At 43.4% G+C, this 72,089-nt stretch overlaps 1 protein-coding gene across 1 annotated transcript; it reads left to right on the plus strand.

Moving 5' to 3' along the window:
* Nucleotides 1-15,763: 15,763 nt before the first annotated feature.
* ONECUT1 (one cut homeobox 1) lies at nucleotides 15,764-46,105 on the plus strand. The gene is made up of 2 exons (XM_073361474.1): nucleotides 15,764-16,841; nucleotides 45,813-46,105. Exons 1-2 carry the CDS (start codon nucleotides 15,764-15,766, stop codon nucleotides 46,103-46,105), a joined length of 1,371 nt encoding a protein of 456 aa, XP_073217575.1.
* Nucleotides 46,106-72,089: the final 25,984 nt, after the last annotated feature.

Here is a 72,089-nt window from a genome sequence, read left to right on the forward strand (position 1 = left end):
GAATTGACCGTGTTTGTAGATGGGCCTCGAGGATATCGTTTCTGAGGCAAATAGTTTGTTTCTCGTGCATTCCGTACCGTTGAACCCAATACCAAGAAATACAATGAAACCACACGTTTGAATGACACGGTACACACTTCCTAGGCACCGCTCTCCAGCTCCTCAGTTAAAATGTTAGACCTTCCTGCCATCGTACTTAAATAGAGAGAATTTAAGATCTAATGTCGATTCATTTGATGTAATATGTTTGACTATTTCTTTAAAACTAAAAGAAAAGCCTTTTACTGTGGGGAAGAAATATAAGGAGTCCCGGTTGTTGTTATGGGCGGTGCAATGCTCGGTGTTTCCAAATGTTTACAAAAGTCAAAATCAGGTTCTCTTTTCTTTACATACATTAGTGAACAAGGATTTTGGACTCCTAAAGCAAACCCTAATAGGTTAATTTTCTTTAAAAGCATTGTTTGTATTCCTATTACGAAAATACAATGTAGTGTTTTCTCATAAAAGTTGATGTTTTTTGATGCATGGGACAGACAGTCAAATTAAAATAGTTGGATTCTGTATTAAATTATTTTTAATCTTCTGCGTTTTTATGAAAATAAAAGGCAGCACTTTGTCATTTTTAACAGTGTATGTAGCCAATAAATCTAATTTCAACATTGATTTTTGTAGGAATTTAAGTGATATCTGTATTATCTTTTGTGATTTGTTTTTGGAAACAAGCCTGCTTTCTCCTAGATTATGTAGTTTTTATAAACTGCTAATTACCAAAGGATTTTTCATTAATATTGCTTACATCTGACAGCTATTTTTCATAGAATATACATATATATATTTGACCGGGCAAATATATCATACCATCAATATACCCTCTATAATGGAGTTTTATGAACCTCGTTAGGAAAGGCATGGAACCTATAACACGTTCAGTGAATGATTCCTATTCCTATAATTAGTTCTCAGAACAGTTTAGGAAGTTGTCAATCTCCTAATATAAAAGGGGAAAAGTGAATGATCACATTCGCTCATACATGTAACTAACAAGGATCTCATCAACACAGAAACTTATTATAATCAAATGCAACTACTGTGCAGCCTCCAACTGATTAAAATGTACCTATGCCCGAATTGATTAATGGGGGTTCTAAAACGGCAAGTGTTTCTCTCTGGCTTTCTTGTACAATCCAAGCTTTCTTTCGTTCCTTTTTGGGGGACAGGGTTTTGTTATTTCTTTAAGGATCTGAGGGAGCAACACCTTTTAACAAGCAGAGGATTTTTAACGCCCTCCTTCCCTAACTAATCAAACAGATTAACAGTGCTCACTAAAGTGATATTGATCTCTATTGTATGACAGTCCTTGAGTGTATGCATATTTGCATACATCTATATTCACTCAGCGATGGTCTGTAATGTAATAATTGAATATAGATAAATTTCATGTCATGTGATAGAAACGGGTGTGTGTGAGAGAGAAATCAGTGAAGTAGGGTTAGATCTAGCTCACATTTCCGGATTAGGTTGTGTGTAATAAAGTCCTGAGCATTATTATAATAGTTTAAATAGATATGGGTGAATTTACTTTCCCTCCTAGACGTGGTACTGTAGATGGTGATTGAAGAAAACCGTGATGCTGCCAGCTGCCGAGTTCCCTCAATTGCCATTCAAATCGATGGGAAAAGGTGTTCAGGTATGCGAGGATCTGGTCCTAATTCCTGTCTGAGGCGTATCAAAAATAGTGAAATGTTGCTTAACTACAGAAGATCTGAATGTGCTCAGGGCTATTTTCCCATATGATTTTTCTCAGTGGGAATGCTACTCTGGGCCAGATTGTGCTGCCGGATTCATCGAACCGATCTGACCCCCCCGCCAAATATCTCCGACTTTTCATCTTTGAATGCTTCAGATTCGACCACGTCCACTAAACAATTAGCAACGCAGCTACTAGGGTCCAGGGCTGCTCCGAAGAATTAAACCCACTCGCTTTGGCAATGGAAAGCGAAAGCCGCAAAATTAAACTTTAGTCTAAGTGGGTTGTGGGTTTTTTCCCTCCCCTATTCAGACTTGGGAATAGGTTGGCGTCTGTATTTATTTTGGCTCAAGGAGCCCCGACATCTTTCCCATTGCAATGCTCACAAAACAAAACGTCAAGCGGTGTTTTCTGCCCAACGAGATTATTCGCTGCACGCGGCTGGCTCTTGTCATTGGCATATCAAACAGCAAATAAACCAAGTACAGAGTTCAAAAGGCTGGTGCCAGACAGTTTGCTTTGGTCCCCACCCACCAGCCCTCCCCAAAAGAAAGACCTAATACGTCTTTTATTTCATGGGCCTTAACTTGCAGCCCCTCCACAGGCAAACTTCCCAATGAAACCAGCCGGTAAGGAGCGCAGGATGGGGCCCAGCACTGAAAAATATGGTAATTAATGTTTGCCTTTTTGACCTTAAAGCTCCCACAGGTTAATAAGTTGAAATGAAAGATCTGTACAAAGTGAGCAGCACTTTTGCACAAGTCACCCTTGCGTGGGCTTCATTTACAGTCTTTTCCTGACTTTCGGTTGTGGGAGGGATACTGTAGCCTGAGAAAGGTATTCGGTTATTAGCAAACCTAGTTCTCTTCCGTGGAGGGAAGGGACTATTTCAGCACACACGCAGAATCCTAACCGGACAGCCGCAGCTTAATGGAAGCTAATTTGAACGACTCCGTTCTTGAGCCTTGGCTTTACCCCTTCATTGCCTGAATGCCACAAGTTAAAACTTTTCCTTTTATGTGAAGGCGTTTGGAATGATCTGTCACGAATTAAAGTTCATTTCAGTAACTCTACTATTGTTATCTAACATGAACAGTGAGGGTAATATTAATAGTATTCATAGCACGGATAACAAATAACAAAGAACGAACCAAAAAAAAAAAAACTGCACAAGAGAAGTAAGAAATCAGTCTAACCAGAAATGTAAAAAGCACTATAGAAAACGTAGTTTGCTGTTTTACTGTACAAGCACTCATCACCGTATTTGGATGTTATGCCTCTGTCCACCCTAGGACTGAGCGCACAGTTGTTCCGATATCTTTCCTTTGATCAGAGGCAAGGGGATCATTTGTTTCGAACACACAAGCATGGAGGTGAAACTTTGTGACGGTGAACTGTGGTTTCAGAGGCAGTCTCTCTTATCGGGGTTTTTTTTTTTTTTTTCCTTTCTTTCTTTTTTTTCTTTGTTTAAAGAAGGCTAGTTTACCAGGTAAACCTTATTTGTGTCGCTGGGCAACATTCTTTCTTGCTGAATCAAACTCCTATGAGGATTAACTTTTTTCCGGAAAATACGTGCGCGCTAGTAGCTTCCGACCCAATCATATGAGTAATTTAGAACTTTCCAACCTGCAAATAAAATTGCTGGAGCTGACCCCCGGGCACTCTGTCTTCTGTTACATAGGCGCACACATTGGGTGCCCCTTGCTGCTTCTGTGAGGTTAAAATAACTTTTAGAAGCCTACTTTCACATACAAAACTCCACGTGGTTGTTTGGAAACAAAAATCAGACACGTTGTCCGCAAGTATTATTCGTAAAGAACTGGCGGCATACACCGGAATTTACGAATGAAAGCCTAATGCAACCGGACAGGATTTGGAATGAAATTAACGTTTGATTTGCATACGGGTCGATTTTTGTTGAGTGAATAATCTGCCAATAAACTACACTCAGTGTGAGACAGTTTAGACATTTCTACAGTCGGTGAATTTGTACTTTCACTTCTGAATACTCAGGGTCTGTTTCACTGTGTCAATCGGCAACCGAGGATCATCAAAACATATTGTAGAAATTAAACAAGCAGCCCAACCCTCTATCTTCCCTTTAAAACATTTTTAAAATTAACATTAGAGTAGATGTAAGGTCAGTTTTTATTCAGAAAACGTCCACCTTGTGCTTAGGCCTATAGTAACAAAGTTCAACTGATTTTGCTAGCTGAATTAATGCTTTCATTCTCCACTCCTAGAGATAACCCTAGATGTTTACCGTATCATTAGCTTCCATTGACAGATCACAGGAGGATAGGAATATTCTAAGTGATTGTCGAGTCCCCTTGGTTTGAAACCTTCGATTTTCTAGTTCTTGTCTCGGTGGGGCTGAGAACAAAGGAGCCCCAAACTTTTTCTTAGTACCAGCAATGGCAATAAAGCTGTGATATTATTTTAGTAGTGGATCTAAGCCCTAACAGTGAAGAGGCGGGAGTAGAGTTCAAATGCATCAAACTATCAGAAGTAATTTATCCGGATTCATAAATAATGGCCTTATTACACTCAGCCCCCTTAATTCATGCTCCTTTCCGCTTGCTTGCGGGGTTTCAACAGATAAAAAGTTTATAAGTTGGTTGGGTTTTTGTTTTCCTTTTTCCATCATTAACATCATTAATATAAGCTATCAATAACCCTGTCGTTTGGAGCATAGCTTCACAGTATTGATCCGCGTAGCTATTCATCTCTGCCATAGAAGACACGGAATAATTTTCGCATTACAGCAGCTTAGATTTGCTTTTAATTCATATTTAAAGCTGCAACTGGCTCTGTGGAGCTCTCTGCGAAAGACTAGAGGCGCCTAATTAATAATAAGTTAGAAACGAAGGAAGGCACCAGCGGATAAATAATTAATACAGACATCTATGTCTCTTTGAATATTGCTACTTTAAAAATTTAGACTTACCAGGGCCATACTGTAAGTCTGCAATTTATATTGAGGAGATGATTTAAGAAAGCTATTTTTTTCCTGAAATACAATGCTAAATTATTTACAGTGTTTTGCAAGCCTCCATAAGTTCCTTCATTATCAAAGACTGCGGTTTGCTCATTGGGGGGGCTGGGCGGGGGAAGAGAAGCACGAATCTAAAGACAAATCCGAAGTAGCAGCTGGAAGTCGGATTATATTTATTTATATATGGGGATAAAGCAGGCAAAGTCGTCCAAAGAGAATGTTAAGAGAGCAGCTGGGGAGGAGCGCGTCTTACAACTTTTTTAAAGATATGTGTCGTCGTGTTACCAAGGCTGTGACTCATTTACAAAGTGATCTCCACCGGAAAATAAACATCGGTTTGGTATACCGAATGGCTCAGGGATGAGAAACTGGACTCCGGGAAGAGCTAAACAATAATTAACAACTTCCCTCTCCCTCCCCACCGCTTTGGACCAGAGAGTCTAAACTCAACGAACTCTTACTTTTAAGTAAAACGATTTGGAATTAAAAGAATGGAGGAGAAAAATATTTTTTTAGCTGGGAGGATGGGGTGTGGAGTGGGACGGGACACCCCTAAAATCCTAACGGGCGAATTGCTAGAGATACAAATCTCGCTTCATCTGTTGTTGGGCGGGAGGGGGGAAACAGAGTGAGCCTACATTAAACCCAAAATGGGTAAAGTGATTTGAGAGCAGCATGCCCATAACCTAAGGAATAATGAATCTCCTCTTGGGTGAAATACAGCGGTGACCTGGTGGGGTGGGTGAAGGCTGCACTGCGGGTCTCTTGGTGTGAATACTGCGGGAGATAGCAATTAACTTTTAGCACAATGTCTTTCCACCCAGCTTCTCCTTCACTTGCGGGTTTGACTGAGCACCCTTTGCGCTAAACGCGCACTGCGCTTAAAGGCCCTTTGCTCCTGAAGTCGGACAGGCAAAGGGGAGCTTTGCAACCCACATCACGGCCGCTTGAGTGCCTCCCAACAAAAAGAGTCCTTCCTCTCCCCCCCCTTCCCCCGCAAGCCCGACAGCCAGGAGCGTGCAGGACAAATATCGACCACTCTGAGAATGGGAACAGATGCAGCGTGAGCTGCCAGCCCCACCACGCTTTCATTCGGGTTCCCAGGATGTCTTTTTAAATGTTCATTAATGCCACTTCAGAATATTGACACTGTTTGGGCTGGGGGGGGGAGCCTAGTGCATTAATGGGAGAAAGCCAATGGCCAAAATGGCTTTCCCCTCCTCCCCCCATTTGGGATGGTTTAATGTACAACTGCATCGGGAACGGAGGGGTGGGAGGGTGGAGAGGGCCGGGGAGCGCCAAAAAGTTGTTGATCAGGCAAAGCTGCCCGGATGCCTGATCACCCCAGGCAGGGTGTGTGTGTGGGGGGGGAGTTTTGTGTATATGGGTGGGCATGGGTGTGTAGACGTGAGAGAGAATGTGTCTGGGTGCGTGTCCACGAAGAGCGGAAGCTCTGAGCCTAGGACTGTAGTTGCCCCTCTGATCATTTCCTTCCCCCATTCCTGAAAACGCTCTCGGTAGGAGATTTGAATGATCGCCTCTCTAACTACGCTCCCCGTCTTAACACAGCCCCTTCGCCCGTTTGGCGGCGTCGATCAAACGAGCCCCACAAAGTTGTGTCTCCTCGCTCCTCTGGGTACATCGGGGGGGTTCATGGCGGTACCATCAGTTGTCCCAGCCTTTTCAAGCGCCCCTTTCTCTGAGCGGCCTATGACAGATGTATCTGTTTTCCTCACCAGGCAAGTTTCCAAAAAGCTCAACAGGGGAAAGTCTAGAAAAGTTAATCTCCTCCTGGCAGCTGTTGGCTTTTGGAGTCTTCAAGCGTCACCTTTGACACGTTCCCCTTTGGAACGGGGCGAGATCTCCATCCACTGACCACTGCAAGCTGTCACCGGCACAAGGGGAGCAAAGGGGCCTTTTTATCGTCTGACCACGACAGAGAATAAACATCGCGTACAAGGGAGAGAAGCAGAAAAGCCGGCCTCGTTTCAGAAACCTTCACAAAACACAGGCCTCTCTCAAATCCGCTCCGACATGTTTTAATGCATTCCCCCCGCCCCCTCCTCTCTGCTCTGCTTCTGCTTCCCGGGTTGTTTGCAAGTTGTTTGTCCCTTCTTTGGCTGCGCTATATTTGCACACACAGCCCCTCCTTTTCTGCTGCGGGTAGGCCCGGCCCCACGCCCAGGGAGGCCGTTTAGCTGCTTTTTCTCTTTTTTTTTCTTCTTAATTGCTACAGTTTACAGCCCGCTAAATAATTATTACAACCCGCGCTGTATTTGTTAATGTCAAAGGGAGAAATGATGGATGTTTCATTGCATCGGTTCTCTTGGATTTAAACCACACACAAACTCACGCCAGAATTCAAACAAGCAAAGTTGGGTTTCAAGTCCTCTCCGCCGATCAAATAAAGACTTCAGGGAGGTAACGATTATTCTGTTAAATAGATGGTACTTGGCTACACGAGGTGTAATTGATTAGAGCACCAAAATGATTTGTTTCAAGGGTTCTCTTTCACTCTTCGGCAAGATCCATCTGGGTTTAGGCTCACTTAAACTTAAACGTCACAAACTTTAAGCATTTCACATGTGAAAGCCCACAGAGCAGGACTCCCTCAGGGCCAGATTCTGTGGTTTTAATTTAAACCTCCTAATGCCGGGAAATGTATTCTAAAATTTCTAAACCCCGGCCCGTCAGCCAGGGAGTTGTAGGTTAGAATCTCCCATACCCAGGCTTTGCAGATCTCTGTAAAACAGGCCTTTGTCAAAGGAGCTGCGTTAGGTGTAGGCACAGGAAATTCTCTCGGTCTGTTGTTGGTTTGTATGCTAGTCGATGGATTTTTGTGTTCAGTTTCCTTTTCATTTCGGGGCGGGGGGGGGGGAGTGGAGAAATCGATCTCCGAGATTCATTTACATCTTTTTATAATTCTTCCATGAAGAAGGGGACGTCAATAGACCCCCATCCAGCGCTACCCGGACCCTAATCCATAGAGAGTTGACACCATACACTGCTGTGTATTACTGAGAACTCTGAGCCTGTGGATTACTGAGACCAGAGTGGCCGTGTGAGGAGGTTGGTGTGATCTGTGGATTATTGACACACTAGATCCTGGGAGCTGTTTACACTCTCCCATGTTAACAGCACAGACACATGGGGAGTAAACTGTGTCCTATATTTCTCCGGCACAGAAATCTTCAGAGAAAAATAATGACTGTACCCGTATAGTATCAACCCTTCATAGCTTTTTAAAAAATCGGGGTCATTTCGTTGCATTTTTTTCCACGAGCAAAAGAATAAATATAGACTATGAATTAATTTAAAAGTTCGTATCTTAAATTTCAGTTATGTTAAGGTATTAGCATGTCAAAAAGTTCTTGAAACCTTCTCATAAAAACATTCTCTCCTTTTTAAGACAAATTTGATTCAAGAATTGGCTGCAGGCAGGACAGAGTTTATAGTTTAATTATAAAACAGAAACGTTGGGATTCAGTTAGACTGGTAACATCATTATAGTGCCGCTCCTGTGAAACTGATTCTGCATTTTTCATTTATTTCTGCTCTGAATTTTTCCTATTTATTTTTAATTAAACCTAAAAACTTTCTGAAATCATTAAGTGGACTTCAGATCCATTGTTTGCGCAACCTGCTGCTTCAATAGGTCTTGTTCTCTGGCCATCGACATTAGAAATTGAGATGGCTTTTATCTTAACATTACAGGTATTACCAGAGGTTTAGCAGTATTTTAGCCTAGACTCTGTTTTATGGGGGGATTATAGCAAGATATTAAAGATTAAGATATTAAAATTATGCAGGACTGAGATGTAGGTACTAGTACAATTTATAAGGGTAAGGATTTTCAGACGGGAAGGGAAAATAAAACTGTCAGAGTAACTGATGGCTTTCCGCCATCTGTTGAGGTAGGACTGAATTCTGACAAATACAATCTTGTAATCAGTTTTCCAGAGAATTAATAAAGCAGCCCCAATCACTTCGGAAATGTTGACTTTTTCAAATAGCTCTAATATTTGCCTTTGAGAGATGACTACTAAACGTGTATCAGCTCCTTTTCATTAGGAAAAGTTTTCCTCTAGGCTTACTCTGCATTTTGTCCTCTCCTTAGTCGTATTCAGAATCATGCTCTTCTCTCTCCAGGAGTCTGTGCGTTGTAACAGCTCTGTTTGTTTGGGGTCCAGGGCAGAGGGCCTCGTGTCTCCCCTTTTGAACATCCCTGCATGGAACCTCAATGTATCGATAGATCTATGAGTTTGATCAAGGCAGAGGTCAGTGTCGCCCGCCCCACCCTTTGATTTCCATGGATCACTGTCTGCCGATCTGGATATGGCCGGTATTATCAGACATACACTTCTGCCAAATATAGTCAGTGCTTAGCTCGCATTCGTCTCTGTGTAGATATAGACTGAGGCGTTTTCCACTGTAATGGGCCTAATTGTAGTGCTTAGGCACCCAATTGGATCCTTCGCCATTCCTGTGCTTGACATGACTTAGACCATCGTATATGGAGTGTAGATTGCATTATCCGAAGCGCTCCCATGCTCATCCCGTTCAGAGAGGCTCCTCTAGGCAATGAGCTGGCTAAGGGATGGATCAGTTTTCTTGTACTGAAGACTCAACCTCGACTATGACTACCTAGCACACACAGACCTGTTACAAAGCAGCGTTTGCAACCATGCTGCACCCTTCCCCCTAATCCATGCTGCCAGCCCCCGATATACCGTGGTAAACCCCGTGGGGTCTCAGGCAGCAGACCATGGTCTCCACCTTTCACACTGGGATGGGTGTCTTGTGGATCATTTATCTGGCGCATCTATTCCTACACTCCACAGGAAGCGCCCGGGTACTACAGTGATGGGCGAATAGAGAAGCATGCGTCTCGTGTTGTGCTGAGCTAGGGAGCCGAGAAATAGTCCAGGGGAAGGAGAAATAGAGGCTAATCCCTCTGGAGGAGAGGAGAGATGTGGGAACCAGAGGGTGAGGACGAGATTAGCACGAAGAGGGGAGGGAAGAAAGTGAAACAGGGAGCAAGTGAGATGGAGGGAGTGACTGTGACCTGGGGTGGAGAGAGAAGAGGTGGTGGTACTCGGCTTGGGATGTGGAAGCAGAGGGGAGGAGACCAGAGCGGGGAGTAGCAAGGGGCGAGAGAGGCAGGCCGAGCAGCGCGGGGGGCTGCAGGAAGGAGCGAGAGAGAACAAGACCAGGCAAGCTAGAGGAGGCCAGGTGTGGAGACAATGGAGCGAGGGGCACCGCAGGAGCAGGGGCGAATGGCGAGGGGTCACGGGGAGCGGGGCAAAGCGTGAGGATGGGACGGGTTTGTTTCCACTCCGGCAAACGGGGAGATGGCGCCCAGGAAAGGGCGAGGGGAAATAAACCGCATCGGGCAAACCCCGGGCAGCTAGCACAGAAGGAGAGAATAAAAGAGGGAGATGAAGGAAGGAGCCTGCAAGCCAGAAAACACCCTTCCTCTCTCCTCCCTTCCCCAGAGCGTGTTTCCATCCCCCATGCCCTGCCCTGCTGAGCCCAGCAACCCTCTCACGGGAGAATAAAGCCCGTGCCCTGGAGGGCCCCAGTGTTAAGGTGCGGTCCTGTGGGGCTTTGAGGCTGGGGGTGGCTCTGTAGTGTCCCGGCTAGGAGGGTAGTTTTACCCCTTCATGCCAGTGTGGAGGGTAAATCACCGGCCGGCCAACGTCTGAGCACCAGCTTCTGCGCCCTGCAGCCCAGAGCAGGGAGCTGTTCCATTCCACGCCTTTGGGTGAAACACTGGCCCCATGGGAGTCCGTGGTAAAACTCCTCCGGGGCCAAGACTTCACCCTCACTCTACTTCTGCAGGGTAGCCACTTAGCCAGCAACATTAGTTTAACATAAGCAGCCTATGTCCATTAGCTCAGTTCAGTATTGCTGGCTTTATTTGATTGCGGTTAAATTAGGGCTCAGGTTTGGGGGACAGCCTTGGGCCTGCGGTGGGAGTCCCAGACTCGGAGACCGGAGGCCTGGTTTCTAGTCTCAGCTCTGCCTGTGCTTTGGGCATTAATTCCCTCATTTGTAAAAAGGGAATAAGAAAGCTTGCTCACCTTTGTAAAGCCCTCTGAGCTGTACAGAGGAACAGCTCTATGTAAGTGCAGAACATTGTCCTATATTTGTTTCTAGCTACTTTGTTTTATTATCTTGTGCTTTATTCTTGCTTGAAAATTTTGAGGTGCCTACAGAGACATCGTGCGATTTACCTTATTGTAACATCACCCCCCTTTCTTTTCAAGGCATTCCTCTCTTCCACTGGCTTCTGACAGTACTTTAAGAATAGCAAATGAAAGGTCAGATCATTTTCCTTTGTTTTGGCCAAGAATTTGGTCTAAAGATCAAACACAACACACCTACGGTGGCTCCTTGTTCACAAAATATGCACTATGAGTGTAGTAGAAGGTTCTCTTTTCTAGGAATACCGTATGAAAGATTTTATCAAATGTGCTTAATATTTGTTTAGCAAGTGGGTTTGTTTTCATCTTGATTAATATGAGCAGCATTTAATTCTAAATACACCATTTTGCACAGTTGTTTACAAAATGTTTGCAGGAGAAATTTCCAGGAAACCCTTGTAATAAAGTTCTAGCAGGAGGCATTTCCAACTTATCCTATCATTTACTTTTCAGGTCACTTCAAAAGAGGGGTGGCTTGTTTTGTTCTGGGTTCACCCCTATGTTTGTCTTCACGTGGCCTCAGAAAATTTGTGAGACTGATTTGATTGCACTGATATTGGTAGCCAAAGATTGGCTGTTTATAACTGAGAGGTATCATCAAGATTTCACAATATAAAAGAGTCTTTGATCTGATGCATTTTCCAGCGAGGCGGGTGGCTGGGAAAGGATGATGGCAAATTTCAGTCATTGCTACTATTACAAACCTATGTACACAGTGAAGTGTACTTTGGACAAGAGAAGGACCAACGAGTTGCCCAACAATTCTACCTAGACAGCTTCGTTTTGCCAGGTTAGAACACATCTATCCACCATAGATAAATGATAACAGAGCCTCCTGTTTCAGATGAAAACATTTGAGTAATTGATACATCTAGCTAAATCTGCCTCTTTTGGGTCAACCACACTCCTTTCAGGATATCGCCATAACAAATGTAGAAAGCCTGTGGTCCTGGTGGTATGCAGTTTCTGAAGGATGAATGAACTGGAAGCGTTAATAAACATCAATCAGGGATAAATCTGCATTGACAGGGAGACTGTCTAAGCAACCCACTGGGGTTGGGGGTGTTTTCTCAAAACAGCATATGTGGCTCCAAGAATTCATAAAGAGCAGTGGTGTAATACAGAGATTGCTAGATGTCCCTTTGACACATTATTCATTATCCAAATTTGTTAGATTAGCCCTGGAAATCTCAAGAAGCAACGTGTTATTACCACATGTTCTGGCTACACAAAATCGCATCCAAGGGTTGATACACACCGTATTTTTATTTTTGCTGTTCAAACGCTCACTGATTTCATGGTAAGATCTGTATTGTAATGGTTCCATTGACATCATGTCAGGTCAAAAGATCTGTTTTGAAGATAACAGAAGTATCGTATTGATGTACATTACTCCTGCGACCAAAATGCTGGGAAGTACTTGACACTGAATACATTTTAGATCAACAGCCTTCTCATTACATAACAATCTCCTCGCTTTGACGGGACTTGGTACAAACAAACCCGCACTGCAAGAGACCTTCTGATCTTCCATGGGATCTGCAGGTGCTCAGCTCCTCTAATGATTGGCCTATTGTTTCTAGCCCAGCGATGGGCACATCTGATAGGATAGAAGTGTCTCACAAGAAGACACACGCTGCAATGGGCCATACACATTTACCTGGGCATCATAACCGGGACCAGTCATGTTAGTGCCTCAATATGCCCAGCTAGGAGTAGAGTTTTATTTAGTTTGAGTACGATTATTAAACTAAATTAATTCAGCGTCCCCAGCCAGTATAAGTGAATTCACAAGTGAGAAGACATTCCTACTTGAAAAGGAGTACTTGTGGCACCTTAGAGACTAACCAATTTCTTTGAGCATAAGCTTTCGTGAGCTACAGCTCACTTCATCGGATGCATACTTTCCACAGTATGCATCCGATGAAGTGAGCTGTAGCTCAGGAAAGCTCATGCTCAAAGAAATTGGTTAGTCTCTAAGGTGCCACAAATACTCCTTTTCTTTTTGCAAATACAGACTAACACGGCTGCTACTCTGATTCCTACTTGAGGTTGCTACTCCTGCTTTAATTAACCAGACGTGGGTTGGGATTGTGAGACAGACGTTACGGAGGAGCACCCGTTACTCTGGGGCGGGCAATAGAGGGAGGGCTGACTAGAAGGCACTCTCATTCTGAGCCTTAACATTGGTCTAATCTGCATGTGTCTGTAAATAACCACTGCGGTGTCAACAGTTCAGCCGTGGAGCTCCTGTGTGCACCATTATAAAACATGATAAACCATTCTCCCCAGGTCACCGGCTCACTTGGCCATTACACCAGCTAACGTCAGCGGGCTGAAGACATGTTTAAATATATTATTTTTACGTGCAGTGAATAAGTATAAAAAATCCGGTTTAAAAAAACAAAACCCGTACCCCATGATGGTGCCTTTGTCAGCGAAGCAGGGCTGTGAGCTCATCTGATAGCATGGAAGGAAATCACTTTAATTTCCTTCCCTTTATTTTCTTCCACCCCAGCACAGTTATGTAGATACTATTGCGAAGCCGAGCCTGGCTTCTCCTAATCAGTTGTGTTATTTCCCCGTAGATCGGTTCAGATATAATGTAGAGTGTCATAATTCCACCCTCCCGCAGCTCGGGTTGGGGGGAGAGAAGCCACGTTCTGACTGGCTTGGTTCGTTATTGTTAATGGGCGAACAATAGGCACATCTGTCCTTTCTTCCACTATAAAAGCACCTTAGCTAACAAGTTTTTCTTTCTTTCTTTCTTTCCCTTTGGAAAAAACAGCGGCATGTGGTAGCTGGAGCGTCCTTACAAATGCTCGGTTTTCACAAGCCGGACAGTTGACGTTTTTTCCGCCCTGCCCCCCCCCCCCCCCAAACTCGCTCTGAGCTCATTCCCTGAAAGGGGGAGGGTTGGGGGGGGGAGGCTCTCATTTAGTCCCAGCAGGTCGCAAGGACTGGAAAAGCTGCCAACTTGAGCTACTCCTCTAGAGCTGCAGTCTAATTGTCTTGCGGGGTTTCGGAGAGACGGGGGGAGAAAAGATGGGAAGGGGAGAGCGGAGGAGGGGAGCTGGGATCGGGGAGTGAAAGTAGATCATATGAAACACGGTCAATGAGGCTCTGTCTTCCCGGCTACCCGGACTTACAATAAAAGTTTCCTTAGCGAGAAGCAAAGAGCAGCGGGCCACAGGGAGCGAGGCGCCTCACAGGGGGTCGCCTTGCGGGCCCCCCCGAGGTGCGATCCCCATCCCCCTGTCGCTCTCCCATTGCATTTCCCCTGGAGGGCGGGGAGGGGAGCGAAGGGGACACGTGTGAACAGCCCAGCCCTCCGAGCTGCTGCCCCAGGCGGGGGGCGGCTCTCACTCCCCGAGCCACTGGGAGCGCAGCGGCTTTGCGGGTGTGTCCCGCGGCTGCCGGGCTTTTGTTGGTTGGCTGGCTGACTCGGACGCTGCGATTTTTCACCTTGATGTGTCGACTTGAGGAAACCCGGAAGTTAATATTAAAATTCAATTTAAGGAGGCTAGCTCACTAAAAATGCTAAGTCACCAAAGGGGAGGGACCGGCCGCTTTAATTACACAGGGAAGCTCCCACGCGTCTCCCGCACCTAGAGGGAAGGGCGACGGGGAGGCAGGGAGACCCACCGCTCCGCAGCTCGGACCCCGCGCCCCTGAGCAGCCTCCCTCCCTCCCTGCCGAGCCCCGCCGAGCTTGCCGTGTGGGTGGAGGTGATGGGTTACTGGGGGGTGAAGGGCTCGCCTGCAGCGCACTGAACAAGCTGGGGATCTACAGCCCTGTTCACATCCCGGGTGAAAGCGCTGATGGGGCTGTCCCCGGCCAGGGTGCAGCAGATCTGCCTCCAGCCCCGGCAGCCCCGCTCCGTGGGGAGCAACCTGCAGTCCTGGTTACCTGCCTGTGCGTGGGAGACCAGAGCCAAGCTGCAGCTCGCCCTGCTCCTCCGGCTTCTCTTGGTGGCTGGGGCGCTCAGGGTCAGACAGCTGGAGGGAGGGCTGCGATCGATGTGAAGGGCCACACAAAACGGCTGGGGGGGGGGCGGTGGCAGGGATGGGCACAACCCTACAGCGGCCGGGGCGGGTGTGCCCGGCCAGGGTGTGTTTTTGACAGGCACAAGCTCCAGAGCAGCTCCTTTGTGCTCTGCGCAGCCGAGGAGTTGTGCTCGTTTTCCTGTCCGCAGCCATCTAATCTGCTGGCGGGGACATGCAGACTTTTGCAGCTCGCTGCCTGTGGGCTGAGTGCAGGCTTCCCCCCACACACACACACACCCCCCCCCCCAGCCCCACCGCCCCCTTCCCCAGGAGGGGCTGCTCCGGAGCTTGGGAGCGGAGAGAGCCGGGCTTAGATAGGAAGGAGAGACGGTCCAGCTTCCTTAATATGTACGGTGATGTCACGGGCAGGAGTGTGTATGTGTAAGGGGGGGGGGTCTGGGGGTGTGCATGGGGCCGCCAGCGCGCATGTCTGCTTTCTACCAGCAGCAGCAGCTGCAGCAGCGGGCGCTGTGGCCAAAGACATTGAAACAGTAAGAGACATGGCTAGAGATGGCGAGGGACGCGACCAGACACCTACTGGGGCTGCTGAGGCTGGTTTAAAAGAACGGGGGCCTTACAATTGATCAACCGTCACACACAAAAACAACAAATCCCGCAGAAAGAGAGAGCCCCACCAACCCCCCCGCCCCACGCGCCTGATCCTTTCCGCAGGGGCTGGAATCCTGCATGCCTCCAACGTGAAGACCTCCTAGGACCTTCCAGCCACAGGCCAGATAGATGTGGTGTCCACAAGCCTGCACGAATAACAATGAACGCGCAGCTGACGATGGAGAACATTGGCGATCTGCACGGGGTGAGCCATGAGCCGGTGCCAACCACGGCCGATCTGATGAGCAGCAGCCCCCATCACAGGAGCTCGGTGGCCCATCGCAGCAATCATTTGCCAGCCCACCCTCGCTCCATGGGCATGGCTTCCATCCTGGACGGTGGCGACTACCACCACCACCACCGGCCTCCTGACCACGCTCTGACGGGACCCCTGCATCCCACCATGACCATGGCCTGCGAGACACCCCCTGGGATGAGCATGAGCAGCACCTACACCACATTAACCCCTCTGCAGCCGCTACCTCCCATCTCCACCGTCTCGGACAAGTTCCCTCACCATCACCACCATCACCACCATCACCATCACCACCAGCGGATCCCTGGGAATGTGAGCGGCAGCTTCACCCTCATGAGGGACGAGCGGGGTCTGGCTTCTATGAACAATCTCTACACCCCCTACCATAAGGATGTTACCGGCATGGGGCAGAGCCTCTCCCCTTTGTCTGGATCAGGCCTGGGGGGCATCCACAACTCCCAGCAAGGGCTGCCTCATTACGCTCACCCCAGTGCCCCCATGCCTGCGGAGAAAATGCTCACCCCGAACGGATTCGAAGCCCACCACCCTGCCATGCTGGGCAGGCATGGGGACCAACATCTCACCCCTACATCCGCTGGCATGGTGCCTATCAATGGGATCCCGCATCACCCTCATGCCCACCTGAATGCCCAGAGTCACGGGCAGATTCTGGGTTCTGCCAGGGAACAAAACCCTTCTGTCACTGGTTCGCAGGTCAACAGTGGAAGTAATTCAGGGCAAATGGAAGAAATCAATACCAAAGAAGTAGCTCAGAGGATCACCACCGAGCTCAAACGGTACAGCATCCCCCAGGCTATCTTCGCCCAGCGGGTGCTGTGCCGGTCTCAAGGGACCCTCTCAGACCTATTGAGGAACCCCAAGCCCTGGAGCAAACTCAAATCCGGCCGGGAGACCTTTCGGAGGATGTGGAAGTGGCTTCAGGAGCCAGAATTCCAGAGAATGTCTGCTCTCAGGCTAGCAGGTGAGCCTCAGCGATTACTGCTGTGTTTGTGTGGCTAGGCAGACAGAGAGCTTGCCCAGGACAAGCCCATTCCAATACGTGTGTGCAGATAAATAATATCACAGGTCACATCACGCCTTGTATTTTGTTCCTTTCCAGTGCAATATGTCTCTCCCTTTCAAGTCTGACATTCCCTCTGGATTTCCTTTCTAGCTCCTTCACATGAAAGGGGAGCCTTTGATTTATTTGCACCGTTGTCCCAGTTCCTAAACAATGATATGCGAGGATGGTGAGGCATAAGGCAGGCTGTGGGTGCTGTCATGCCACTGTGCGTGTCTAGGGCTAGGGGAGAGAAACGGGGTGGGGGGGTCATGCTGTGTACTGTGACACCCACAGGATCAAAATCTACCAAGTCAGGTCTTATTATATAGACATGTAACGCCTACATGTTTATACCTGTGAACTGTACACAACATTGCATGTATATGTACATCAACTAGAAGGTGCACAGAGGAGCAAAAGCTAATTGATATTTTGGAGTGCCCATGAAATACGGATCAGGCCCCGGATAAGATAGATATTTCTTGTTATTGCCTATCTTCATATTTGTATATTTGCAAATGCTCTCTGGTGTGAGGTACAGCCAACTGACCAGCACACAGAACTAAACTCAGCTGTTGTATATAAAATTGCTTTCAAACTTAACATTCTCTGTCTCTGTGTGTGTGCGTGTGTGTACTTTCTCTGCCTCTTACACACACACACACACACACACACACACACACACACTCCTGAAGTGTTGGGAAACCCTATGGTGGAGACTTAGGTGAGGCTTCACAATATTTCACGCACCTCTCTGTTAAATGATGTTACCCATATGTTTGCATCTACCTTTTCGTCGCGTTTCTTTGGGGTTATTTGCTTGTATAAGAAATAAGAGTATCAGAAAAGGCTGCCCAGAGCGAAATATTCATGTTTGTTTGTGTGATCGTGTTGTAACTGGGTTTATTACCTGATAATTGTGGGGTTTGTTAACCCAGACTGTAATTTTAAAAAAAAAAAAAAAGAAAGAATCCATTTAAATGTTTCGGTGAGGTGTTGTAGAAATTGAAGCTAAGACTTCATAATAAATCGTTTTATACACTTCGGTGGATCTACTCTGTAACAAAAGTAGCGTTGTGACAAGAGTGAATAGATAATAGCTAAGTTGAAAGGGGAGCAGATGCTAGTTTCCTATTCTGCTTATTTCGGATCGGGCATTTTAGAACTTTGCTTTTTGACGCAAATGATACAATTATGGGATGTAACTTGTGGCTAAAGAGAAGGAATGGAACTGGTTAAAACTGCAAATGATCACAAGTATCATTAATCCACAGAATTCTGATTTACATAGTTCCAATCTGTATATGCATGTGAGAATAAGTATGTGTTATGCACAATTTATGCACTGACTCAGTAATTGGTGGCGAACAGAAATAGCACCTGGGATTAACATGGCCATAATTCGCTAGTTCTGTTTCGTCCTAGGGAATGGCTGGCTGTATTGTCTGCTGTGACCCGAAAGAGCAGAGTAAGAATATTTCAATCCATTTCGTTTGTCTCTCTCTTTATTTTATCCCCCACCCCCAACTTGTACTCAGTCATAGTACAGAGCCCGAGTTTAATATGATGGTGGTGCCTTGAGTGAGGGTTTGCTAATTAACTGATAGGTCTCTATTAATTTGTCCCTGGAGAATGCCAGACAGTCAATCCGAGTTGGAGTCAGGGTCACTGATCCGTTTCACAGACAAAAATCAAGGGAAGGGCCAAATCCTCTCTTTCCAGTGCACAAACGGGTCTGCGCCTCTGCCTAAACAGTAGAATGAATACGGTAATAAATGCTCCCTGGCTATTCGGAGGCCCAAACTGGCTACACATTTGATTCCTCGCCTCCTTTTCCTATGCTTATGTTCGCTTGGCTTTGGAGTCTGCACTGGTGGGAGAAAGGGGATCTAGCAGTGACCTTTTCTCTCTCAATCTGGAAATGGTCTCTCTACATTAACAGGGGCGGATGAGGCGAGAGGTGTAGCACTGTCTGGTTTTCTCACTCCTCCAGAGTCATGTAGGTTTCACAGGTCTGATCTGCCAGAAAATCCCATTCTCTCTCTCTCTCTCTCTCTCCCAATAACAAACCCCACGAAAGGTAAATCCCAGCCCTGCTGCGGCTGTCCAGGGGGGAGGCGGGGGAGGGATGGAGTTGGTGCCTGAGATCTCCCCTTAACGATTGACAGGGCGAACTTCGATTTGGAGTGTATTTTTAGGACAATTTGGACGACCTGAATTTCCACTTATTTACATAGATCGATACTGGAAACAACCACTTGAATTAGAATATGTTGGAGCCCCCTTCTTGGCATGAGCTGAAGGAAATTATGCCAAGCCAGGCTCGGCTGCTGAAAAGAAGATAGATGGGAGCGGGCGGCCGATTTCTGCAATGTATGGTTGACAAGCTACTCCTCGCACTTCCAAAGATTCAGAGAAACAGGCAGCATTGTTCCGTACTGCCCCGAATCAACCCCCCCCCCCCCAAGCCTCCCACGAATTCCTCCTCCAGCCCGCCCCATCAGGACAGCTCTGGGTATAAGTGGATCTCCATAATCTCTTTAGGAAGACAAAGACTCATTATTCCGCCCTCTCCTTCAAATCCAACCTGAATGGTTGCACATGAGGGAAACAGAGCCCCATCCCTAAGGGTAATTTAAGCAAACATGGACCTAGAGTCACAGCATCTACTCTGACCTGGGGGAGGGAACGGGGCTCTGGCTGCAACTGTTTATTTTTTAATCCTTCCGGCTTTGTAACAAGTTCCTGCGTCTCCCCTGTAAATACTGTAGGACTGTTAGGATCTGGAAGACAGATCCGGATCCTCTCAGGACCAGTCACCGTGCCTTTTCTGTCTAGCGTGCGTCCCTGCAGGGGCTGGCGATTGGAAGCGACTGAGCCTCCTAATCAGCCGGGACTCTATGGTGTGCTTGTTGCCACTGCTCGAGCTCCTATCCCTTATCCAGACTGCTCTGCTAAACACCCACCCTCTGTTCTCCGGGCTTGCTGCCTGTCTTGTGACCCCGGGCAGGAGCTCCTTAACGGGGGTCTGCTCAGCGCCTAGCCCTGGCATTGACCTCCGGGGCCCCAGGCCGGGCCACTCCTTGTCTCCGGCATAGCAGCCACCGAGTGGGATTGGGGAAGGGGGCGCAAGGCCGATGCTCACAGACGCAGGGCTGCAGCCGGTCCCGGGCACTGGGGGGTGTGCACTGGCCGAGGGGAGAGGAGAATCCCTAGGAAGGACTCCGAGCCTGGCCCGGGGCGGGGAGGGGGCAGCAGGGGGAGATAGGGAGGGACAGACCTGGAGCCCTGGACCGTGAGAGGCCCCCTGGTTATCCTGCCACAGGGGGGAGGCAATAATCGTCGCGGACTCAGGACAGAGCAAAGCTGCAGCTTCCTGGAAGAGCTCGGGCAGTGGGGGTCGCTCGCTCCCATTGCGGACTGGTGGGGAACCCCAGGGGAGCAGGAAACTGTGCGATTCGGCACCGCCCTGTGCCCTGCCACTGCCCCGAACGGAGGAGGGCCCTGGGCCGGAGATCCCTGCACCTGCCTGGCTGGAGGCGAAGCCCAGCGCCCGGCTCTGGCCTGCAAAGGGGCAGTTCGGGAACACGTGTCTGTTTACAGGGAGCTGATTCCGGATCCATGGCGCTCTGGGCGCTCACACGCACCGGGCCGGGGCCTTCTCCAGGGCGGACGCCAGCCACTCCCATCCCCCGTTGTGGGTTCCCAGCACAGCCCCCGGCTGCCCCCGCACCCCGCCGGTAGCCAGTGGGCGTTTGGGGGGGCGCTGGTTAGTTCTCGGGCTGGCCCCCAGTAATGCAAAATGCCCGCGTTCAGGGCAGGCTGCCATGCTCTGGGATGCAAGCGTTGCTAGAAAGGCAATCTGCTGTAAATGCATAAACTATCGATTTTATTTTGTGCAGGTTTTAAATGTGTGATGATCTTACTAAGTGGTAAAAATCTACCCCGATTGATATTGATGTATGAACATCAATTGGAAATATCATAAATTACTCCAGCCAACGCAAATTAAATTTCACGTCCAAATTATAACTCACTCTCGAGCATTTAGAGAATTATCAGGCAGATTAATATCCCGAGTAGGCTGTCAGACTCTTTATTTATTTTCTGTGCGTTTCTTAAAGCCAACATCAAGAAGGCGACAAGGACGAAAACAAAACCCTGGTTATTTTAGACTTCACAGTCTTGTCCAGCACTTTATCTTGAGTATTTGCCCCTTCCAGCGATCCCTGGGGGTTTGTTACCTCCCAGATTACACCGAAGCTCCGACAAATAAAGGGAAAATTGGTAGTTACATGGAAGCTGTATTGAGGTCTTGACACTTCCTGGGCTGTCTCTCGAAATGTAAGCAGAACTGCTAATTGCAAAGCTGACCTCTTCCAGCCTCCATTTTATTCACCCCATCTTCCTTCTCCTGTCCATCCTCCTTTCCTTTGTTTGGTCCCCCCTCTGCCCTTCAGCACTGCATATTTATCAATTTATCCGTTTTTTCTCCTTCCGTCTTAGAAACTTATTCTTTCAGGGATGATTTCTTTTTTGCCTTCGTGGTGTTTAAAGGGGAAAGTCAAGCATTAGTCATTATTATGAATATTAATACAAGGCTAGAGGCCATCTACAATCTTTGGGGTCGGGATGGCGATTTATTTTAGCGTGCAAGGTAGAGTTGACAAAAAAATAGCTTTAACAAGAGTGAAGGCTTGACACGACAGAGCTAGCCCAGGAAAAAGAAACGTGCCCACCTGGCTGTGAGCTGGATATAGGGTCTGAAATGAGTCTGTCCAAATGATGCTCTCCGAAAGGCGTGTTTTGAAAATGACACCAGAGCCACACACATAGACACTTGCCCAGCCAAGGGAGACTCAATTCAGAGCGCGAAGGTAAAACGTTAAGGTGAGCTCGGATCTGGAAATAACTGAACAATACAAGAGAAAGCTACAAGTGCGTAGGGCTGGACGGGAGTTCCCCTTCGAGACAGAACTCCCCAGATCCATTGCACAACGAGGTGGTCCGAAGAGCCCAGAGTTTATCAAACGGCAGCTTCCCAGCAGCCTGTTCTCAAACAGACTCTTTCACTGATGCATTTTATTTCCAATTTCTAGACAGAACAACGTCCCTGTTCTCCTCCGAAGGCAGCAGGTCCCCAGGGCTACAGCGCCCAAGGAGGGAAGCTGGGCGCTTTCGGATATAGGGAACATTTCCTCTGCAAATGGCTCACCCTAAATTGCAGGCGAAGGGTTTGCCCACAGGCGCTGCCCGCTGCTGCATGGCACAGGGTGACTTTGCTTCCTAGATCAGGAATCAGTCAATATCTTCCAGAAACCTAATTTAAAAAAGAATCGTTGCTTTGCCTTTTTTCCCCCCCTCACACTTGTTTTCCTCCATAAGAAATTAAATCTCAACTCAGCTGAATCCTGGGAAACCGGAGAGAAATTCTCACCAATTTAACTGTAAAGAAATCAATACTGTAATCAGGGCAGTTTTCCCATTAAATATGAAATCTAATGAACGCCGTTTGCAACATTTACCCTGAAGACGACTGTGTGCAAACTCACCGCGTGCAAGGAAAGGTCGATGCGTTTCTGATATTAGCAGATCGTCACTCGAGCAGGCAATTAGTTCATCATTAGAGATCTGTTTAATATTTACACAGTGGAGATTATGCATAAATATAGTTGCATCAGAAAAGATACATTAATCGATTTTCGGTTGAACATTAATGTCTTGCTGCTTGTTTTAGTTATGGGGAGCCTATAATCGTACAGTTTTTAAAAGACTGCGAATCTCCCTTCAAGGAAACTGAAAAGCGACGCACCTGCAGTCTGATCATTAAACAAGCCATCCCACGCCCATAGGCCTGTGCCTTGCAAAGTGGACATCTATTTACACATCTCTGTGACTTGTACAAGTGCTGTTTGTTAGAGAGAGAGCTTTGGGGAAAGGTTTCTCCTCCTGTGTGTTTGTTTTATGAATTAATTGCTAAAGGGAATCGAGTGTATTAGGACATTCCAAGCCTAAAACAAGCAATGAGGCTAGGCGATTTTTTTTAAAGTTCACATTTCTCTTCAGATCTTGGGGGAGGGTAAAGTTCCCAGCTGTGCATTTCAGAGGATGCCTCTGCTTCCCCCCAGAACAACTCATTAGCTGCCATTTACCTACAGGTCACGTGTTGTATCAGTTAGCAACCAGCTTTGTGGTTTCGCTGGGATTGCTCTGAAGTAGCCCTTTAAATAAGATAAAGTTAATTGCATTCGCCCTAGCTGGTTTGGCAGATAGCAGCAGCCGGTTACTCAAAATGATAAGGGCCGAACCAGAAATCCCTTTCCCCTGGCAGCTAGTAACAAGTGCTCTGAGAAAGTCCTCCAGTGAGGAATCTGCGATTGTTTGTTGTTGGTGTCCTTGTAGCCTGATTGATTTATAACCAGCTAATACACGGCCTCATTTGCTTCTTGTTAATATTTATCCAAAGGAGGGACTGAAGGACTGCTTGGCTCTCTGGTAGCATGTCAATAGGGAACCGCGTTCCTCTGGGCCGGGCTTGCAGAGCATTCTGCAGTCAGAAGCAGGGGCGGCTGAACACAGGGAAGCCACAACTTGCTGTATGAGATCAGAAACACACGCAAAGCTCAGGGCATGGCTTGACGGGCTCGTGGCTATCTGGGCCACCCTGCCTCTCTGGTGTGCGAGCAGCCCATAGCACTTCCGCAGCAACGCCAACATTGCTCCCTGAAACGAGCTAAACCAAGGCATTAGTGTCAGGAAATAGAGCTGCGGGGAGGGGCCCAGGGGCTCGAAGGGGTGAAATTGAAGGGGCTGTCTTCCAGTCCCGAAGTCTCAGGGATGTGATTGATTCTTGTGACATGAGCTGGATCCAGTTAAGGGCTTGACTTTCCCTGGGTTTTCATGCACTTTGAACAGGCAAATCACCTGCTTCTGTGGTTCATTGTCTATTTCTTATGAGCAACAAAAAAGCGTTTCTGGATTGCCTGTCACCCGAAAGGGGCAGGGGCAGCAGAGAAAGGGACTTGCTTGGTTCCAATGTACAAAAGCGGTGTAACTAGGAAGAAAGATAACTTGCAATGAGTTGCAAAAAAAGTTCAACCCGGGTTAACCCTGGCTATAGTCACAGCCATGCCGGTTTGCTGCGCTGGAGCTCTTCCGTTTGAAACCGATCTTCCCTGTTTCTTTTTAAGATGCTGCCATAATGTAAATGGTTCACATCTCTGGTTATTTATTTGACGTGGCAGAACTCCTCTGAAATCACAGTGTGCTGGGAGTGAAGCGCATTGGGATGCGGGACAAGGAAGCTGTGGGAGAGGGGGTGATAAACAGATAAAGGAGGATTTGGGGATTACCTTGCTAGTCAGTAACAACCCTTAGTTGCCACAACAGGTGTTTAAAGTTGTTTAAACATTCCTTTTCCCCAAATGACATTTTCCCACGGTTTCCTAGTCATTATTCAGCTCTGATTTTTGTTTGTAATTAATCACGTTTTAATTGAAAGACACACTGGTGCTGGGCAGGGAATGATATTTTAGAAAGAAACTGTAAGAGGAAGAGAGATATTAAGGGGATGTGATTGTCCCTGGTGGTTCTCTTCCGGACTGCCATTTTGATGATGATGTGAGATTACATCAAAATGGGAGCTGCTCCTGGCCTTTTGGGGAAGGCCTCTTGTCTAAAGTCAACCCGGAATTGTTTCCTTCCAGTAAAGAAATGGGGTTTGAGGAGGAAATGTGCGCTCATGTAAATCCCACCGGCATACAATGCAAGGATCCTGAACTGCAACTATTCCAAAAAGAGGTGTCACAGATACACATGCAATTGGAGGGGCTGGGACCCAAGCCTAACTGGGACCCCAGTTCATAGACACAGCCGCAGTACATACATAGCGAGTGATTGCATAGTCTCACCGTTCCTGAGACCTCTGTTGGACTTTGCTGCTCATAATTTCTTCTACAAACTAATCCCCAATAGTTGTGTTGTTATATATATACAACTATATATATATACAATATACATAGTGCTCATTTGAAGTGTGTGCATTGTACACAAGACTGTCCGCTAATCTGAATGGAAAGAAATCAGTTAATTGCATCATACTGTCCGCAGGTTTCTCACATCGCCTCTCAACAAATTAAAGAAACACTGTACGCATAATATTGACATGCTGCCCTACATTTCTATGGCCATTTTACTTCCTTGTTTGCGCCATGCTTGTTGTTCAGAAGCCATGCGCCATCTACTGTCCAACAGTAGCTAGTGCGAAAAGCTGTAAAGTACCAACTGGTCTTTGTACTAGTGGCGAGTTCTAATTGATGGGTGCGGGGTATTTTGGAGAAATCTCTCCTAGAGAGGCATCTGTTGTTTCTGCGGCACGTGTCGTCGCCTCTGAACGTATCAAGTCCTAATTAAGATACAAAAATACAGACAACTTTCACGAAACTTTGCAAACATCTGGTTGCCACCAAGTTGCTAATAAGAGGGCATGTTCATTTCAGTCGCTTGAAAGGAAAGTTTTTCTGTTTGTTTCTTTAAGGATTAGGGTTCATGTGAATGAGAATCTATGAAATGAAGACTAATTTTTCAAGCAAAACTAAGGCTGCGCCTTCGCTCATATGTGGTGGGGGAGTCTATTGCCTTTTTTTGTTCTAAACTGGGTTTTGATTGATAAGCCCATCGGAGCCAGAATTCGAGCACAGGTAGGCTTCTGAATTTCAGCACTTTGGACAGTTACCTGCCTGCTCCCCCGTTGCGATTTCTATTCACAGATCTTCGTCTCCTACTCCGCGTGCTGCATTTCCTGCAGGTCTCACGTGGGAACGGTTGTTGGTGACATTATAGACAAAAAGGGAAACTACTGATTTCGTACAATAAAGTCAAGAGAGGTAAAGAACAGGAGGGGTGAGCATATTGGCCGCGTGCTTCCAATGAATCATACAAGTCCAGTGAACTTTTATTCGGAAAGCTGATGTTCTCCTCTCTAACACAGGAGCAACAATAGCATCGATGATGCATAATGCCAGCGTGCAGGGATCCGGCTGCGAGGATGTCGCACGCGCAAAGTCCTCCCCCCACTCTTTCCCTCCCTTCCCACCCACATTACACCTGGAGGCTTTAGCCACGCACATGCATGGGGACGATCGCTCCAGAGTGTTTCCATTGCTGTGACACCTCCAGGGGATGACACCGCAATGCTTGGCGAATGCGTTTCAGTGGCTGGGGGGTGCAGGGAAATGCTGAAGAAACAGTGGCCAGGAAGCAGTGCTTAGCGGGTTAGTGCGAACTTGAGCACGAGTTCGGGGGTGAGGATAATAGGAGACTGATTAGGAAGGGAAAAGAGAGAGAGAGAGAGAGAATTCTCTAGCTAGAGAGTGGTGTTTCCGGTCCCATTTGGTGCATGGGGCTGTAGGGAAATTTGTCACAATGCTGCGATCGAGCGCTGGGCACTTGCAAGCCACGGCTGTCAGATAACCAGGGGGGAATCTCTCAGTACTCACAAAGAATGATCCTAAAAGGCACAGATAGTGAATCCTTTCCTATCTATTCCTTTATTAGTTCGTAATTGAATGAACCCACGTGTTTAGCCTGGGCAGAGCTGTCATGTGCCCTCTGGCCGATCCCTACGGTAACACATCACAAAAGCAGCTCCTACTTTGGGACAATTAGTGGGCTTAGGGCTGAAGAGTAGGATTTATTGCTGAGGTGCAGTAGGGCTTCATCAGAAGCCTACTGGAGTCTTCAATGGGCTTGGGATCGGGGCCTACCCGAGCTGTGTGTAGCAGGTTGCACAATAGCCTGGTGGCATCATACCCAGGGCCACATCAGCACAAAACCTGCCATTTTCGTGACCACTAGATTTATTTATGAGCAAATCAATACATGTCAACGTGACAGAGAGGGCAACTTCCTGCGGTATCTTGGCGAGATGATATTGTATTACCTGTGTGAATGGTTTGTGTATAATTTTAGGTCAGGGATTGTATGCACTCCATGGGGGGGAGGGCTACCACAGCTTCTCCAGGAAGGGAAAGCAGTAGGGGATGATCAAGAAAAATCACTAAGGTTATAACACCTGCAGGTAGGCACCACCTCCTGGGGAGGCTCTCCTATTCTGGTTCTCCAGAGACCAACAGATAAAGACAGGACTTTTGGATAAACAGCCTGAGCTTAAACTTACTTGGGGCCTTAGTTCTGGTTCTTGATCTAAAGAATGATGTGAACTTGTAACCAGAGGAAAACCCAGTTGTGAGGTTGGAAGGCCTGACACCTACCTACCAGATCCCAATGCTGGAATTGGGGGTGCTCTGGTAAGCTTGTTAGCATGTGGATAGGTTCTTTTATTTTTTCTATGTTTTTGTTGTAATGCTTTTACTTTAAGAATAAATGTGCTTGCTGAGAAGGAGCTGTGACATAACTGCAAGAAATACACTGGTCTTAGCCCTTGAAGTAAAAGCAAAGCACAGGCATTGGGCTTTTAGACAGACTGGCTTGCTAAGGCTACCCCAGTGTGGATCATGGAGGTGTGCAGCCTTTAAAACCCCTGTCAGAAGGGAATGAGATGTAGGCCTCCACCCAGTGGAGGTGATGGCTAGGAGCCAGAAATCTTTTAGGGGATGCTCTTGAGGGACCATGGAGGAGAAATACAGTGCAGTTACCCTACAACTATGCCATTCAACTCTTACTTTAAATAAATATAAACTTATTTTCAAATATCATATCTTGATAAAACTAAAATGATGCTTCCTGGATTTGTTCCAAGATGCATCATCTTTTGGCCAGTAAGAAAGTTGATTTTGGTTGTGTAATGGCAAAATAATCATTTGAAGGAGAATTTTCCAGGAACAAGAATAGTTTTGATTGTACCCCATTTTACAGTGATAAAAATCTTCAATGCTAAAATTGGATATGTTCCCACAATGTTAAATGAAGGGTACATTGATTATTGTTCAGTAACTTTTACACACAGTATTACTGACTAACTCATAATGCTAAGGCCCAGATGACCTAAGGATTTTTGTATTTAACTTTTTAAATTATTTTTTTTCTGTTGGACCACCAACCTGCTGCCACTTCAAACTGAACTTCAAATACTAGTGTACCACTTGTAATTCCAGCTAATTTTAAATAAGAAGACACAAACTTCCATTCTTTAGTGATTTTGCTCCAAAAAATTGAAGAGAACCTGAAGGTCCTAGACAGTTTTAAAGTACAGTGATATTAACATGAAATACTATGAGGGTTAGTCTGAAATAATCGAAACGATTACTGATTTTTGCAAATTCTAGCTGCTCATTTGTATGTTCTTGACAAACATTTTGAAATACTTTCATGAATATTTATGCAACAATGACACTGCAGAAATGCATTTTCACCAGTTTCAACAGAAATCCTATATCAATATTTCTATAATTTCTACAGGAGGGAGCTCTTTTGTATATGCTGACTGAAAGCATGTTTTAAAAGCAAAACAGATACTTCATGTAGCTTTAAAATCCATGTAGACCGAAATAGCTACATTTTATCATGATGAGGCTTGATTATTTTGTTTAATCCCGAAGCTTGTTAGCCACCCACTTTTTAAAATAAACATAGTAAAATCAAAATTAAAAGTCTCTTTGAAACTGAAATGTTCATTTATCCATATTACGAATATATTCAATTTTATTAACCAATAAGAAATATTTGCCCTATGATGCTCAGAATGAACTAAATATTTCATTACTTCACTCTGGAGGTCACAAAGGCATGAATAACTGGGCCAAGACCACATCAGAGAGAAATGGTTACAACAGTGAGACATCGCGTTATTAAATATCCAGTTTTTGCTCAAACTAAGGCAGAGATTGAGTTGAGTATTTGTATCTTTCCTTCCTCTCTATACCACAAATGAGGAAGAGGCGCCACCTAGCGCCCATCACCGCTAACAGCTATCTAAACTGGTGAGTGCGATACGAATGGCGAGCATGATTAAAATATTGATGTAGTCACAAGAACCGTTCATTAAGGCAATTTAATCTTTGCTATTAATGTCCCTTCAATTCATTTGGGGTAATTAAGATGCAGTTAAAGTGATTACATTCTAATTACTTATGCTAGACGAAGGAGCGTTTGCCACGCTAATGCGGTTAACTAAGGACTCAGCGAAAGAAAGTTAACATTTGCTTTAAATGATGTAACGGGAAAATCAGGTCCTTTCCCTGTATTATTCCAGTTAGCAGCATATTCCGTAAGGGTGACGTCAGCTCACTGGAGCAGTTAAGGATCCCTCAACATTGCAATGGGGGGTAAGCCCCGGAATCCCAGCCCTCTTGAGTCAGCACCACTCAATGTGGATCACTTTGTTATTGCAGTGGAAGCAAATTAAGGTCACTAATTTTCATACAGTGCCTATAACTGGGATGCTTACAATTAAGATTCGCTGCTGAAATCTCCCTGGCCAATCTGTGGACATTCTGCCTTGTTTCCCACAGAAAAATGCTTTATTGTCAAACTGTTCTTTTATTCAGATATTAAATAGCAACAAAGTGAGCAGAACTGGAATCCAATTTGAGTAAGGTGAGAGATGAAGTAGGAGGATATATCCTAGCACTCACTGTCCAAACATCTAGAGTGGAGTAGGATGACAGTGAAATACTGCACTCTAAAGAAGCGTAAACCTGAACAGTCATTGTGTTTTTATATGTAAACGGGATTGATCTATGTCAGGAGTGGAAAGAAATAACATGGTGTACTTTAGGATGTACCCTACGATTTTTAAACCATTAATATACTCTTCTGCTGGTGTGGGGGAGAAAGAGCCATTCTTTAGTAAACAGTGTAAGCAGCACTAATGTTTTACTGGGCTGGGGAGGCTTTAAGCTGGGAATGAGTCATGGTGTGTTTGTACGGGCCTAGCCCAAATGCAGGCCTGATGTTGCTTGGTGCCTCTAGGCATTACCATAGTACTCCTTTTGCACAAGACTAGGTGACAGAGACGGCCACATGAGGGTCTCCCATGTCCTTCTGAACACCACTGAGGGCAGTGTGAATGAGATGGAGCAAGTCAGGGGCAGGGACCACATAGACCCGGTGCCCCTAATACTATGTGTAATGGCACAGACGGGCTGGGGCTGCCGCCTCAGGCCAAACGGGGTTGTTTGGCTTTGTGAATGAATCGCATTAAATGAACACAGTTCATATAAGCCCCTTGTCATAAATATAAAGGGAAGGGTAAACCCCTTTGAAATCCCTCCTGGCCAGGGGAAAGCTCCTCTCACCTGCAAAGGGTTAAGAAGCTAAAGGTAACCTCGCTGGCACCTGACCAAAATGACCAATGAGGAGACAAGATACTTTCAAAAGCTGGGAGGAGGGAGAGAAACAAAGGGTCTGTGTGTCTGTCTATATTCTGTCTTTGCTGGGGATAGACCAGGAATGGAGTCTTAGAACTTTTAGTAAGTAATCTAGCTAGGTACGTGTTAGATTATGATTTCTTTAAATGGCTGAGAAGAGAACTGTGCTGAATAGAATAACTATTTCTGTCTGTGTATCTGTTTTGTAACTTAAGGTTTTGCCTAGAGGGGTTCTCTATGTTTTGAATCTAATTACCCTGTAAGGTATCTACCATCCTGATTTTATAGGGGGGATTTCTTTATTTCTATTTACTTCTATTTTTTATTAAAAGTCTTCTTGTAAGAAAACTGAATGCTTTTTTCATTCTTCTCAGATTCAAGGGTTTGGGTCTGTGGTCACCTATGCAAATTGGTGAGGCTTTTTATCCAACATTTCCCAGGAAAAGGGGGGTGCAAGTGTTGGGAGGATTGTTCATTGTTCTTAAGATCCAAGGGTCTGGGTCTGTAGTCACCTAGGCAAATTGGTGAGGCTTTTTTCCAAACCTTGTCCAGGAAGTGGGCTGCAAGGTTTTGGGAAGTATTTTGGGGGGAAAGACATTTCCAAACAGCTCTTCCCCAGTAACCAGTATTAGTTTGGTGGTGGTAGCGGCCAATCCAAGGACAAAGGGTGGAATATTTTGTACCTTGGGGAAGTTTTGACCTAAGCTGGTAAAGATAAGCTTAGGAGATTTTTCATGCAGATCCCCACATCTGTACCCTAGAGTTCAGAGTGGGGGAGGAACCTTGACACCCCTAATTACGTTCTTATACACGCTATATTTTAAGAGTTCTGTGAGAATGTCATGTATTTCTTTTACCATTCCTATGTCTTCACACTCCATGTTTGTGTGGAGATGATATCCATGTGATAAATGAATTTACCGTACACCTTTGACCATTTTGCCAGCAGTATGCCCACTGATTCATATTCTCTGGGACTATTTTTAACACCCCAACCCCCTAAGCAGCTTAAAATAGATGCCATATAAAAAAAATCAATCTGTTAGAGAAATGTTTCCTCCTTCTCTGTCCAAATGTGGAATTTCCTCCAAGAAATCTCCCCCCAGGATGGGCGCTATACAGTCCTGCTCCACTTGATGGGTTTTCTATAAATGAAAATGTCACTGGATATTTTATGATGCAACAAGGCTAAAAGCAGAAACTTTGGAAAGAGATTGTTCCCAGCTTCACAATGTGGCTCAATCCCTTCTAGGTCCCAAGATAATGGGTTTTAAAATCATGACATGCTTAGGTTTAGAAAAGACATTTAAGGTAAATCTAGAGGGGGTTTGTGGCTCCATTTAAGCTTTGTACATTTGGACTCAGGGGGCTAGATTCACAAAAGTATTTAGGTCCCCATATCCCAGACTTAGGCCCCTAAGTATTGGGTTTAGGTGCCTAAATCTCCATTTTAGACTCTATTGCAATTCACAGAACCATCTCTGAACCCTGTAGCTACCTAAACTCACTCGGCACCTGCATTTTTGCAGTAAAAAGATGCTTATGTTTCTGCTCTCCACATGTGCTCTGCTGCCTCACTCTAGATGTCTGGTTTCAGAGTGGTAGCTGTGTTAGTCTGTATCAGCAAAAAGAACGAGGTGCCCAATCCAGTCGGTGTGCTCAGGCCATGTCTACTGGATCAGGCCTCTCAGGCAAATTGGAGGAGACCATCCCTAATAACTTTTAGCCCAGTGATTAGAGTACTTACCTGGGAGGTGGGCACTGTGGATAAATAATCAAACAATCATTGGGCCAGAGAGCGAGCATGAGAAAGTGCAAACATGAGAATGACTCTATAGCCTGGTGGTTAGTGCACTCACCCAGCATATGGGAGACATAGGAACCAGTCCCTCTGAGCTAGTGACTCTTCAATTATTTATCCACAGTGGAAAAGCTTCAACCGGAGAGACTGAAGGAGCCCCACATCAGAATGTCCCATAGCCCAATGGGTATGGTATGCACCTGAGCAGTGAGGAATCCCCGTTCAATTCCCTTCTTCTCATCAGGTGGAGTGGGGATCTGAGAACCAGGGTCTCCCAAATCCCAGGGAGTGCTCTAACTACTAGGGTAAAGGTTATGAGGAACATCTCCCCCTCCCCTCACCAGCTTCTTGCAACAACACACCTTAGGCACCTAACTCCAAGAGATGGGTTCACAGCTGAAAATTGCTTGCAGAGATAGGTGCCTCCCTGCAGCCTGGACTTAGGCGCCAGGGTAACTAAACTATCTGGCTTTACAAGTAGGGGGATATGAAAAATTAATTCCAACAAAACATTTGAAAACTCTCTAAAACATTCCCAAAATAATTTTTTCATAGTATACGCAGAATACATGTTAATGTGAGATAAGAGTTTTATTGGCATTAGCCTGGGATGTCATGCAGAATTCCTCACTCATGGGTAATGTGCATTAAAAAGCACATAGATACCGTTTGTAAAAGTATCTTTGGAATCTTCAGGATCAAAGGCACCATGTACCGGCAACATTATTTATCCCAAAGTAGAGAGAGCTTGCAAGACTTCCCAGTTTTGCTCCACCAAGGTATTTCAGGAAGATCATCTCTAGAGTTTCCATGCTCATTCAATCCACAGCATACTGTTGAAACTTCCAGCCATGCTGCTAATTGGTATCAAGTGCAACCACATGACAAATGCAATGGAAATTAGTGTGGTGTGAACCTGCCCACCAGGAACTGAACTGAGACCACTACCTTATTTAATATTGGACACCAAACAACCCTCAAACAATAATGATCTGTGGTCACCATTGACCTGGGCCATGTTTGAAAACATGTCCTATCACCTAGAGGTGAAAGACACTATATCCCACCACCAGTCCACTTCTACTTTTTAACAAAATTACAAATTTTTAGATATATGAAATCACCATATTTGGAGCTGCATATCTGCATACATCTCTCTACAGTTGCATTGATACATACATCTCAGAAAGTAAGCAGACAAATAAATAAATCCACCAAAGCATAAACCAACAGTGTGTCTAGGTTTTTCTGTTTGCTAGGTTCTAGAATCAGGCTATGATACTGATGGAACTGCAAGAGTTTTTCAAAGAGAAACAGCTGAGCAATAGAATTTCATTTTCTGCCATGTTGTGTTGCACTCAGATGGAAGAATTACCCTCAGTGCTACATCCATCAGGGCACAGCTCTGTAGGAAAATATTTCCAGAATCCTTCCATTCACTGAGCTGTTGAGAACTTGACACTTTTCCATTTTATATCTGAAAGAGTGCAGTCATTGCCGTTAACATTTTTAGCCATTGGCTGATCAACTTTTCTTTCAGTGGCAGCTCACCTGTGATTTCAAAATCTTTCACAGAAGTCAGTACAAGTTTTGTCCATATAGTTTCTTCTGTTCTCCATCTTGACCCTGAGTACCAAATTTTCAAAAGGAGAAGCTATGGTGGATTGCAAGTCATAGTGTTGTCTCTTTATAACGTGTCTGAAGCAGAGGGCAGGTTCCATTTGATATTTTCTGTCTTTATGTGTTGTGTTTCTGTGTGTTTAGGAGTTAAAAATCCAGAAGGAAAGGAAAGTTATCATTTTTGTTTATATGTTTTAGGTAAGACGGAGAGAGAGAGAGAGACAAAACCGAACTGTTCCTAAAAGTGGGCAGTGAGGAAATAGTTCTTGTTTTGTTTTTTCTTAGACTTTAAAAAGGCAAATTTCCCCTTAAGGATGATCTTCTGAGTGAGGCAGTGCAATGTTACGAATTACACCTGGTAGGACACGCACACAACTGCTGCGAATTACACCTGGTAGGACACGCACACAAGTGCTGCGAATTATACCTGATAGGACACGCACACAAGTGCTATGAATTATACCTGATAGGACACGCACACCAGTGCTACCAATTACACCTGATAGGTCACGCACAGTTCGAATCTAGGCTGAGGCACATAAACAAAGTCCACAACTGCAGAGTTCCCAAAAGACACTAAGTTTATTACGCTCGAGCGTGGTGCCCCCCTGCTAGCCAGGAGGGAACCCTGAATGCAGATTATATAAAGGTTATATACCTTTTAGCAAAGCATGTTGCCCTCGTGCATCGGAAACCTTAGCCAATAAACAAACCCTTTTCTTATCTACCACCTATCCCTGCTTGGTGCATTCCTCGTGCTATACCAGTATGTTAATTACACAGCATGGTCCTAAAGCCATGCATCAGTAACTTTTATTATCAGGATGGGAGGCCTCACATCAAGGCCAAGAAACAGGGAGTTAGAGACTGACAAAAACCAGATACTGGGAGTCAAGGCAGGCTGGAGACAAGGAGGAGGATTTTCACAGGGATTCAGTATCTAAGGATTACTCCTCCTGGCGTATGATGTGCTGGCATTTAAACAATGGTGGGCCCCAAACCAAAATGGAGTCACATGTGCTAACTTGTCCTTAACAGCAATCAGCACAACATATGCCTACTCCAGTTTTGGCTTTTGGACCCACAGAAAAGTTTAGTTCCCAGTGCAGATGGACAAAATATCTACTTCTCTACCCCCAACCCCATGAACTGAGAGAGATCAATCTCATTGCTGAGTTTTCATATGGGGCTTCATTCTTCTCTCACTGAAATCAATAGGCGCTTTGCCCATTTACCTCAATGGGACCAGAATTGGTCTCAATGTGTGGGGTACAATTGGCCCAACTCTTTGTTTAAAAAGGAGCTTAAAAGAGCACTGACAAATGGTGTGATGCTCCCATTCTAGTGAGCAATAGGTGCAGCAGGAAGTTCTGTACAACTCACAGGCAACTGGACCTTAATAAGAGGTACCAAACTTGGCAAGTTAAGTCAGTCAAATCCCTAAGGCAGCTTAGAAGGAACAAAGGAGACAAAAATAGATGGATGGACTGAATCAGGAGAATTGCAAGTGTCAGAAATATCTGTTGCTCATGGCAGAGAAAGATGGAAGTGACTAGAAAAGGCCACAGTTCAGCCATGGATTTATAAGTCTCCTTGTGATGCTGATAATATTGCATTGTCCTAGCTACACACACAAAGTGTTGGAGTCAAAGTGACTCTCTTTCTATATTCTGCTTTGCCTTTTTCTTAAACAGGCTCTTTTCAGAATCTTTCAAATGGCAGCTCAAGGGTATCACTCAGCTGCAGGCAATGCTAGAAACAAAAGGCACCTTTCTTTATATGGGATGACATGGGGAAATGGCCAGCTATGCTCCACATGCCAACACGGTGATAGAGCGATATAATCGTAGCGTGATCATCTACGAAAGTGCGACATTCCAGTGGTTTTAAATTGAAAGCATTTTTGTGCCTGTCTTGTTTGTATCAGTCAGACAACCCAAAAACTTAAACTGCTTCTGGGTAGGTGTATGTTAAAGACATGAATCCAAATTATTTCTAGTGTAATTCTCGGCTACTTAAAAAAAAAATAGTGCTCATAAAGGTACAGGATTAACTGTCCAGGAGACTAAGGCCTGGCGGATGTCCAGAAAGGACATATATCATATATACCTAATATATCAGTCTTTAAGCAAGCCCTGACTTCAGTGATTAGCTTTGCCTGCTTAAAGGAAAAAGACTCTGGCCCAGAGGAGAGAGATGCAGCTGCTTCCTTTTCCCACTACCCTGAATGGGAGTTAAACCAGTGACACCCAGGTGAAAGATTCCATTTACCATCACTCGTGCTAGGAAACAACTGCCCTCCACTCCTACTTTTGACAGGCTCCCCTTCTGGAGTATTTGTTTCATCCCCTGTCTTACATTTGTGCTTTGGCAACTTGAGAGCAACGATTTATTATTAAAATTGATTGACTGGCTATAGAACAGAGAAATGGTCTTAAGGAAAACCTATTATTACTTTTCATTATCACTGTTATTTATTGTTAGTGCTAGCAGAGTTCTTGGTGCTGTATGAGACTCAGAAATTAAGAGTAGTGACTGCCCCAAAGCGCTTACAAACTAAGTGGGTACGATTTTCAAAAATGTCTAAATCAGTTAGGTGGCTTTCAATGGACTTTAGGCTCTTAAAAAAAGAAAAGGAGTACTTGTGGCACCTTAGAGACTAACCAATTTATTTGAGCATGAGCTTTCGTGAGCTACTCACGAAAGCTCATGCTCAAATAAATTGGTTAGTCTCTAAGGTGCCACAAGTACTCCTTTTCTTTTTGCAAAGACAGACTAACACGGCTGTTACTCTGAAACCTGTCTTTAGGCTCTTAAGTCCGTTAAGCACTTCTGAAAATTTCAACCCAATCTGTTTTCCATGGAAGTCAATAACAGTCTTTCCTCTGACTGCCATGGGAGTTGAATCTATCCCTAGGAGACCAAGAAGACCAAATATTTGTGAAGTTATGTGCTTGTCTGAATACGCAGGAGTAGCACACATGTTTAAAGTTAGCTGAATTGGGGGCCTAAATGCATTTGTTCTCTACTGTGCTTTTTAGGTCAATCAGTTTGAAAGTTTAGACACATTATTGACAAACATGGACCATCATAGCACATTGCATTTCTGAAAAAGAAGGCCTATGTATTTTTGTCTTTAGAAGAAGGTCATAGCAATGTCACCAGCAGAACAAAGTATCAGCATGTAAGTGCTTTGCTGAATAAAGTTGGAATTACTCACATGCTTAAAGTTAAGCACAAGCTGAAGTACATTGCTGTATCAGGACTTTTGTTAGTACAGCTTATGAAACTACCCTGTTGTAGTTTTCTAGCTATACCAAGAATTTACAAGGTATTGCACAGACCAAATGAGAGTTCAGATTTTTACAGTAAACATTGGAGACTTCTTTTCAGTACAAAATGTACAGTCGTTCTTTTGCACCAAAAGATACAGAAGAAAAAAATTTTTAACGTAATGACAAAAAATGGCCACCCACCTTTTAAAACTGTTTTATGATTTAGGATATTTCCACTGAAGTCAGGGGGGTTAAGGTTTCATCCTGCACTTCTGGAAAGAAGTAAGACCTGGTGATTAAGGCACTGGAATGGGACTCAGGAGTTCTGGGTTCAGTTTCTGGCCCTGCTACAGATTCAGTGTGTGACCTTGGACAAGCCATCTAATCTATATGTACCTCAGTTCCTATTCTGTAAAATGGGGATAACAATGTTCCCTTTTATTTCACCCTTTGCCTGCTCGGTCTAGTTAGAGTGAAGGCTCTTTGGGACAGATCCTGTCTTACTCTGTGTTTGTAAAGTGCTTAGTACAATGGGGCCCTGATCTTGGTTAGGTCTCTATATGCTATGGTAATACAAATAATAAAAAAATAATAATAATAATAATTAATAATAACATGAGAGATCCATCCCCAGCAGCACCGAGAGGTGTCTGGTGGTAGGCTAGGGAGGTATGGGACATAGCTGGTGTATCTGCAATTACAAGGGCTTGTCTTCACTACCGGGAGATTGAGGCTGTTGCAATCGATGCTACAGGGGTCGATTTAGTGGTTCAAGAGACTGGCTGAAGAGCAACAAGCCAGCCTGTGGTGAGAAGCATCTAAGTTTGTACGGGCATTGAAAGTGTTAAGATCAGTTTTTATTTCATTTGACCAAATCTGACTTCTTATGCTTTGACTTATAACCACTTAAAATCTATCTTTATAGTTAATAAATCTGTTTGTTTATTCTACCTGAAGCAGTGTGTTTTGTTTGAAGCGTGTCAGAAACTCCCCTTGGGATAACAAGCCTGGTACATATCAATTTCTTTGTCAAATTGATGAACTCATATAAGCTTGCAGCATCCAGCGGGCATAACTGGACACTGAAAGACAGAGGTTCCCAGAGTTGTGTGTGGGACCGGAGATATTGGCTAGTGTCATTCGGTTGCAAGTACCTGGGAACAGCTTACATGCCAGAGGCTGTGCGTGAACAGCCCAGGAGTGGGGGTTCTCACAGCACAGCAGGGTAAGGCTGGCTCCCATAGTCAAGGATTGGGGTGACCTAGCAGATCACCAGTCCAGACAACACCAGAGGGGAACATCACAACCTGACTAAACAGTGCAAGGCTCTTCTGAGAATATTTATAATAAAGGATGAAAACCACAAAAATCTACTCATACAGCTGATCCTGACTAAAGCCAATACACACCCAAACAAAAATATAAAATCCCCCTCTCAGTCTGACCACCCCCCTATATCTCAGTCCACACCTTCAAAGGTTGGAGAAAAGAGATGAGTTTTTCAGGATGCCCAAAGATCAACAGATCCAGGAATGAATTCACTTCACTAATGTCAAAGCTGCAAAGTTCTTGTTAGCTGCCTACGGTACCAGTGATTTTGTAGTGAGATCTCCAAAAATAATCAGTTTTGCACAAAACTGGAAAACACATTTATTTTTAAAATTAAATTTCTTGAATTTTAAAGAAAAATGCCACAAATGAAATACAAACATCTAGAAATCCCAGCACTGAGTTATGCACCAGTATAGAATGCATACGCTGCACCTGCCCATGTAAATATATTGTGTGCTGGGCTGATAACTTGTCCTGGGAATACCAGCCCAGTGTGCAAGGGGTGGGGGCAGAAGGGAAGGATGAGAATAGTACCCACTGCTTGGGTTCGAATGGATGGGGACTAGAGAATTCATATACAGTCCCCATGTGGAGTAGATCCGTGTCTAGCCCTGGCCCTCTCTTTTCCTTTCCTTGGCTGGCAGATCATCTCTGGGAAGGGAGAGGAGTTAGATGGTGATTTAACCATTCCTCAGCTGCTTCAGAGGACATATTTGTAGCTAGGGTCCTAGTATTGGGTCCTATATAAACCGATGATATTATATAGCTATATCTACGCTTACAATGCATGTTAAAAATCAAGTGTCCATTATTAATTAAGAGCACCCTTTCATAAAAATTTAGCTGCCAGTTCTGACAATTATTCTATAGGTAGAGCTGGTAGCAGCACCTATTATTAAGGTTGGCTGACACATCCCATTATAAGATTCTGTTTTCAATTGCTTATAACTTTGCCAAACTGTAACCATTCAGGAAATTCTCTGAAATTCTCTGTGCTGCCTCAGTATGATTTTTTTTAAAAGCTGAAGCAAAAACAGCTGGGTCAGCTGATTCCAAGAATTAGATTAGGGGAAAATATGTTGTTTTATCCCCGTCTAAAAAAATTCTTACAACCCTTTAATTGAAAAGCTCTAGCACCCCCATGCTTTGTAGCAAGTCTTTGAAATTTGGCTGGGGTAGAGAGAGGCTGGCCTGCTGGCAGGGATGTGCCTTTTGCTAACCCTGTGAAAAACTACCTTAAAAACTCTAAAAATAGTTCACACATGCTCAGTAGAGTATTGTTAAAGTTTGGCAGCTAAATTCTCTGAGAGTCCGTCTGTACTGAGCATGCTTCATCCCAGGGCTACAGGGGCCCTGCAGAGCAGGACATCTGTGAGCCACTATGATGCTGGGTACTGGACAGTGAGAGTGGAGAGACTGTCACTTATATGGTCTTGATGCCCAGTGCTGTCACCCTGGTAGTGGAGAGGAAAAGGACGAATCCGCTTGACTGAAATGCAAATGGGATGAAAGCTTCACCAAGGATGGGAGGGAAAGGGAGTAGATTGGGGAAAGGATCTGGGGCTGGGGTGGCGGGGGGGGCAGGGGGGGAGACAAGACAGGCTGAGAAGATATTGGGATTGTCTGGGCAAAGAGCCTGAATGGGAAGGGTGGGATGAGGCGCTTGTGGAGGGAGACTACGACTGGATGAGGAGCTGGGGGCAGAGAGGAAACGGGGATGCTGTGCCAGATTAATGCATTGGCAAACTAGACCCAAGCCTAGGGCCAAAATTCGTGGTGGGAGGAGGGCCACGCACAAAGTCACAATGCCACTCAGGTTTGGCCTGGTTGCCCCTGTGTCATGACAGAGATGTGGCCAGACCAAATTTGAGTGAGTGGCACTTATATTAGAATCTAATATAAGTGCCACTAATAAATAAGTACCACGTAGTGTACGTTTACCTAGGGCCCTGTGATGGGTTAATCTGGCCCTTCTGGGATGAGTAGTTGTGGTGGGATGGGGAGACAGGACTGGCACAGGGTCAGGCTGGAAGGAACATAGGCAGGAGCGGTAAGACTTCAGGGAGGGGGACAGAAGAGTTTGTGCCTTCTAAAGCATGTTCCCCTCCAGAAACAGATATTGCACCCAAAATTTCTGAGTCTCACCATGCCTCTGCTGTCAGCAGATATCTGTGAAATCTGTCTGGCAAAGTGTGTGTCAGATCCTTCACTAGTCCAGGTCCACATAGAGGATGACAACCTACTACTGCTATCAGTTACTCTGTTAGCTCAACTAGCAGAGGTCTGTGTTATAGATCTAAAGGTTCTAACTCCGATGCTGAACCACATAGGAGTCAATATAATTCAACAGCAGTCAATTTATGTGTTTTTATTTAGCTTTTTTAAAAACCTAGGAAATTACACACAAAAATCTACATTTTAAAGAAAGATTAATGTTGCAAAGTCAAGCACACAAAAGTTAGGAGATGTCAGAAACCAGGTTATCCTTGCAACCTTAATTCGGCCTCCTTGTGCATATGCATTATGATACAGTCCTTAATTACATGATCATATACTATTTTTTCCACAAGACCCCTGCCTCAGTCAGTGCACAGGATGGACTGTGGTCTGGGGATTAATCAAGGATGTGTAGTGAAGGAGGCTGTTATTTCTTGAACACCAGCCTCATTTATTGCAGAAGCTGGAAGCTGTGCAGTGAATGAGGCAGGGAACTGCAGGAAGAGAAAGCCCAGTCCATAGTTAAGGCAGCTGAATGCTGCCCTAGAGAACTGGAGTCTATCACTGCCTCTGCTACAGAATTCCTAGGTGATTCTGGCCAAGTCATTTAAATCCAACTCATCAGAGATGATTTCTAATTATGTGTTTCTCATTTTCTGGGAACCTGAATTGAGACCCTGGGTTCTGATTTGCAGAAGTGCTGAGCACTCACAGCTGCTGCTAAGGTCAGTGGGAGCTGTGCTTTGAACGTATACAGTGCAATAAAAATGCTAAGTACTCTGAAAAATCATGTCCTAAATGTCTCAAAATGGGCACCCAAAATTAGTGGACACTTTTGACCTTAATGTCTGTGTGTCTCAGTACTGCAACTATAAAAGTGGGGTAATACCTCCCCGTCACCTCACGGGGGTGTTGTGAAAATAAATTAATATCTGTGAAGTGCTTGGATACTATAGTGAGAAGCTCCAGTCAAAAGTCCCTGAGGTAATTAATAATTTAATATCCAGAGAGGGTTTGAAAAGTGTGCAGTAAATAAAGCATGGCGCCACACATTGAATAATGGGAATAAAACAAGATTTCGAACAGCTGCTCATTCAGTAAATATTATCCAGCCTGTGAGCATTTTAACTGGCTTATTTTTTGGAGCAGAACCACACTTTAATCAAATAGTAAGAATGTCAGGATCAAATAGTAAGAATGTCAGAACAGAAATAGTGGTATACGTTATACCACTTTCCTGAGAGGACTGCAACTGAACAGATGTTGCCTTCTCTGATAAGACCAGTGGAAGCACCAGAGATGGTGTTTTCTCAACTTAAATTAGGAAGTATCTGTCCTGTGATTTCCATGAGAGGTCCTTGGCTCTAGAATATGTTCCCTTCCTGATCCATCACACTCTGGATTTCTCAATCGTCTTGTCATTCTGCAAAGCCTACCATTTCTCCTGGGCACTTGGATAGAGGTTGATCTGAGGGGAGAGGCTGGTAAAATATGGGGTTATTGTTTTGTTGGTAGGTCTGATGGTGTAGTATGTGATCAGTCTAATTCAATCTATAATATTCTGCAGCATTAGGCACTTTATTGTTTTAATTGGTGTGGCGCCAAGGAGAGGCACGTTCAGTTAAACTGAACAAAATACAGTTCATTTTGGAGGCATTGGTAGCAGCCCCATAGTTAAGGCTGAGCTTTGAATTCAGTTCTAAGCTCTGCTTCCAAGATCCCTTATAACTTTTGAACAGAGTAACCAATTTGTTCACAGATTGAAATGCTGCCTATACTGGGGCATGAGAAGAATGTTCTGACAATTTGAAAAGTGATAGATGTTTATTTGATCTTTAACCACTATTTTAACATTTTATGTTTTCTCCCCAGTACCTTAAACTTTTTGGATCCCTGTGTTCTCAGCAGCGATAGGTTTTGAGAACCTCAGGCCTTGTGCAGATGCTGAGGTCCTCAGGAACAAGGTATTTTCAAATCATGGGCCATTTTCTAGGGAATTATTTAGGAATCTTAACTTGTATGGGGTGGAGCCACAGAGCTCAAGAAGACATCAAGCTTTACAAGGCAGATTCGCAATGCATGTTTATTTTCTACTATTCTTCATGTTTCTGGAGGACTGTCCTATAATTGTTTGACCTAGAATTATGAGGTTTATATATGCAGATAGACCAACTCTGTATTTACTGCTGTGTGTCTGTCTGGCTGTGATTCTAATGCTATTTGTCCAATCAGGACAAATTATAACAAATGATTATTTCATCGCACAGTGTGTCTGTGCACAGGTCAGAATTTGTGCAACCATTGACAGATTAAAGAGGGGGGCATTCTGAGGAAATGAAATTGTTTTTAATTTTCTTTCAAAGTTTGTTTCCCTGACTCCCCTCGGGGCATCACTACCAGGGCAAAGGTAAGGATAGATGCTGGGGTCTTTACAGCAGCAGTTTAGGTTCTTTGGATGCCTTTACTGTGAAATTCCATACTTTCAAAGATTTGAGGTTTTGTTAAAGTTTATTCTTTACTGTGAATATCTTTACTTTTTATCATTTGTTAATAGATAATACAACATTCTTGCAAGGGTATTCAAACTCTTAGGTTACCAATATATATTCTCAACTTGAACTCCAGCTTTTGTCCGAGAATTAATTAATTGATATACAAAGCATAACGTCACTGAGGGTTTGCTTGCATGAAAAACACAAGATCTGAGATATTAATGGCATATTATCATAGAGGACAGGGAGTTTGAATTTTAAATGGCTCTTTAGTTCAAACCAACTATAAAAAATTTTGAATCTCTGTCCATTTGACGAGTGTGTCATAACCGAGCAAAAATGCTGTCACTGGAATAAATATTGACAAGTAACTTCTTCAGAAACTTCGCTGCTGAGAGAACTGAAATGCCCTTATCCCCTGCCTCATGCACAGGTTGCTGTGAGTGACAATACATGAGATATCTGGGGACCTTTGTGGAATAATTTGATCCCCTCGATCCAATACTAAGGGAATGGGTAGCCATACTAGGACACTACAAGTACGGTTGGCACTGAGCTCGTCAGAAATGAGGACTGAATGGGCATGGAGGAGGAACTTTAATTTTATCTCTAGAGGTGGTCCATTCAGGTCAGCAATGAGGCATAATTGCTGGGGAATGAAAGGGAAGCTTGCATTCCCACCGCTCCTTCTGTCTCTGTCCAATGTATAATCTCCAGGTCTTTCAATACAGCACTTTCACAAGTGCTATATTCACTTCAAATATACAGAATAAAACAACACCAAAAAACAAGAATGGAAAGAAAGATGGAATTAAATGGAAATGTTGTAACCAAGATTTACTGTGTCACTGTTCTGGGTGTCACAGTGTAGTTTATTTTGTTCAAAATATCTAATTATCTGGCCTTCAAGAGTGTAATACAACCCTGTTCCCTCTCAGTTCCTTGTTCCTCTGCCAATTAAAAGATGCTATAGAAAATGGATTGACAACAACAAAAAAAAGAAAGATTAAAAAATGTGGAAAAGTTTGACTTGAAAAATCAGTAAATTTCCACTTCATCTTACAGGGATGATACATAGTTATATAGCCAGCATTATTGGGCATTATCAAAGGTTAAATGCCTCAACTGTAGCATTTTAACAAACAATTATAGAGGTGCCTCTCCCTCCTCAGATGTTTTCTCTATACATGAAAATAAAAGAGGACAGTAAGTCTGGGTCAACATGGTTACAAGCATATCTGTGACCCTCGCAGAACATTATTGGGGAATAAAAGGCCAGGTTACCCCTTCCCTGGGAGAAGTCAAGCGTATGGGGGGGTTTCCTCTTGGTGTTTCTTTCTTATGGTCCTGCCAGGGGAATGAGGTTTGCTCCATGGAATGGAGAAGCCACCCTCACACATCATGAAGCCCTAGAGGTCTGTGGGATGCCAGGCAACTGTGAGGTGCCTCTGTGCTGGTTCCGTACTCCAGCAGCCTCCTCTCAGCTCCCTGTGTTACGAATTATACCTGGTAGGACACGCACACAACTGCTGCAAATTATACCTGGTAGGACACGCACACAAATGCTACGAATTATACCTGATAGGTCACGCACAGTTCGAATCTAGGCTGAGGCACATAAACAAAGTCCACAACTGCAGAGTTCCCAAAAAACACCAAGTTTATTACGCTCGAGTGTGGTGCCCCCCTGCTAGCCAGGAGGAGACCCCAAATACAGATTATACAAAGGTTATATACCTTTTAGAAAAGCATGTTGCTCTCGTGCATCGGAAACCTTAGCCAATAAACAAACCCTTTTCTTATCTACCACCTATCCCTGCTTGGTGCATTCCTCGTGGTAAACTGGTATGTTAATTACACAGCATGGTCCTAAAGTGATGCATCAGTAACTTTTATTATCAGGATGGGAGACCTCACATCAAAGGCCAGAAGATAGGGAGTTAGAGACAGACAAAGAACAAATACCGAGAGTCAAGGCAGGCTGGAGACAAGGAGGAGGATTTTCACAAGAATGCAGTATCTAAGGAACACTCCTCCTGGTGCATGATGTGCTTGCTTTTAGACAATGGTGGGCCTCAAACCAAAATGGAGTCACATGTGCTAACTTTTCCTTAACACCTGGCATCATGACTCTGGACCCACACAGCTGGGGACTACCCCTAGATGTGACTTCCTCAGGGCCACACCCTTCCCCACTTGGAGGGGGACTCTATGGTCAGAGATGAACCTAAAGGAGACTAAACTAGTGTAATATAAAATCCCTCAGTATGTATGGCACACCAACTTGGACTCCCTCAAAAGTCCCTTAAACTTAATTAGACTCTGACTTCCTGAGACTTACTTGGACTCACATCCACTGACCAACCTGCAAGCTACACCTCACTCCAAACCGTACATATCATCTTTTAATTGGGTCCACTGAGTCTGAGCGTAAGGGAGTCTTTGGGAATATAAACTAATGTAACTTACACTCCAAAGGGCCATAAGAGATGAGTGAAATGAGTTGTGAAAAAAATCAACTAGTGGGTGGATGTAAGAATGTACAAATTCATGAAAGAATGCCATACCTTCCTCTATCTTATGCCTTCCTGTATTGTCAACCCGCTGTTCAGGGTGTAAATTACACCAACACAAACTCACTTATAAGTGAATATAGGTAGGTCCAAGAGGGGCTGACATACCCAAACGTAGACATCATCCCTAAATTTGGAAGATCTAAGATGAAATGAATGTTATTTCCAACTTTCGTGTTTACTGGCATTAGCAACATCTTCTCTGATGCTTTCTCAGTCCGAACGCTAACATTCTTCTGTGGTTTATTGCAGCATGCAAGAGGAAAGAACAAGAACATGGGAAAGATAGAGGGAATACACCCAAAAAGCCTCGGTTGGTCTTCACGGATGTCCAGCGTCGAACTCTACATGCAATATTCAAGGAGAATAAGCGTCCATCCAAAGAATTACAAATCACCATTTCCCAGCAGCTGGGGTTGGAGCTGAGCACCGTCAGCAACTTTTTCATGAATGCACGGAGGAGGAGTCTGGATAAGTGGCAAGACGAGGGCAGCTCCAATTCAGGCAATTCATCATCTTCATCAAGCACTTGTACCAAAGCATGAAGGAGTAACCACGAACTGAACCTCGGGGGAAAAGCTTTAAAAATAAATAAATAAATAAAGACCAGGACCTCAAGACAGCAGGTTTATACTTAGAACTATTTGAAAAAAAAAGTTATTTATAAGTCCAAAGAAACCAAAGACTTATTTCACCTGCATTTTGACTTTGTTCTGAGATACACACTTGAATAGGACGACGACTTGCAAGAAAAAGAAAAGAAACAAAACAAAAAACAGAGAGAAACGAAAGAAACCACTGGTCTTACACCTTCATCCATGATCATTTTCACCGTATTTGGCTTGTTTAGTGGTTTGGAGCATAGTGATTTCTTGTCATTGAATGGACATCTTTTCAGATATGGCTCTTCATTTCCACAGATATTGCCATGATGGTGTATGGTGTATCCGTACTGTGTACACACCAGTGGTTAGGGACTTAGTCAGGGCTCGTCTTCAGAAAGGGTTGTGCCAGAGCATGACCAACATAGCATGGAGTCGTCTGAATTCATTGAACGGTAGTGGGATTTTTGCTGTTTTATCGTTTGAACTTTGCTAGTGCAACATCTGGAAACAAGTTCAAACTAGGCAAAGAAATTTTGAATGATACCTAAACCAGTGCATTCTCTTTGTTTGTTAAGGAATGTTCAGATTTTTAAAAAAAAGTGAAACAATATTCCATCCATTAAAAAAAATCGACTAGCTACCAAAGAATACATTTAATATTATATTGCAGGTATTTTATTGCAATGATTTTAATATTCCAAAGCTATTTTTACACAAAATACTATGTAGAGTTATAGGTATAAACTAATCTAACTGTATAACACATAAAACCTGTAATCAAGACTGTTATTTGCAATTATTAAACCACTTTAATATTTGTTTCCATGACTGGCAAGAAAGAATGTCATTTTAGGAATAGCAGCTAATGTCACAGTGTCAGAGCACAGATGCTAATAATGGGATCCTGCTTCCACTGAAGTCAGTGAGAGTTTTGCCATTGGCTTCAATAGGAGCAGGATGTGTCTTTACAGCTGTGTGTATGGCTGATATGATATTTGCCATGTATGCATACTTTTATTACACTGTCCCTGGCTGACAGTGCTGAAAGCTCATCTGCTTGAAGGGTGTCAAAAGACCATCTTTCCCTATCAATGTATTTTATATACATCTCCCAGCAAGCAATATCATCTAGATTCCAAACATTATATTCCATTCTATTTAATTCATTTTGTACACAAAAATTAAAAATATGAATAAATTTACAGTGTCCAATTCTGCCCCATTGACATTGAAATCTATGGATAAAAAGGCCATTGATGAGAAAAGGAGTAGAAGGAAACATATGGAGGAATGTGCTTTTGGGCCCAAATTATTTTTCCATTGAAGATTATGGCAAAACTCCTGTTGACTTCAGTGGGAGCAGCTCCAAGAAGATTACGGTAGTGCTTTTTGGGGGGGGGGGCACATCTCGAAGTCAATAGCAAAACTTTTATGGAGCTCTATACGAGTGGGATATGGCCCTTTGTTTTGTGGGTTTGTACCTGCTTACTAAGCTAAGTTTTTATTCCAGTACATTCTTTCTTGCACGTCTGTTAACCAGGAAAATGCATGAAATAGTTTACAATTTGTAGTTGAAAAGCTTTAAGTGCTCTGTTGCTAACAGAACTTTCAGAGAAATGAAATTGTTCCATTCTTATTGTGATAAAATCAAAAAGAAAACAGTGCAACATCTGCTTATAAAATTCTAGTGTAGAGGGGAAAAGATTTTACATGTGCCTGTTAGATCTCTAACTGGTATTTCAAATTACTGTTTCAAATCTCCTAAGCATACCACATTTTACAGTGAGCAGATATGCAGGTATATGTCCCATTGCTAGGATAAGAAATCTGTAATCTTTCTTATACCTGTAGCTTAAAAAAAAAAAGGTAAACTAAAATCCAACATATGTCATCATCGCAGGTTCTATTTTCTCATGATAAAGTCCAATTAAAATGCTAAAGACTAAGAAATTAAGCAACTTTGCAGCACCATCTATTTCCCAAGTTAACAATGTTTGGTCAAGTTTCAGGCTATCCAGTTATAATTACAAATAGGTATTTTAAAACGCAACTGAAATATCTCCTTATTAAAACAATGTTAAATGAGAACAGGATGTTTGTCACTAAATATTTCTCAAAATTTTTCCTATGTTAAACTCATTTTAAAAAACTGACAATACACTTGCCTAATGAAATGTGATCCATGAATATTAGAATCTCTAGTTTACCTTAAATTCTAGCATGATTCGTTTTAAAAAGCTCTGTTCCCAACTAGACATAATTGAAGTGGAAAAGTTAATAGGAAGACATAACCTCACATTTAAGGGATCTTATAAATGCAGTCTCATTAATGTAATATTGAAGAGGACAACCATAATTAACTGTTTTGCTTTCTCCAGGAAAACACTGCTTTGTAACTTACTTATAAGTTTAGAAAGAGAGCCTTATTTATTTAAAACTTGAGAATTTAAAAATGCAGGGAAATTCAAAGTACATTACCACATTTTTAGTATTTCCATTGTAATGTGTCTTGAGACTATTTGCTGAAACCAAAGATAACTTTCATACCAGCATTGAATTTGCACCCAATATGCAATTTCAGGATCTCTTGCTATGTATGTACACACACACACAAATTGATGCACAAGTTAAAGCCTAAAAGTGGTTTTCTTACATCTGTTTAAGTATGCTTTAACCTTTTGTTTTTTATAAGCCATTAAGAACGAAGTCACCCTTCCTGTAAGCAATATGCTAATCACATTTTGAATATACGGAGAACACACACTTCTCTTTAGTTGATTTCTAAATATGAAGCAAAATAAATATGGAAACCTTCATCCTGATTATAAAGTTATTTTATCCCTCAGGATACTGCTCCATTGCACTGACTGAAGCATAGACAGTAGATCATTTGGTGCATCAGATTCTTATTATTTCTTGTCTTTAGTAATGGTCATCCATGAAGGTGATTTTTTCCCCCAAAGTTGCACTTAAACTTCTACATTAAGAATAAAAGCCTGGCCCCATTGAAGTCAATGGGAGTCTTGCTACTGACTTCAGTGGGGTCAAGATTTCACCCAAAGATTTCCTGGAAGAATGGAAGTTAGTATTAGACTAAAAAATTACCACTGAGCCACTGGCTCAGGACCTAAGAGTGACACGAAACAGTTCTGAAAGGAAGCGAAGTGGAAAAAGTTTGGAAACATCAAGAAATTGGGCTTCAGTCAAAGTTCAGTTAAACAGCTATTGCGGGTTAGGAATGTGCACTCAGTTCATGAAGTGCATCAAAGCTTACCATAATGACCCAAGAGGGGGGGTGCCAAAGAGGTTGAAAGTTTTAATCCATCCACATCATAAACTGCATTATCAGATTTCCAGAAAAAAACAATACTGCTACTTTTTGGCTCCCATATTGCTGTCTAAGGGCCTCATCCCACTGTCCTTGCTCAGGGTAAAAGCAAAAGTAAAATGAAAACACCTACAATGGGGGTTGTTGCCTAGCAGCTCAGTCCTGCTCATTTTGAAGTCAATGGCAAAATTCCAGTTGACTTCAATGCACCAGATTTCACAATGCTTACCCATGGTGAGTGGAATCTTGCTCCATGAGTAGTCTGTTGAATTCATTGGGATTGCTCCTGGAGTTATGTGCTACTCAGTGTTCAGGAGGTTCACAGTTTGGCTTATTGTGAGCAGGGTCAGGCCTTTAGAAGGACTTCAGAATCAGGCTCCAACATTCTGCCCAAAGGGGACTACCTGTCCTTGGAGGGCAAAAAAACATGGCTGACCTTGTTATACCAAAGAGTCCTAGGACACTTCTCCTTGCCCCAGTTGTAAAAAAGATATTTTTTCCCAGGAAAGGTTGTACTTCCTCCTCTTTCTCTTTCTCCTATCCTCCTCCTCTTCCTCCTTCTTTGTACATAAGGATGAAAACTATGCATTTAGCAAACAAAGAGAAAGCACTTATCCTTTTCCTATCTAGCTGTGTTTAGGGTGCATTCAAAGGCCCAGAGGCTAATTTTGAGACTTTGCTTGGCCTTCTGGTTTATTATTGTGGTGTGGTTAGCTTTACAATACATTTGGTAACTATTTCCTAAAGACAAAGAAGCAAAAGGTAAGGAATAGCTACTTCCATGTGTTTAAAAAAAAAGTGTGTAAAGATCTACTATTTATAGTGTGAACCAAAGACGCTACCTCACTCGATTTCCATTGGTGATTTTAATCACATTGATGATACCAAAGAATACCAAAGATTTTTCATGCACGGCCTCGGTCTGTAAAGGGAACTCATTCTCCTTCTTAAATACCCTCCACCATCCCCCTTCCTCAACCTTCACTCCGTGTGTAAACTTGTCTGCATTCTTAATAATAATAATCTTATGAATACTACTCTTACTACAACTGCTATACTGATGATAATGATGATGATAATAATAATAAAGCTCTAGGCAAACATGTTGCAAACTTTGTAAACTCATAGGACGAGTGCCTTGCTTGAACCAAAGTGTTAAACCGCTGTTGACCTCTTTATCTCTCACCTTATACTCTTTGAATACCTCAGCCTGTTAGAAAGGCCACTAATGAAAAAAAAAAGGAATAATTCTTCACCGTGGTGCTTTTTGCCGTGCAACCATGCAATGAAACTTTCTTTGATACCAAAGGAAAATGTTTTTTTCCACTTTCTTGCTGACAAACCAAAGGTTCCTTCTTCTTTCCCCTTGAAAGCAGCTTGAGTCCCTCCACCCAGACAGGCCGTGCATTGCTTTTACCAATTTCTCCAAATACCTCATAGTAATAAATCGTTAGGGTTATGTTGTATAGAGAGTTTATGTGATAAGGCAGAACTTACTAGTTTGATAATTGTTAAGGTTACTTAAAAAAAGTTTTATAACTTATTTATTTTGTAGAGGTTGTTTTGTTTGTATTTTTATTATTAATTATTATTATTATTGTTTGGGTTTCTTTCTTTCTTTCCCTTCATTTCTTTTGGCAGAACTGCTCTGTTATACTCAAGGAAGATCTTATTCCTGGAAATATTTCAAAGGTTGGGTAAAGATTGTTGTTTGCAAAGAATGCAAAAAAGGGAGAAAATATATATATATATATATATATGGCTTTGATTCTTTTTGTTTAAATTAGGAAGCTTTTTGTGTTTGCTAGTCAATGTTCTTTTTACAGGGTAAAAAAATATTCTCTGCTGTGATAAATGGGTTCCTATTTTTTCTCTATAATGTGCTGTGATTTTTAATTTAATTACATTTTGTATATGTTTATTTAATCACTGCTTTAATTTATGACTACGTAGTGAAAAAAATTGTATATAGTAGATTCAAAAATGGCCAAAGCTTTGTGTTACAATCTTTTTGTTCCTGATGCTGAGATAAACTGAAGGAGAGTGCTTCTCTTGACTGCAGGGTGTATCTTCAGACTTGTCTTAGCATGCACTTCAATGTGTTACAAACACTGCCAGGTCCCCCACCTCCCAGAAAACAAACAAACAAAACTTGTACATGCCAAAATGAGTGTTTCAAAGTAGTACTTTTGTCGCTTAGAAAGCAGAAAGGCAATGTTAGTGTGTTTTTTTCCTTTAATTTATTTGTCTTTTTCTAGGAAGGTTATTTTGTGGGTAAGACCTGCATATCCAAAGAACTTAAACGTTGTTTAATGTTTAAAAGCACTGGCATTTGTGAGAGACTTTGATTTGTTTTTGGTTCGATTTGCCATTCACACGGGTATAGCAAGTAGAGGTCGTAAAACTTTGGAGAAAAGCTAACTTGAATTTGGAAATGCTCTTCAGTACATGATACAGTCTTTACCAAGCTTTCCTCCTCTCCCTCCCCCACCAAAACTGCTTCAGCTAGGACCGGGGGAGGGTGCTGCAAACATAATAAATACATTGATGTGGTGATATACCGAGGGCTGGCTCTTGCTGCCATTGAGGTCAATGGGAAAAGTTTCACTGAATTCAGCTGGGCAAAATGGATCTCTGAGAAGCCACTGTTAAGAGCAGCTGGTCTGCCAGACACTGTTATTGGGTGTGCATTTAGGAGCAGAACAGGACAGTTTCTCAGAGTCCATCAAGCAGGGAAATATTTTCATGGGGCATGAATTTTTCTTAGCCCCCAATCCTCAAGAAAATTGGCAGAATAAATATGTAGGCTCTAATCCAGGCAAGCCCTTGTGCTTTGAACACAAATTTAGCCCCATTAAACGCAATGGGACTACCCCCACTCTTAAAGTTAAGCATGTGCTCAAGGGCTGGCTTCAGGAGAGCACTTAAACACAGGTTTAAGAGCTTTCCTAAGAGGGAAGAACTTAAGTAGGTGATTCAATGCTTTTCAAACTTGAGGCTTATAGCCAAGGCCCTCAAAGGTATTTAGGGTCCTAAACAATGGAAGTTAGGAGCCTAAATACCTTTGTAGATCTGGATCTAAGTGCTTTGCCAGATCAGGACATTCAACATTTGAAGAGAAAGTCGTCCCCCTGCAGACACGCAGCATAAGGCTGATCCAGTCACTAAATGAGACTTAAGGGGTGGATAGGCTTTGCCCAAGGTGAATTCAATCCATGGCTATCTATTTGGTCACCCAGCTGAAACAAAACAGAATAGAAATGTATTTCCCCCACACCCTTACAACTGGAAACATGTACTGTATTCTGTACTTCCCCTACGCCTGGCATCACTTTGTACATCTTTAGAGAACAAAATCAGTTTTAATTGAGAGAAAAAAAGAAATGACAATGATAATTCTGCAAAGCTGATGGTGGCATCATGGCACAGAAAATACGATGCCATTTACCTGTATTTTATTTTGCCTGAGTGATAGATTCTATTTCAACTAAATGCCATGTACCAACATGATTTGTGATGGGTGTAAATATTTTTTTTTCATGCACAATAGTTAAGCTCAAGGTGTACACTGTTTTTGTTTTCGGGGATAGTTGAAGGGTTCAGAGAGGGAAGGACATGGGAGGGTTTGGGCTTTTGGTCAAAAGTTACACTTTCTTAGATAAATTTTTATACTTCAAGTATTGAAATGGGGCAATAAAGATGCTCTGAAATGCAGGATCATTAAATGGTCTATTGGTAAGCTTTGGATAATTGTCTGCTTTTAATACATAAACTAATGCCGTGCAATGAGTTATGTTTCACATGGGGGAGGAGACAACATAGTAGTCTATTAATCCAACAGTAGCTATTAAACACTGGATGGAACTGTATTTAGAAAATGTTTTCTGTTTAGTATTTTGATTTTTCTTGGTATGTTCTGCATTTATTGCATAATCATTGTGGAATCATTTTAGTTTTGCAGTATGACCCAAACAACAGTATTAAAAGAAAATAAAGTTTAAACCATTGTCTTTTACTTGCTTCAGTAGTTGTCTTCATAACCCTTGTGTCTACTGTCCAGTCCAAGCTAAACAATCTTCATTCACCTAGATGCTCCCAAATGATGGAGTTTTTTTTAATTAACCTCTTCCCTTCCTTTCTCTGTTTTTCCATTCTGAATACACCTTTGACCTTTACTATTTTTTTCAGTGCAAGTCAGTTTCCATGTTCAAGTTAGCTTGATTGTTCATAATGTAAAAAGGGCGCCAAAGACAATCATCAGGTATAAGATCAGTAGAGGTAGGAAATCTTCCAAGAGCGAGAGGGAGTTCTTCCATAGCAATGAAAAAAAAAAAAAGAAAAAAAAAAGAAAACTTAAGAGAAGATTTTGATAAAAAGACGACTTTGCTGTCATTTTTGGTTTGCCAATTAGAAAACAGTAGTAGTTTATGCGTTGCATCTGCATTTCATACTAAGTGATTATTGTACCTAATTACAGCTGATTGCTAATATTTCCTCAATCTCTCTCTCTTAGTCAAGCGCTTCTTCTTCTGTATTTTGTGTATAGCGACAAGTGTAATGCACTAGGCATTATTCTGGTTTGTTTATGGGTATCTCCTGTACTGCGTTAAGATTTCTTTAAGTTACTTTTTTTAAGCTTTGCTACTGTTCTCACTTGATGCCGTGCAATATCATCTGCTGTGTTTGCTAAGCAAAAAAAAAAAAGAAAAGAAAAAAAAAAGCAAGTGATGATGTCATCATGCTTTTCAGTGTTAAAATGTTTCAGCGTTTATGTAGTCACAAAAGTGTAGTAAATAAAAGGTTGGATTTTCCAGCACTTTAAATTTAGACATTTCTTGCCTTCTTTTGTTTTTCCATCTACAATCACAACATACTAATCTAATCCTTACGTTTGCTTTGGGAGAGGAATGGGGTGTTTCACGTGCAGTAGTTGTTAGATCATTCACAGGATAGTACATGCCAGAAAGACACAGCTCACAGAAAGGGGCAACATATTGTTGTCACCTCGGGAACATCCCAGGGAAGAAACTGTGGCTCAAGGAGACATAGTTCCCTATCTTCTCCACTCTGGATTCATGTTGGGGAGGTTATTGGCCTAGACTAGCAGCAAATAATTACCTCCTGTCCCCCTGCACCATTTCACCTCTGCTGCCTGCACACTGCAGGGGTTGGAGCCAAAGCCCCACCAGTTTCCTGCCCACTCCAGTTTGGGGATTACCCCATGCTGCCGGACCCAGATCTGGGTAGCCTTCACAGAGGAGAAAGGAGGGTTAATGCCCCTGAACCCCTTATGTCCCTACAATGGTGCACAATGCTGGGCACAAGCTAGACCAATGATTCTCAAACTTATTTGATCATGCCCACCTTCTCTGTGTCTACACAAAGTACTTTATGTCCACTCAGTCCCACCACACAAGTATATATACCAATCTATGCAGCAGTGGTAATTCACTTGAATCTGTTTCAGCTTCTTTGTTTTTCACTTGAGGTTTGCTTTTGGGTTTTTTGAGCCAACGATCCACTGTAATAAGAGCAAAAGCAAAACTGCGATTGTAGTAAATGCTCACAATTAAATGTGCATCCCACATCATAACAAACGGATTAACGTGCAGATGGCAATGACGTTGTGTAATATTATGCAAGCTTGACAGAGATCCAGCAAAATGCACAGCGCCACCTAGAGTCAAATGCATATCACCAGCTGAGAACCTGATATGTCTGGACTGGAGGAATCGTCTTTGCTAGTTATTCATTGCTATGGGTAAAATGTGCACAGTAAGGGGTTTTTTTCCCCCTAAAGCTTCTCATGCCCCCCGCCACACCCAGGACAGCCTGCCTTGCAGTTTGAGAACCTTTGATCTAGACCATAGTGAAAAACAGAACATCAGAAAAATTTCAAAGTGGAGAAAAAACACCTTGAAGTACACATGTTATTACTCTTATCAAACTGTTTATTGGAGGGCCATGGGGCATGTGGAATAATTAATAACTGACTTCATGCTACAGAGAATGTTATATTTCTAGAAAGAATATGAAACCTGGAGAAATGTCAAAAAAAAATAGCGACAATCTTTTTTTCTGTGAGAGGTTCACTAATCACCAGCTGAGACCTTTTGGGAAAACTTCTGTTCTAGCTGGAGTTCTATGCATGGGTGAGTGCAGGGAAATAGTAACAGATATATTGTAAGGAGCTATACTGCACTAACTCAGTAATGAACTGAATGACCAAATAGCTGTTTTCTCTCCACTCTTTGCTGCTATGAATATCTGAGTCAAGATCTACTGTGCAGCTCTTGGAGCAGAATTTCACCCTTACAAAATAGGCGGTGTGGGAATGATCCTGTGTTGTTAGGGCATTAGGAAGGCCAAGCCCTGTACATTTCCGTAGCAGATGGCATTAAGGGTTCCCAACAGTGATCTCCAATCCTGAGCAGAGAGGTTGGAAAGGTAGAGTTAGAGAGATGAGCAACTCACACATAATAACTGCAGAGCAATCTGAACCTATCCAGGACAGGAAAGCTGCAGGGAAAGAAGGAGAGCTTCAGTGAATTCAGACAAATTCTTCTTCCACTAAATGGTCAATCCCCAGTCATGTTTGAGGATAGCAAGAAGTATAGGGAAGCAAACAAAGGGACAGCTCAGAATTAGTCACCACTCGGGCAGGTGGCAGTAAGTATAAATTGTGGACTTGTTTCTCTCCTCACAGTCCTACTCAATTCAGTGCACTGCAGCCACTGACACAAAGAAGTTGGCTGAGGCCTCTGGCTGGCCCTGCATGTAACAGCACCTAGACGTTACTACTTCAACAAGGAAATAACATGCTTCTGTTGGCACCTTTTCTTGGAAGTGAAGTGAAAACCTAAAGTGTGATGGAAACTTTTGTTCTAACTCCTCCATCTCTAGACCAATATCCTCTCATCCAGTTTAGCATGGCACGCCAAAGACTTTTTGTCAAGTGCTGGATATTACAGCAATGTGGTATGTGACCTCAGCTAGTCCAGTGAAAGCTGTACCTCTGGATCTGTCACTTCAGGAGGATACGGACTGGGGGCAGGAGCTAAAGCTACATACAGTGTCCTTCATTCTAGCTGAACATCTGTTTCTGTTTGGGAATGGAAGCAACAGGGACAGCATGGCACCTTTCAGGAAGCTAGGACACTTATTCTTCTAACCCTGAGTACCATGTTAGACCTGAAGATGCTATTTTTGGGGGGCAGGAACAGTATTCCTTAAGGATCTTAGTGTTCTTTTTTATATAGGTTATCATATTATAAGGATTATGATCTAGTTAGATTCAACAAGCATTCCAGTCCCTATATATTGTACCTGGTCTTGAACAATAAAACTAGGTGAAATTTGGGACGTGTCTGATTCTGCATGACTTGCTTTATATGATAGTTGCATAAAGATGCATATACTGCATGGTGCTGAAGTAATTCAAAGTGCCACAGTGATATTAGCCATGGGTTTATGATCCTCAAGGAAATGAGCTCTATGTATCGATCCAGGTTCTTACATTCGTACTTCAACAAAGGGTCTGAGACTATGGCCAGCTGCTAATCAGAAAAGGAGCAACACCAAAGCAAGGCTCTTCCCTTTAGCTACTAATTAGAAACAAGTGTAACTGGTAAGCTAACCTGACCTGTGCAAATGTGAGAAACTTTCTTCAGCTTGCCCTGATGGCCAGCAAAAAGCCCTACTTTGCTTTCCTTTCTATTCGTTTCTCTTTCTGCAGCGTGACCTCTCTCACCTCCTTGGGCCTCTTTCTCGTAAACTAACATCATTGTTTATTTAAGAGAGAGACCCAAGACACAAACTGACTGGAGCCACACTTTGCCAGAGTCCTGGGGTGTTTGGATCACAGTTTATTTATTTATAGTAATGAACTGTTTAAAAATTGGGTTGGAGAGGGTTGAAGAGGAAATCAAAATAATAATTCTATTACTTTTGCAGAGTCATGGTAGCCATGGCGCTCCCAGGATGTTAAAGAGACAAGGTGGGTCAGGTAATATCTTTTATTGGACCAACTTCTGTGGGTAAGAGAGACAAGCTTTTGAGTTTACATAGAGCTCTTCTTCAGGTTTGGGCACTGTACTCTGAGCATCACAGCTAAATACAAGGCAGACTAAATCATTTAGTATAAGTTACATATTGTAAGAGCTCACCCAAGCTGAGGGGGCTAGTTAGCACCTCTCCTGTCATAGGACAAAAAAAAAGGAGGTGGGGGAGCAATTCTATGATGGGCATTTGGTTGGTGTTCTGCTTCTGGGTGGGGGCTTTAATGAGTCGCACAAGTGAGCTGGGCTCTGTGCACAGGACTTGGATCCAGAAATTGGTGACTTCTAATCTCAGTTCTCTGTAACCTTGGGCAAGTCACTTTCTGTTTCAGTCTCCTCCCCCTCCCTTTATGAAAATGGGACAAAAATACCTTGCCTCAGAGAGGGGTTTGTGAGGCTTAGCCATCGTCTATAATGCACTTGGAAAATGGACAGTGCCATGGGTGTGCCAAACAGGAATGGGTGAATTCATTTGGCCACATTTCAAACTCACTTGAACAAAGTAGATGAAGCTGGGAGAATAAAGCAAAAGGGAGATGGGGTGACAGGATCATGACCTCAGAGGTCTGATGGGAATCTGGGGGCCTGTCCTGAGGAAAAGGTGCAGTCTGGGGAAACATGGCAAGATAAATGGTCATAAAACAGTAATGAGCAGATGCACAAGGAGCAGGCAGAGAAGCACACCTTGGAGATACCTGGGTTCCCACCCTTATTTTTAAAAAAAGCACGATATTCCCCAGTAATCGTTTAAAACACAATAGTGGTACAAGAGCATTTGGGCAATCACTCCAGCATGCAGCAGTATTAGTTACATAGTCACCAGCCTCTCCAGTTCGCAAAAAGCATGGAAATGACCAAACCAAAACATCATCATGAAGGCGCTTGTCTGGTGATGACAGCAGCTCCCCACCTGTATGTGAGAGAGAGCACAGAAATTGCCCCTACTGGGGCTGATAGAGTGATATGCTCTGCCAAGGAAGTGTGGGCATATGGACATACAAGCTACCACCATTCAAACTCTAGCTCTAGCAGGCCAGGAACCCACGTCACTGGTCAGATGAACCCCCACACACAGCACGGCGGGTGGCAACCCATGTCTTGACAGGCCGTGTATGCAAAAAATTTCTTCTGTGCAAATTGTTGTGCTTCTGTGCCAATATTTGTGCACGCGGTGTTTCGCCGTATACGCGGGGTTTAGGATCTGTGTGCACACGCACATGTGCACAGCTTAGGGGGAACAGTGGTGGCAACAGAAGGTACTTTGCACACCAAAATCTAATACACACAGTGAGAGACCACAACTGTCTGTTGTGACTGTATGGAAGTATTGGACATGAATGCAGTCCATTGGGTTGCTGCTGGAAGCCAATAGTTGTTGGTCCCTCCCCATTTAATCAGGTGATGTTAGAGCCTTGGCAACCCCTGTAAATTCCTTTGTGTGCTGTTCATGTTGTGATTCCAGAGCCTCTTTCCCGCCCTTTGATGACACCTCCTTGCCAATCTCTATGAAAGTTCTATCTACCGATGTACCTTCCATCTTTGCAGTGCATTTCAGAGCAGATTGCAGCTGCTTTAATTTTCACATGCGCCCATAAAAAGAATATGCAGTACTGCCAGGAAACCTGTGATTGTATCCTCATTTGCATACGCCCCACCCCCTTTCCTGTACATACATGGGTTCTGTGCATAGCAACAATTTTCCAAAGTCTCCCTGCACTGCCCCTTTGGGGACCACGCCAGCACTGAGTAGGCTATGGCTTTCAGTGTGCCTTTTCCACCTGCTGCATAATGCACTACTGCCGAGGATAGATCCAGGGGTTTTATGCCGGGGTGAATATATTGAAAAAGTAACTGTAACGTATCAATACTTTGATATTAAGGTGAGAGGTGCCTTATAAATAACTACAATTGGTTGTGTCATGGGGAAGGTCAGAAGGCTAAAACCTCAGTGCTCTATGGACCAAATCCTCCTGCTCAAGTAAAGCCAGTGGAAGGCCCTGAATGTAAGCTGTAAGCAGGGGTCAGAGGGAAGGATGAAGAAAGCCTATGAATGGGATCTGACTCCACAGGGCCTCATTAATCCTGACACAGATGGAAGGTTTGTGGATGTACCAAGTGGATATACAGTTAAGAAGATTCACTGAGCAAACTCTTCTGCATGAGAGAAAGAGGGACACACCTCTATGGACTTTCCCACCAGCCCCCATAGAGTCTCACTGAGTCAGGATTTGTCCCTAAGGAAGTCAGAGGAAGACAAGGCAGAGCTTGAAACACACAGATGAGTGACATCTTTTGGAATTTATGAAGAACCTCATTTCAGACTCCAGCACTTTCAGCAAAAAGATCAAACGTTTTGCCCCAATTCCTATTCACAATTGTAGGCATTTAGGATGGGCACCTATCATTTAATCTCTCTCTCATTCTCTCTAGCACTCCCCAGCATCAGCAGTGTCATTCTGACACTAGAATGCTGCATTCTGTTTGCCACAAGCCAGGTTGTAAGAAAACCTGGAAGATTTTGCAAAAGCTTTGACTATTCTTAGGCATTCTGCTTGTTTCTGAGTCAGTTTATTATTGTTCATCTCTTTTAAATAAACTTAGTTAAAAAACTTTACATGTGGAATTTATGGTTATGTGCTCCAGAAAGCCCACTCTTTCACACTGGTGTGTACTGTTCTGATTCTTAACACTAGTAAATGGTGCACTGAAAAGGTTGTGTCTGCACTCAAGTTTCACTTGCATTTGGTCCCCGTTTAGGGTCCTTCAGATTAAACAGCTCCTGGTTTTCTTTATTAATCATTTATTTTTGGTTTGGGGAAATAGTATTTGAGTGGCATGGCTATAATATGTCCCACAGATCTGGTGAAGCATTAAGACTCTTTGATATGCAGCTGGTATCCTGATTCCTCCAGATGGACATCCACAATAGCTTGGATGGCTTTGGATCCTGGATGTTCTGTGCAATACAAAGGGCACATAGTATTCCTGCTGGACTTATATTCTAGAGCGCACACACCATTAAATGACACAACCAATCTATAATCGTTAGGGGCTCAGCAAGGGTTGCTTTTGCAGGTATGACTGCTGAAGGGAATTGACCCACGAGTGATCATCCAACGTTGGTCCTTTCATGCATATGAACACAATGAAGTAGGTTTTAGGGTAGACAGGATATTGAACAAAGAGACTTTTCATAATGATACAGAAATTAATATATTTAATGTAATATCCCTGAATATTGTGGGATTTAAAAGGATGGGTCTTAGAAGGAATGTGACTTGTAATTGTTTAAAATTCAGGTGGCAGTCTTACAAGAAACATTGCACTAATTGAGAGCAAGAAAAATTATTAGGGAAGTAGGTGAGGCAAATAATCTTGGTTCCCTTTATATCTTCTAAAGATAGAGATGTCACCATATTAATTCACAGAGGTGTTTCCTTTGTGTTATGTAGTCTACCTCAGGCCCACAGGATCAATATTTAATTGTTTAAAGGGATATTGCATTCCTTTCCTGTCACTTTTGTTAATGTCCATGCTCCCTGTAATCCCACAGGGTCTTTCTTTGTGGGTCTGATCACAGAGATTACCCCATCATTCAACAGCAGTGGGAGGAGACTCTACTTCAGTAACTGATTCAGTAATGGATAGAACCCATTCCTCTCTATCTCCTAATGAAGTGATGAAGTGTGTGCCACAAAATTTAACAGGCTTTTGTGGCATACTGGGTTGCAGTGCTGAGAGGAGGATTAAACCTTCTTCTCATTGCCCCATAAATCATGGAATCAGATATATTTATTCTGATGGATAGCCAAGACTCCACTGACAATATTTTAGCTATGGAACTGTCTCAGCACAGTGCCCTTGTGAGCAATTTCTTCTTACAGCTAAGCCAAGTGAACTGCATCTATTATGAGGATTCCCTTTCAGCTATGAAATCCTTTGCTCTGCAGATCATCTCAGAAACTATGGCACCATTGGTAATCCTTGCCCGGGGAAAATGTTGATTCCAAATGGAAATAGGAAACACTGAGGCCTATTCTATGGTCAAAATCAGAAGTCTCTCTTAAAAGGGAGCCTAGGGTACTTGATTTCAGTAGAATTACATCAACATTAAATTAGAGTAACTTAGTGGGGTATTGCTCATACACAAGAATGTGCTGGAGGTACCTCTTAGAGCTATCCCATATCAGAACACATAGCTCCCCCCAACACTCCCTTCTGTGCCTAAATCATGATTACCTCTCACTCAATGAGAAAGATAAAGACTCCACCTTCCCATCTCCAAGAGACCAACAAAATGCTACTTCTCTAAAGAAAAGTCTTGCTGTAGGTACCTCAGCAAGTCACACCTTCCCAGAGGCAAGAAGCACTAATGAAATTAAGGATATCTTGTACACCTGAAGACTTCATGGGTGGATGGGACTATAACATCAGAAGTCCCACCCCTTTCTGTAGGTTCCTTATTATGCCGCCCCCTTTCTTGATGTCTTATGAGAATCTTATTGTTGAGGGGTAAGAGTGAGACATCAAAGGCAGCTCCTCCTCCATCTCCTTTTGCCTCTCCTTCTCTTAATCCATCTTCACTATATCCTTTTCCACCTCTTCTGTTTCTCCTTTTCTTTCCTAAAATAGGAAGGGGCTTGATGGGATTATGACATCAGGAGTTAGTCACCCCCCTTACTTCACTTGACTATTGAAATCTTATGACTGAAATGAATCAGCAGGTGTGTAGAAAATACATGCACAAACAGATATGCTGGCAGTGAGTATGTACAATTATTAAACATAACAATGAACATAGCCCTGTAACTATTCTAGCATTTGCCAATAGGGATTCAGAAGGCTTACAGGTTTATAAGAGACTAATTTTATTTTTTCATTACATTAATTTGGTAGTATCATCGTACAAAGTTCAAGTATTTTCTGGGTAATGCTGAACTGGCGTATCTAATATTCAGCTTTACTGAGCTACCACATTACTTCAGATATTAAAGGATTAAGGGTAACAAAACTAGTTGGAGTATTTTTTGCTGCCGATTTCTAAAACTACGTTTTTTTCATAGCACATGAAGTTACACTTCTTTATTGACCTCAAAAATCTATCCTGACATTGGACTTTTGGATGTTAACACTATTGCATTATATAGCTATAGAAATTCTTCATAATTCTTCCTTGGCCTAATTCACTGTGGAGCTGTAAAAAGTTTTGGACTGAGTCACTGTACTTTTACCAAGGGAACTATTCAGACAATATTTTTCAGTCTATCTGGACAATATTTTATAATTCTAGTGGTTATAAAGAGAATTTTAAAGAGTTGGTGAGGCAGCTTTGATGGCGGGGGTTAATAGTAAAATATAGAAACAAAAATTTCTGATTCTACCACTTCCTATTTTTATATAAATTCACACAAGCTGTGAAGGCTCAAGGAAGGAGTCATACTGCCCCACCTTGAATCTGGTTTCAGAGTAGCAGCCGTGTTAGTCTGTATCCGCAAAAAGAAAAGGAGGACTTGTGGCACCTTAGAGACTAGCATAAGCTTTCGTGAGCTACAGCTCTGAGCTGTAGCTCACGAAAGCTTATGCGCAAATAAATTTGTTAGTCTCTAAGGTGCCACAAGTCCTCCTTTTCTTTTCACCTTGAATCTGGAAAATCATTTATACATCGCTGGGCACTAAAATACGAATCTCAAACCTGTGTATAGCATTAAACCCATCTTTGAAAAGATGACTTTCCTGACCAGCTGTCATGCACAATCTACACACTACCTAGAGTCTACATTCACTCCTCTGCTTTTATTTGACTTTTATTAACATAGAAATTAATAATAATATTATGCTGGAGGGCATTGGTGTTTTGATCTATGGAAAATCACAGACTTCATTGAAGCGGATGGGCATGTCAGCCACCCTTCACTCTGGCTAAATGGGAGAAGCAATTAAACTCCTTTATGGAGTAAGACAGGTGAAATGATAGATGTCTCTGCCCACAGCACTGGCCACATGTAAGGCCTGTGCAAGAACTAACTCAGGGAAAATAACAGAAGTTTCCCTGAGAATTGATGGCAAGCACAAGGGCTGGGGCATCAGTGGATTGCATCTCTGTGTGTCTGAACCATAAAGCAAGCAGAAAGCCAAGAAAAGGAGCCACAAAGCCCGGGAAAGCCATAGAAGCCACAGTAGTGTGGCAGTTGGAGAAGGCCAAGAGAGAGAGCTTTTGGGGGCAGAGTGCCAGCTGGAAAAGCAGACTTAGAAACTGTAAGGATGGAAATTGCCTGCCATTCTTTGTTTCTATTGTGTCCAGCGAAAGAGGGCTATGTCTACATTCTTAATTAATCAACAGGACTCCATCGTCAATTTCTCCTCCTAATGGAAACCACCCAACAAAAGGCCCTAAATATTGGCTAACTGCTCGGGCCTAAGGGGCAACAATAAGATAACATAAAGTTCAGCTCAAGCCTTCTCCCCAGGCTTGGTTGCTTCCAAGGTGCCTCACTCCGGACTGCCCCACCTGAAGCCTAGATCCTCTTTTTAGAGAACTAACCTCACCTCCCTTGTGTGTAGCTGGAGATAACAAGCCACCTGTCTCAGTTAGCAGAGCCCTCTTACCATTCTAAAGAATGTCCACTCTACTAATAAGGTGGGGGTGTTTTGCCCCTTTATTGCATGCAGATTTTTGTGTGATGATGTGGGGGAATCTGAGTGCCACTACATTTGTCTCCATAAAGTAGATGGTCTTGAACCACAGTCAGCAAAGAGAATTATTACTCTATATCCAACAGAAGACAGAAGTTGCAAATACAGTTCCTATATATATACACAAGGACTAGTTGAAATTTTCCATTGAAGCTTTTTTTGACAGAAAATTGGGTGAGTTCCACCTCTTGAGTTCTACTTCCTAGGCTGAGCTATCCCACATAGACTCATAGACTTTAAGGCCAGAAGGGACCATCGTGATCATCTAGTCTGACCTCCTGCACAGCGGAGGCCACAGAACCACACCCACCCACTCCTGCAATAGTCCCATAACATCTGGCTGAGTTACTGAAGTCTTTAAATCATGATGTAAAGACTTCAAGTTACAGAGAATCCACCACTACTCTAGTACAAACCAGCAAGTGAGGAGGCAAACCCCTCCCCACACACATACACACACACACAAAAGTCTCTGTCAACCTGACCTCTGGGAAAATTCCTTCCTGACCCCAAATATGGCAGTCAGGTAGACCTTGAGCACGTGGGCAAAACCCACCACCCAGACACCTCAGAAAGAATTCTCTGTAGTAACTCAGAACCCTCCCCATCTAGTGACCAATCTCTGGCCATTGGAGACATTTGCTACTAGCAGCTGCAGATGGGCCACATGCCATTGTATGCAATCTCATCATGCCATCCCATCCATAAATTTATCAAGCTCAATCTTAAAACAAGTTAGGATTTTTGTACCCATTGTTCCCCTTGGAAGGCTGCTCCGGAACTTCACTCCTCTGACCATTAGAAACCGTTATCTAATTTCAAGCCTCAACTTGTTGATGGCCAGTTTATATCCATTCGTTCTTGTGCCAGTCTTGCTCCTTAACGTACCTAACTGTGCTTCCGCCCTGGTGTTTACCCCTCGGATGTATTTATAGAGAGCAATCACATCTCCCTCAGCATTCATTTGGTTAGGCTAAACAAGCCAAGCTCCTTAATTCTCCTTTCATAAGGTAGGTTCTCCATTCCTCGGATCATCCTAGCAGCCCTTCTCTGAACCTCTTCCAGTTTGAATTCATCCTTCTTAAACATGGGAGACCAGGACTGCACACAGTACTCCAGATGAGATCTCACCAGTGCCTCGTATAATGGTAATAACACTTCCCTATCTCTACTGGAAATATCTCAACTGATGCATCCTATGACTGCATTCGCTTTTTTCATGGCCGCATCACACTGGTGACTCATAATCGCCCTGTTATTGACCAATACACCCACCTCTTTCTCTTTCTTTCTCTGTTGCTTCCAACTGAAGCCCTGAGGGAGAGAGGGCTAAGGTGGCCTAAAATCATCTTTGCACCCACCTGATTCTGGGCAACTCTGGGAGCCAAAATGGCCCCTGGTACAACTTAAGCCATTACAGCCTATGTGTCAGGCCTGCCTTCAGCCACACACCGCAGCTCATCCCCTACTTCGGGGTTTGAGGGGACCTCTGTAAAGTGGCCTATAGCTGTTCATACAGTGCCTTCCCTCAGGGAATTCTCCCCTGGCCCACTATGGGCTTTTGCAGCCCCTGTAGAATGACATAGATGCATACAAGGGCCCTAATAGGGGTGAAAATCTCATCCCATATTCATAAATAGCCTCAATTTGCTGATATATTTTGAGGTGAACTCCTTTTTCTGCTGGAGAGTGTCTGTCACACTCGTTTGTACATCTCAACATATTGTGCTACTCTCGCAATTAGAGTTAGCAATTGCATGTAGTTATCCATGGGGGGAGGGATCGCTCAGTGGCTTGAGCATTGGCCTGCTAAACCCAGGGTTGTGAATTCAATCCTTGAGAGGGCCATTTAGGGATTGGGGGCAAAAATTGGGGATTGGTCCTGCTTTGAGCAGGGGGTTGGACTAGATGACCTCCTGAGGTCCCTTCCAACCCTGATATTCTATGATCCCTTTAAATCTAATCATCTTTATTTCAAGACACTTGCTAGATTCAAATTTACGTCAACATGTGAAACAGCTCATCAAGCAACTAATCCTTTCTGCAAGATGTGTAGGGGTGAAGCGCTGATGATCAACTCCAATCCTGTCATCTTGATGGCAACGGATCAGAGACATCCCGTTCTGTCACCAGCATGAATGTTTGACTGCCAGCCGGAGGTCAAAATAGGCCTTGGCATGCCTTTCATGTTACTGACTGCAGTGGCACTAATATTAATAAAACAGCTTTGAGCCTTTACAATGTTTTACTCAGGTTTTTATCTGCTCCTGGTTTTTCTGCCATGTACCTTTACTGGATTAATGCTGTTAGTTTTTGTTTCAACATTCACTGAACATTGTCTGTGAGAACTTATGTGACCAATTCAACATCTAGAGTGCATATACTTGAATGCAATAAAAAAGGAAAGATGTTTCTAACATTCTGTAGAGAAAGCCAACAGCTCTTAATGTATACCAGTGGTTCTCAGGCTGGGGACCCTCTTCCATGCCATGAAGGCAAAACTCCCTTGAAAGTCAATAGGATTTTTATTGATCCTGCACTCTGGGATTGGCCCCATAATTTGTAAACTGCAAAATATGTTTGGAAATTATGCTGTTTCTTACTGTTTCATATTAGTACAAACAATGCCATTCTAACTCTTACAGTGCTTCCTATAAGAAACATTATTTGTCCAAAATAGGTGGCATCTTTGATGTTCTGGTTGCTGTGGTTTTATTTTTTTACAGTGTGGTAATTATTCCCTTCTTTATTGTCCTCCTTATAGACATAATAACATGCAATGAGGCTGAGGGAGATTGTTACTCCCAGTATCCTCCTGCCACTAACTCCACAGCGAGAAGGTGTCTAAGTTAATGGCTTCTCCAAATGTGGACACTCCTTTGAGGGGATTTCTTGAGTAGTGACCAGGGCCTATCTCCACAAAGGTATTTACCTGTCTTTCAATGGGAGTTAGACCCCTAAATACCTTTGAGCCCAGATGGGGAACTCCTGACAACAGCGTGGCTAATCATCATAGATCAAACAGCAAACTCCCCCAGCTGGGAAGGTGGCTGGTGTGAGCCACTCAGAGATACCCTCAATATTCAGAGAGTGGTATGTCCAAGATAGTTTGAGTTCACCCCCTCCACAAGACCAGTGTCTACTAGACCAGAGAGATTCTTCAGGTTACTGCTAACACCAGTATCCCCCAGCTGACAGAAGGCTGTGATGCTGTCAGCAAGTTTATGCAACAGGTATTTTCTGGGTTTCAATCCAAATCACAGCATCAGAGCTGACCCTTTCAGACTTTGGGAAGCCTGGATGCAGGTGAGAATCTGAATTTTGTCAATTTCCTTGAAATCTTACTGGGCTATATGCTTTAATTCCCCCCTCTACAAATTTATTTCCCAAAATTCATTTCCAGTCCTCCAGGGAGGGTTTTGTATCTTGAGTAGATTTTAAAGCACCCAGAAATGGGTCCTAAAGTACCCCCTAGACCCTGATAAATTTGGCAGAGGGGTGGGGAAGCTGGTGGATTTCATATTTCTAAAACAAATTCATCTTTCTGGGGGAGGAGGGAGATTCAGCATGTCACAGAATCCCAGATGAGCTCACAGCTTGAACACAGAGCATATGCAAATTAGATTTAAATAAAAGGAGCTGGAAGGCATTTGCTTTGTTAAATTATCATAGCGCTCTAGGGGGGAACAACTGCTTTTATCACCATGAATAAAAGGAAATACTCTAAACAAAGCTTCACAAAACCTTCCCCATGAGCAGTGCTTAAAATAGATTGAAAAAGAGGGGAGCAAGGAGGAGGGGGAGAGCTGCTTATCCAAGCCAGGGAGAGGAACATTGCTTCTCTGATCCTCCTTCCTTTACCCCACTACATTCCTTTGTATTTTTACTGCCTACAAAGGGGTCTATGGATCTCTTGGTTTCACCCTACAGCCGTGATGCATCCCAGCCATGAGGTGCCCCAAAGGGAAGCTCCCAGTGTGTTTTGTGCTTTGACAGAGTTGGAACCACCAGCGGATCTCAGAGTCAGCTCAGAGAGGCTCTCCCGGCTGAGAAGGAATCAGGTGAAGCTAAGTCCAGTAAGGAGGGTTATTTACATTCATGAGAGAGAAAGCTTGTTGATACGTACATTGTAATTTCTTTAGAGCTATGTGTTTGTGAGTGCCTAGCACCGGATCTATGCCTGAGGCTGCTAGGGACTACTGCAACACAAAGCAATACCTAAAACCCAGGGTAGGATGCTCCAGAGACAGAAGAGTTAAGCTAGTTATAGTATTTTGCATGGGTAGATGTTCCTGGGTTCCTTCTGCAGTTGAAGAAATTAAGTCACGTGAATGGAATGTGACCAGTGAGTGGGAAATGGGGGTATTTGGTAATGATCTTTTGCTGACACAAGAACCTTGATCAAATTGACTTGGCAACTCAGAGAAGGTTTTCTGCTTAAACTTGTTCTCTTGTGCTGTTTTCCTCCAACTGCACAGATCCAGGCCCTACCACACCCTACTTTGGGATAGTCTCCCAGAGTTCACTTGCTCATGTTCTCATTTCTTTAGAGAGGACATGATTGTACCACATCAGTCCCTGTGCCAGTAGTATCATACCGAGCTACCAGGCTTGCTGAATCAATAATTGGTAACAAATAAGAACGTATGCCTGAGAGAGGATGGCTAGTCCAGCGGGAAAGGAAGGATGGTCCAGTGGTTAGGGTGCTATGCTGCAACTTGGGAGGCCTGGGTTTTAGTCTCTGCTCTGCCACAGACTTCTTTTGTGACCTTGGGCAAATTATTTAGTCTCTCTGCATCTCAGTTAAGGTGGGGATAATAGCACTTCCCTATCTCCCAAGGGTATTGCAAAGATAAATGCATTAATGATTAAAGATTGTGATGCACTCAGATAGTACAGTAATGGGGGTTGTATAAATAGCTAAGAGAGAGAGAGACACATCCATACTCAGCCAAAACGCCCATTGTCATCATTTAGAGACAATCACTGGCTGGGTCAGAATTGCAAAATCACACCCATGCATCTGTAATATAGGCTGCAATTATTTGTATACAGGAAAAAATCTTTTATATAAGATGGCACTCCAGTCAGAAAAAGACAATTTCTCTAAGCTATATGCAGTATAGGGAAATCTGCAGGGCTTACTTGTCAGTGTTATTTTTGTTACTAATGCTCATTTGAGATGATCTTAGAAAAGTGATTCTGATTTGTAGTTAGAGTAATTTCATCCCAGAAGAATCACTGCAATGCTTACATAGAAACAAAATAATGATGCAAGTGACCCATGCTGACTATTAGCACACAGCAATGCTGTTTGATTGAGGCCTGATCCTGCAAACCCTTCACCACATAAGTAGTCCTTACTCATTCAAGTAGTCCCATTGACTTCAGCAGGACTGCTTGCATGGGTGACCGTGATTCGGATGAGAAAGTGCTTGTAAGGTTGATTCCCTCTTCAGAATAAAGAGAGGGAAAAATACTTTGCTAATTTGAAAACATAGGCAAAATTTAAGATGGTGAGATCTGTAACTGACCAAACTGTAACTTATCCAGCAGGACATCAACCCTAACACACACAATACTGAGGAAAAATGCCACAGTGACTTGCAGTGATAAAAAACAGTCAACATTTCTCTGTTTGGTCTCATTCAAAGATGGCACCTCCAGAGCCGCAGAGACCTACAATGACCATAGCAGGGCACTGGCTTGCTACTGCCTCCAGGAGGAATGCAGATTCAATAACTTCTTGGAAGTCTGTCTTCAAATACGGCCCAGTTCTGACTTCACTTAGCTCACATGATTAAGGTGGTAAGAACTCTGAAAGGGAATTCTGTAGAGATGGTGTTTTTCTGTCCACATGGAAAAAATACAATTTAATAGAAGCTTTTACATCTCTAATGTCCTTTCCTGTGTGTGATTCTTGGTGTCATAGTTGGGAACATGGTGGTAAGAACTATTCCAAACATTCAACAAACACAGTGATTTAATCAGAAATAATTAAGTTAACTCCCTATGGTCAGAATCACCAAACCCCTAGCCCAGAATGATCCTGTTCTAGGATTCAGAGTAGCAGCCATGTTAGTCTGTATCTGCAAAAAGAAAAGGAGGACTTGTGGCACCTCAGAGACTAACACATTTATTTGAGCATAAGCTTTCGTGAGCTACAGCTCACTTCATCGGATGCATTCAGTGGAAAATACAGTGGGGAGATTTATATACACAGAGAACATGAAACAATGGGTGTTACCATACACACTGTAACGAGAGTGATCAGGTAAGGTGAACTATTAGGAGTGAATGTATTTATTGTGAATATCCTCAGTGATGCAGGGATGAGGTTAGTGATTTACTCAAATTACCTGGTGCTCCCCAGCAATACAGGAAGGTTCAGTCTTGGCACAGAGTTTAATCAAGTCAGTGACATACATCAAAAGATACTGCTTTAATCACATCATTAGACCACAGACATTGTTTGTAACTCATTATGATGTGTTTAACACAGCATTCTGTTTAACACAGTTATGCACAGTCACTATCAGACATTTCTCTCCTCAAGCGGAATGTCAATATCTTAACATCTTAATGAGTTATAGTCAATATCCATTGCAATAAAGCTCATGTTTCCCTATGCTATGATTTTGTCCACCCTTCGGGTTTTGATTTAAAACGGCAGCTTTTCCTATGTGACTGACTGAAGAGTTATAGAAATTCTATATCTGAATAAGTGCACATTGCTCTGGCAGCTGATGGAAAATCTTACATGTTTTCCTGGACCAAAGCTCTCACAGTCAAATTAAGACCTATCAATCTAAACTACTCGTCTTCTAAAGAAGATGGGCCAGATTTGTTGCTTGTAGCTTGATCAGATTGTGAAGGAGAGCAGTTGGAATAAGGCACCCGTTATGTCCAAATGATAAACACTTGAGTTCTGTTTAGACTAGAGCTTTTGGCTGTGTTGTAACTTGAGTTAACTGACAATTAACTCAAGTAAATGAACACAACTGTAAACGCTAGTGAAGTGCAGCTAAGGGGGGAGAAGCAAGGAGTGGTAGGCGAAAGGCTATGGCCCCCACTTTCCGCTAGGTCATCTAGGAGAGCTGGCCAGCCAGAGGGGATGTGGAGGCTGCACCCATTCCTAAGGTCCCTGAATCTTTGGGAGGCATTGTGCCCCCCAGACCTACTGAAGGGATGTGCCTCTGCACATCCCCAATGTGGGACGTGGCTCTATGCCAAAATCCAGGTCTCTCCTTTGAGGCAGCCAGGAGAATAAGCTGCCTGCTTTCTTTGAAATGTACCACCCGGAGTGCATAAGAGAAGTCAGTTCATAGGTGCTGGAACTAGGAGTGCCTCACCCCCTGGTTTGAAATGATTTCCATCATATACAGGGTTTACAGTTTGGATGAATGGCTCTCAGCCCTCTCCCCTCCCCCAACTATCCAAATTGTTCCAGTTCTCCCGCCCCGCCCCGGCTGCCCCCAACTCAGTTACACATTACAAAGTGTGTTAGCACAAGACCAGGCTCTGCTCTTAATAATACTATGTGCAAAGGGCAATTTGTTAGAAATATAAACTGACCACCTGACTCTGGCTGCCAGCTGCAGCCAGAGGCCGGATGCATGGAGTGGGGGCTAGGAAACAAGTGGGAAATGTGGAAAGGCAGAAACCAGGCAGGGACTGGAGCAGGGCATCTCAGAATGGGGAGCGTTGGAGTAGTCACTAGGAAGAGAAATAGAGAGGGGAAAAACATACACATTGTTGGGGCAGGAGCCCCCTGGAGTATAGAGAGGACATAGAATAAGGAGAGCATAGAGGAATTGGTTATAAAGAACTAAGAGTGACACATAGG

Source organism: Lepidochelys kempii, chromosome 10 (assembly GCF_965140285.1).
Source record: "Lepidochelys kempii isolate rLepKem1 chromosome 10, rLepKem1.hap1, whole genome shotgun sequence".
In the NCBI taxonomy this organism is placed as follows: Eukaryota; Metazoa; Chordata; order Testudines; family Cheloniidae; genus Lepidochelys; species Lepidochelys kempii.

What these genes read in the sequence shown, in the direction of transcription:
- ONECUT1 (XM_073361474.1), top strand. Translation starts at nt 15,764, where the DNA reads ATGAACGCGCAGCTGACGATGGAGAACATTGGCGATCTGCACGGGGTG. An exon ending in GTCTGCTCTCAGGCTAGCAG is followed by an intron (nt 16,842 to 45,812) that starts GTGAGCCTCAGC and finishes GGTTTATTGCAG; the next exon opens with CATGCAAGAGGAAAGAACAA.